General features: G+C 43.1%; 4 protein-coding genes across 6 annotated transcripts in view; 3 read left to right on the forward strand and 1 right to left on the reverse strand.

Annotated features, from left to right (window-relative positions):
• LOC117711163 (olfactory receptor 1f45-like) overlaps positions 1-1,973 on the forward strand; it is a 3,368-nt gene extending 1,395 nt beyond the window's left edge. The window contains exon 2 of the mRNA XM_034506622.2: positions 1-1,973. This exon is cut by the window's left edge and continues 86 nt beyond it. Coding sequence (XP_034362513.1) covers positions 1-891 — 891 coding nt within the window. The 3' untranslated portion in view covers positions 892-1,973.
• A 9,490-nt stretch (positions 1,974-11,463) lies between these two features.
• LOC117711200 (olfactory receptor 1f45) lies at positions 11,464-13,564 on the forward strand. Its single transcript, XM_034506693.2, has 2 exons — positions 11,464-11,773; positions 11,997-13,564. Exons 1-2 carry the CDS (start codon positions 11,764-11,766, stop codon positions 12,950-12,952), a joined length of 966 nt encoding a protein of 321 aa, XP_034362584.2. The 5' UTR covers positions 11,464-11,763; the 3' UTR covers positions 12,953-13,564.
• A 21,104-nt stretch (positions 13,565-34,668) lies between these two features.
• Positions 34,669-37,083, forward strand: LOC117711119 (olfactory receptor 1f45-like). The gene is made up of 2 exons (XM_034506559.2): positions 34,669-34,804; positions 35,970-37,083. The coding sequence occupies exon 2, from the start codon at positions 36,005-36,007 to the stop codon at positions 36,944-36,946; it is 942 nt and encodes a 313-aa protein (XP_034362450.1). The 5' UTR covers positions 34,669-34,804; positions 35,970-36,004; the 3' UTR covers positions 36,947-37,083.
• Positions 37,084-48,293: 11,210 nt separating this feature from the next.
• Mefv (MEFV innate immunity regulator, pyrin) lies at positions 48,294-60,306 on the reverse strand. 3 transcript variants are annotated; one of them, XM_076937272.1, is made up of 9 exons: positions 59,221-60,304; positions 56,710-57,546; positions 54,883-55,226; positions 54,343-54,438; positions 52,155-52,373; positions 51,703-51,725; positions 50,095-50,210; positions 49,623-49,915; positions 48,294-49,082 (listed from the first exon to the last, which is right to left on the reverse strand). In XM_076937272.1, the coding sequence occupies exons 1-9, from the start codon at positions 59,495-59,497 to the stop codon at positions 49,074-49,076; spliced, it is 2,214 nt and encodes a 737-aa protein (XP_076793387.1). In that variant the 5' UTR covers positions 59,498-60,304; the 3' UTR covers positions 48,294-49,073. The 3 variants fall into 3 exon arrangements, with proteins under 3 accessions (XP_076793387.1, XP_034363406.2, XP_076793388.1); XM_034507515.2 differs by having other exon boundaries at positions 48,999-49,276; positions 59,221-60,305; XM_076937273.1 differs by lacking the exon at positions 52,155-52,373 and having other exon boundaries at positions 48,999-49,276; positions 59,221-60,306.
• Between the last annotated feature and the right edge of the window lie 642 nt (positions 60,307-60,948).

Below are 60,948 nucleotides of genomic sequence, written 5' to 3' on the forward strand. Positions count from 1 at the left end.
TCCAGGCAGCCCCAGCAGCAGCAGCTCCTCTTCCTGCTCTTCCTCATCATGTACCTGGCCACTGTCCTGGGAAACCTGCTCATCATCCTGGCCATCAGCACAGACTCCCGCCTGCACACCCCCATGTACTTCTTCCTCAGCAACCTGTCCTTTGTGGATGTCTGCTTCTCCTCCACCACTGTCCCCAAGGTACTGGCCATTCACATCCTCAGAAATCAAGCCATTTCCTTCTCTGGGTGTCTCACACAGCTGTATTTTATCATTGTGTTTGTGGACATGGACAATTTCCTGCTGGCTGTGATGGCCTATGACCGCTTTGTGGCCATATGCCACCCTCTACACTACACAACAAACATGACCTATAAACTCTGTGTTCTGATGGTGGCTGCATCCTGGATCACTGCCAGCCTGAATTCTCTGTTGCACACACTGCTCATGGCTGGACTCTCCTTCTGTGGGGATAATGTCATCCCCCAGTTCTTCTGTGAAGCGACTCCCCTCCTGAAACTCTCCTGCTCAGACACACATCTCAATGACCTGATGATTCTTACTGTGGCAGGGCTGATAATGTTAGCCCCATTTGTTTGCATCCTTGTGTCCTATATCCTTATTGCTTGTGCTGTCCTGAGAGTTTCATCCACAGGAGGAAGGTGGAAAACCTTCTCCACCTGTGGCTCACACCTGGCTGTGGTCTGCCTCTTCTATGGCACCATCATATCCCTGTATTTCAACCCCTCATCTTCTCACTCAGCTGGAAGTGACATGGCAGCTGCCATGATGTACACAGTGGTGACCCCCATGCTGAACCCTTTCATCTACAGCCTGAGGAACAGGGACATGAAAGGGGCTTTAAGGAAAGTGCTTACCATGAAGTTTCTATCTAAGCAGTAATGTTGAAAGTTTTGAGTATCACAGAGGAAACAAATGTCTAAGAATCCTTCATGTTTTGTACATTAGCTGTAATGTCGCAGTTGTCTTTTGTAAGACAAGCATCTACTTTCTCTACCACATACAGAGTCCAGGATACGAATCTTTTAGGTAGAAGAATGAAAAAAACTCTTTAACAAATGTTATTTGGATTGTCATGTCAATTCCTTGACAGAAAGCACCATGAGAACCACTGAACAGTTTTGTAGACGAGCAGGAAGTCTCAATGGGACAGCACTGGAAAGTGACTATTGGTAAGCTCAAAACTGTTGTTGTATGGGTGTTGTCAGTATGGGGAATTGGTTCCTGCTCCAGATGGGATGTGGTTTCCAAGTTGGGATGATTCTGAATGGCTGTCTTCACGCGGTTCACTACAAGACTGAGCTCTGATTGGCCAAGCAGCAGGAGCTACATGTCTGCCATTTTATGGGCAATAGATGTGTTGCTATTTTGTTGGCACAGGCAGATCCTCTGCTCATGTGTTCATCTGTGCTAACAACATCTTGTGCTGTCACTGTATCAGAGAGCTGTCTGCTACTGACATTCTTTGTCATGCTCCACATCCCTTAGCAGATGCCAGCGCCCAGCTTGGAGTGTTCTAGCCTCCTCTGGGAAAACACAGCTCTTCATTCTTTCTCACCACAGAGACCTCAGCCTCAGCCCCTCTCACAGGAAGATTAGACTTGGTGGGTTGAGAAGAGACAGCGTTTGGAGCTCCAGGAAACCCTACTTCTGCAGCTCATTTGGACTTACTATGTTACTCTTATTATCTGGGCATTATATAGTATATAACATTAAAGCAGGAAATATGTCAATTTAATAAAAATGTACTGTGCCTTCTACAATTCTAGTGTGCAGACATGTCAGGCCCTCTGCCCTCTTTTCCTGACTCTGTCAGTGTTTGCTGGTGTTCTCATGTAGCTACTAGTTGTTGTTGTTGTTGTTGTTGTTGTTGTTGTTGTTGTTGTTGTTGTTGTTTGGTTTGAGTCAAAGTCTTTTTATGGAGGCCTGGATTTCCTGGAACTTTTATTTAGTAAAAAAAAAAAAAAAAAAACAATGTATATATTGGGTTTTAATTTTCATTTCATAATAAAATTTTTAAAGTTAGTGCCCATAACTTGGTTTTGCTGATGTTGTGTATTTTTGTTTCTAAGACTTTTATTTTTATTTTCTAAGATTTTATTGTAATGAAAATTTTCATTCCTTTCATTTTTATCTTATTACTTCATTTTTTCTTTGCTTCATTTGTTTCTTTATTTCTCTCCCCCTCCCTCCTACCTTCTCCTCCCTCTTTCTCTCTCTTTCTTCCTTTCTTTCCCACCAACCAAGTTTAACTTGTGTTCCCATATTCTCGATGCGTGGCCTTCACTGGACTGTGGTCGAGTGAAAGAGGCTACACACGTGAAGAAACCAGACTCTTCCTTTCCTGGTGGCTAACACTTGCCAACAGCTCTCCAGCTAGGGGCTAGCAGTGAGACTCCATACCTGCTTCCTCGGCTGCTTGTGTCTGGCTTCGGCTTACACACGCCTCCTATATGTTGTCGATCCACTGTGGGCCCGTGTGTGCAGCTGTTCCCGGAAGACATCTACTCATTACAATCTTAATGGTTAAAGTTGCTAGGACTTCTGAGATGTATCAATTATTGTTTTCAAAGACATTTTGGACATCTTCAGTCATTTCTAAAAGCAATCCCCACCCCTTCCTGTCCCTTCCCTGTAGAGTCCTGCATGTGTCTGGCAGCACCTCCTGCCTTCAACCTTCATTCATTTTCCTTGGCTCTTCTTTCCTCTCCAGTCCTGAGCTTGCACTATCCCTCCCTCTGTCTTCTGGTTTGCTCACTCTTCTTCCAGTTCAAGCCTGCTGAGGGCCTCTGGTGAGCTGTTCATTTTATCAGGATTTTCCTGATTCTCAAATCTCCACTTGACCCTCCTTTTTTCACTTTTCCTGTTGTCTGACTCCCTGTTCAATGTGGCATTTTTGTCAAACCATCCTTTAGTTCCAGTTCACACTTGCTTGCTTGTTGTTTGTTTACTGTGCATGTTTTCTAGTCAGGGAGCGTGTCTGCCAGCTTGGGCTACATAGTGAGTTCCAGGACAGTGGGACTATGTGGAGACCCTGTCTCAGAAAGAGAGAGACAGAGACAGAGAGACCTTTATATCAATATATCAATATCAACACACACACACACACACACACACACACACACACACACATCACAATACTGACCGTGCAATTAGGGAAAACTTATTTGAAGCATCAGGAAAACAATTCTGCTACTCATTTGATCTTTTTTTATCTTCTCATGAACGTGAGTGGCATGCATTAAAGCAGGAAAATGGATAATTAAAAGGGAAATGCCTTCTGCAATCCCAGTATCCAGCTTGTCAGTTGGTTACACTCTTTATCCCTCTCTGGCATGTTAATGTGAATGGGCTCAGATAATTTTACACATATAGTAGTCTGCATCTAAGCTCTCAACAGTAATTTATAAAAGAGATTTTTAAATTACTGCAAGTCCTCATACTTTTATTTTTATTGATTTTTCTGTATGTCCACTCCTTAGTAAATCTATATCTCTTTTAAAATATAGAAAAGTACAGTATGTTTTGGATTTATTTTTAAAATGACTAATAAAGTTGACCTGGTTTCACAGGCCTACAGTACCAGCACCAGGGAGCTGAGGGAAGAGGGTCACAAGTGTGTGGCCAGCCTAGGATGGGTTCCAGGTCATGGGCTACACTGTGAAATTCTGTTTTGATAAACAAAAGAAAACTAATTTGAAACATGAAATATTTTCTCCTCATCTTTTACTTTCAGCACATTTAGTATGACTCCTGACTCTGTGACATAATTGTAACTCTAGTTGTAATCAATTGGGCTTCCTGTCTTTACAGGTCATTTTTTATTTTTTTTTTATTTTTTATTTTTTACTTTTATTAATCATTCCATTTGTTTACATCTCAAACAGTGGGATAGCCCACTTCCTGATTATCCCACCACAAACACAACATCCCACATCTGCCCTCTCTCCCTCCCCATTGCCTCTATGAGGGTGCTCCACCCACCCACTCACGCACCGTCACCCACCCCACTGCTCCAACATCTCCCTATGCTCGGGCATCAAACATCCACAAGGCCTCCCCTCCCAGAGCTATCAGGCAAGGCCATCCTCTGCTACATATGTATCTGGAGCCATAGATCCCTCCCTGTGCGCTCCTTGATTGGTGGTCTAGTCTCTGGGAGCACTGGGTGGTCCAGCCAGCTGATGTTATTCTTCCTATGGGGTTGCAATCCCCCTCAGCTCCTCCAGTCCTTCTGCCAGCTTCCTCACCAGGGTCCCAGAGCTCAGTCTGATGGTTGGCTCCAAGCATCCACATCTGCATTGGTCAGCTGCTGGTCAGACCTCCCAAGGAACAGCGAGACCAGGTTCCTGACAACAAGCAGCTTTGGCCACAGGAACAGTGTAGGGTTTGTTGTCTGCAGACAGAATGGATCCCCAGTTCAGGCAGTCTCCAAATGGCCCTTCCTTCAGGCTCTGATCCATTTTTTGTCCCTGTTCGTTTTTGGGCAGAAACATTTCTGGGTTAAAAACTTTGAGATGGGTAGGTATCCCAATCCCTCGACAAGGGGAAGTGCCTATCTGCTGGAGATGGTGTCTACAGGTTCTATCTCCCCCTTCTCTGCAGATTTCGGCTGAAGTCATCCCCATTGGGTCCTGGGAGCCTCTTGTTTCCCTGGTGTCTGGAACTCTCCACTGGCTATCCCCAGATCCTCATATCCGCAGGCTATATATTTTTCTTCGATTACCTGACCCTCTGTACCTCTCCCCCATCCCCTCCAGCACCTGATACTGCCCCTTTTATTTCCTCCTCCTCCTCTCTTCCTCCCAGGTCCCCTTCTCCCTCCACCTCCTGCAATGACCGTGTTCTGTCAACGTGGGAATGAAGATTCTACACCCTGGTCTTCTTTCCTCCTAGGCTCCATATGGTCTGTGGGTTGAATCATGGGAATTGTGAGTTCCTGGCTAATATCCACTTATCAGTGAGTACATATCAGTGAGTGTTCTTTTGTGTCTGGGTTACCTCACTCAGGATGATATTTTCTAGTTCCATTCATTTGCCTGAGAATTTCATGAAGCCATTGTTTTTAATTTCGGAGTAATACTCCATTGTGTAAATGTACCACATTTTTTGTATCCATTCCTCTGTTAAAGGACATCTGGGTTCTTCCCAGCTTCTGGCTATTATAAGTAAGGCTGCTATGAACATAGTTGAGCATGTGTCCTTGCTATATGTTGGAGCATCTTTGGGGTATATGCCCAGTAGTGGTATAGCTGGATCTTGAGATAGAATTGTTTCCAATTTTCTCAGGAACCGCCAGACTGATTCATGGAAAGATATTGTTTATGTTTGCTTTGTCTTGGAATACCTTGGATTCTCCTCCTGTGGTAATTGAGAGTTTTGCTGAGTGTAGTAGCCTGGGCTGGCTGCAGTTCTATCCTCTCAGTGTCTGTTTAACATCTGCCCAGATCTTCTGGCTTTTAGAGTATCTATTGAGAAGTCTGATATAATTCTGATAGATCTGCCTTTATATGTTACTTGACCTTTTTCCCCAACTGCTTTCAATATTCTTTCTTTGCTCTGTGCACTTAGGGTTTTAATCATTTTGTGATGGGAGAAATTTCTTTTCTGGTCCAATCTATTTGGGGTTCTGTAGGTTTCTTGTATGTTTATGGGCATTTCATTCTTTGGGTTAAGGAAGTTTTCTTCTATAATTTTGTTGAAGATTTTGCTGGACCTTTGAGTTGGAAATTTTTAATCTCTTCTATACCAATTATTCTTAGGTTTGGTCTTTTCATTTTGTCTTGGATTTCTTGAATGTTTTGAGCTAGGAACATTTGCCTTTTGTATTTTCCTTGACAGTTATGTCGATGTCTTCTATGGTATCTTCTACACCTGAGAATCTCTCTTCTATCTCTTTTTTATTCTGTTTTATTCTGTTTGTGATGCTTGATTATGTGACTCCTTCGTTCTTTCCTAGGTTTTCCATCTCCAGGGCTGTCTCCCTTTGTCTTTTTTTAATATTTATATTTCCATTTTTAGACCCTGTATGGTTTTGTTCAATTCCTTCACGTGTTTAATTGTGTTCTCCTGTATTTTTTTTTTTTTTTACTTTTTTTTGGATATTTTCTTTTTACATTTGAAATGTTTTCCCCTTTCCAGTTCTCCCCTTTGGAAACACCCTATCCTCTCCTCCCTCCCCCTTCCACATGTCTCTATGAGGGTGCTCCCCCACTCAAACACTCCCGTTTTCCCACCCTGGCATTCCCCTCCATTGGGGTATCAAACACCCTCAAGCCCAAGGACTGCTCCTCCCATTAATGACCAACAAGGTCATCCTCTGCCACATATGTAGCTGGAGCCATGGGACCCTCCATGTGTACCCATGTATTCCACAATAAAAGACAAAGGGATCTCCTGTATTTCTTTAACTGATTTGTGTGTTTCCTCTTAAAAGCTTCTAATTGTTTATTTGTGTTCTCCTGTATTTCTTTAAGGTAGTTATTTATGTCCTTCTTAAAACCCTTTATTATCTTCATGAAATAATAACTTAGATCTGAATCTTGCTTTGTAGGTGTGTTGGGGTATCCAGGGCTTGCTGTAGTGGGTCAGCTGAGTTCTGATGTTGCCAAGTTGCATTGGTTTCTGATGCTTATGTTCTTGCACTTGCCTATCGCCTTCTGAATATCTCTGATGTTAATTGGCCTTCCTGTAGCTGACTGAAGCCTCTCCTTCCTGTAAGCCTGTGGTCCTGGATGTGTCAGAGCCCCTGGGAGTTTGAGCTGAAACTGAGGTGTAGGCTGAGTGAGTGGGGATCCAGAGCAGAGGCTCTGCTCCAGGCCAGGTGCAAACTGGAAGGCACAAGGGTCTCTGGTTGGTCTGGTTATCTGCATCCCAGGGTCCCATGGGTCCAGGTTATGCCAGGTATTTGGGCGGGGTTTGAGGTCTCACCTGTGATCCTGGATGTGTCAGAATACCTGGGGAGTCGAGCTACAACTGGGGTGTGGGATCTGTATGTTTGGATCCAGAGCATAGGGCTCTGCTCCAGGCTCAAGTGCAAATTGGAAAGCACGTAGGTCTCTAGCTGGGACGGGTCATTTTTAAATTTGAGTTTTCAGCCATTATTTCTTCAAATCTTACCTTTCCCTTTCTCTCCCCTAGGAGTCCTTACTGTATGTATTTGCTGTAAGAGCATTGTCTACACTTGACTCTGTATTCATTTTTTCCTCATCCTTTTACCTTTTCTTCAACTTTCACAGTCTCTATATAACTATTTACTAATTTGCCAATTATTAATTTATTCTGGTCCAATTCAGTAGAGCCCATTTAGTGAACAGTTTATATCCATTGTTTACTTTCCAACTCAGAATTTCCATTTAACATTTTCCCACAATTTTTGGGTCTTCATTTGCTATATGATTTGACATTGTCTTCATACTTTTGTTTACTTCTTCACTCTTGCCCTCTGTTCCATTTTGTTAAAAATGGCTCCTGCTCTTTCCAGAGACCATATCTGTTGCCTGTTTTTCTTCTGTAAAGGTCATACTTTCCTGTTTCCTTGCAGTCTTTATTTTGTTATTGAAAACTGGGTATTTTAGAAACATATCGCTACATACTGTGGTTCTGGTTCCCCCTGCTCTGTGTGTTCTTACTATTGCTTGTTTGTTTATTGTTGGTTCAGTTACTTTATGCAGTCTACCCCTCTTACATTATGAATCCTCTGATGAGGTACCTCATGAAAAACAGCTTTCAGTCAATCGTCAACCTGGTTTGGCTCTGAAGTGAGTAAAACTCTCTTCCACTTTGTTGATCATATAAGCTGATGAACTCTACTAATTTACACCACACTGTCTTACTGTATTGGTATAAATAAAATTCACTAAAGCATCTGATCTAGAGGGGTGGCTCAGAGGTAAAAGCAAGGATTGCTTTTCAGAGGACCAGGGTTTGATTCCCAGCTCCTACATTGCAACTCACAACTATCAGTAACACCAATTCCAGGAGATCTGACTTCCTCTTCTGGTCTCCCTGGGCACCAGGCATGCATATGATGCATAGGTATACATGCAAGTCAAACACTCACAAAGGGTCTCTGTGACTTGTTTATGAGCCCAACGCCAACAAAGCAACAATCCAAAGAAAGATTAAGAAAAAGGCAATTCAGTACTCTTCAGCACAACTGAGTAGCAGGTGTGGGTTCAGCCACAAAGTTTATTTTAGTCATATTTAAGAAAGGAAATTTGAAAAAAAAAAAAAAAAGAAGAAGAAGACTTTCAGGGTATAACTAGCTCAATGCCATGTGCACAACAAAGCTTAAAACATGACTTCATGGGATGGAGAGATGGCTCAGAGGTTAAGAGCACTGACTGTACTTCCAGAGGTCCTGAGTTCAATTCCCAGCAACCACATGGTGGCTTACAACTATCTATATTGAGATCTGATGCCCTCTTCTGGTGTGTCTGAAAACAGTGACAGTGTATTCAAAACGTATAAACATAAATAAATCTTTTAAAAAAATACATGACTGCATGTAAACTCATAAAGTACAAGTGACATCTTCCATAGAGATAGGATTCATAGATTAACAGAGGAATGAGACTTGAGATAAAGAAGTTCCTGATGAGGGCCTGGGGGGAAGCCAGTGCTGTAGATGCAGACAAGTTCAAGATAAGAGTCTGAGTGACAAATGGGGCCTGGCCACACAGGGAGCCAAAGGCTATTAACACGTCCTCTCCCAGTTCTCCTGGAGGAAAACAGCTTATCCATCTCTCCTACTGCAGTGACAAGCCTGTGTGTTTAACATTTTGGCTCCTTAAGGCTTAAGTGTGAGAAAAAGGACCTCCTACACACTTATATAGATAAAATTTTATTAAAAAAAAATATAAGTCCAATAAGATTGTATATAGCATCTTTACAAAGAATACTTTCTGAGGTCATTGTTGGTGTGTGTTCTGACCCTGTGGAAATCTCTCCCAGGAAGTCTGTGTGTGCGTGTGTGTGTGTGTGTGTGTGTGTGTGTGTGTGTGTGTGGCCCAGGCTGACCTTGTCCCCTGGATCATTCTTCCTCAGTCTCCCTGACGAGACTTAAACATGTACAAACAGGCATTGGACCACTTCATTTAACCCCTTAAAATTATTCTCAAGCAGGTCATGAGGCTATCTTTTGTTTCTATCCTCAGAAGTTCTGATATTCTTCTTTAAATTTTTTTAATCAACAAAAAAACTGTAAACATGTTTGTGTGTTGTGTGAGCACATATGTGTGATTGTAATGTGCATGCACTTATGCATGTGTACTCCTGTGTGTGTACACAGGTAGGGGTCCATGTGTGTGCACATGGAGACGTCAGAGACTGGTGCCAGGTATCCTCTTTGATCTCTTTCCACATTCTCTTCAAGGCAGACTCTCTCACCGAACACTTGCTGACTCGGCTAGTTTACCTAACCACTTTCCATCTAGATATCTTCCCTGCCTCCTGAACTAAGATTACAGGCTGGCTGATACACTTGTTTGGCATATATATAGGTGTTGGAATTTGAACTGTGGTCTTTAACCTTATACAGGAAACACTTTACCTACTGAACCAACTTCCAAGTTTGCTAAAGTGATGATTTTTTTCCTTTGTTTCTCAACACATGTCTTTGAATTTACAGGGACCCACTTACTTCTATTTTCCAAGTGCTGAGATTAAAGGCATGCACCATCATGGCCAGCAAAAGTTCAGATTTTAAACTAAGAAAATTATTGTAGAAAATTTCAAACATACATTAAGAGCAGACATCACAGATGTTTAAGCACATAGATACAAGAATTAACTAACAGCTAATAGCATTTCATCGATACCCTTAAACTTTGTTTTTCTATTTTATTTTGTTTGTTTGTTTGTTTGTTTGTGGGTGTGGTGTTTGAGAAAGGGTTTAACAATAACAACCCTAGATTTTCTTATACTTGCTCTGTAGACCAGGCTGGCAGAGGACTCAGAAATCCACGTGGCTCTGTCTGCACAGTGCTGGAATTAGAGTCACCACTGATGACCGGATATCTTTTCTATTTTATGAGGATGATGATGTTTATTGTTTCTTTTCATTTTTTGTTTTGTTTTATGCTTAGACATGCCTATGTAGACCAGACTACATAGCTGTTATCATTTTTCTTTCCTTTTAAAAAGAAAAATTTGCATGTGATTTGCCTGCATGTACATGCAGGTATACCATGTACACGTCCAAGGAGACTAGTAGATGGTGTCAGATCTCAGAGAACCTGAAACTGGTGGATGATTGAGAAATACCACATGGGTACTGGGAGTGAAACCTAGTACCTCTATGGAAGCAACAAGTGCTCTAAAACACTGAGCCATCTCCCCAGCTTCTAATGTCTCTTTTCCTTTGTGCTGTTTTTGTTTTCATGAGACAGGGTCGGGTATGGCAGACATGGCTATCTTGAACATGACAGCAATCTCCTTGCCTTAGACTTCAGTGTGTCTGGGTGAGAGGTGTGCCAGCACAAGCTATCATTTTTATCAACTCTTTCCCAGGCTGAGCTGAGAAAGACTTGGCTTTTACTGTTAGACACTGACTGGGAATGAAGGCCTCATCTATCTGGTCATTAGAAGTGCCCTGAATCCTGAACTCAACAGCTAATAGGACTTCCCCAGATTCCTTCCATGCCTGTCTGTGTGTTTTCAGGTTTTGTTGTCATCTTCTTAGAATTTTGCTTGTTCATCTGTCAATCAAGCAGAAAAAGGTGATAAGCTTCTTGATGTACATGGATGGGACAAGTCATACTGAGGATGTCCCATGCTAGGTTTCTAAGTCCTCTCCTGAATCCTCTCTGGGGAATGGATAGGGAGAGTAAAGGAAGCTGTTGGAGCCACACTCAAGACTCTATATGCTTTCAGAAGTGCACACATCACTGTGGGCTGGGAAGAAAACATCCCCAAGGGTGTGTGTTCTCTGAGCATGGGTTGCCTACAGACATGGAGGACTACGCACTTCTTCATCTAGTTTTTCTCTCCTTGAACTTTACACTGGATGTTTTATGGGATTGAACCTGACCCTGTAATGGCAGTTACTCCCAGAGCTGCTTATAAGCAAATGTGCCATAAGCCCTATGTGGTAAGTGGTCAAATGTGAGGAAGAGAGGACTTTCCCTAGGATAGAGCCATAACATCACTTTCTATGCTGAGAGGAAGAAGAATGGGGAATAATTCCCCAACCCTACAGGCTTAGATCAGTCTCAGGAAATTCTCTCTGGGACTTGTCTCCACACAGATTGCTTCATCTCCAAGTTCTGACTGTGAGCTTAGATGATGTGTTCCATCACTGTTGGTCAAGAGGGACCAAGAGCTGGCTTACCCAACGACTTTCTGCTGGTCTTTAATGAGATACTCAGGGAGTCTATCCCAGTGGGACTTCATGCTGCAGTAAATACCTGTCTAATTCTCCCAGACCTCCTTCTGATACAGAGGGCCGGGACAGTGATCATCCACTCTTTACCTTCGCAGAACCTTCCTATATTCCCAAGACTTTCTGATCCTTAAAATAAAGAAAGCTACTGCCCAATAACTCCAAGGTATAATAATAGAACTGGCCTGTCCAGGTATTTTCAGGGTAGTAGAGTTGCCAATGTTTCTTCTGCAACATCTGTTGCTCACTCTCTTCTACAGAGAGGTCAGCAGGAGGAGTCACAGGTCCACCAGTTGGAGCTTGAGATCAATACAATAACTGGCTGCTTCTCTTTTCCTTTGAGCTTCTAAGGATTGGGAGGAAGACTGGAAATGCTACCAGGTAAGATCACTGTATGTGCAAGAATGCCTTTATGTTACATCCAAAAAACTAAGTGGGTGGCTCTGGGGAACCAACAAGACCTAAAACTGGGATTTGTAAATGGAGTATGTGGAAAATAGGAGTGGATCTCAATTCAGAATCTCTAGCACAGGATTAATGTGAACCTTGTTGTAGCAACCAAACCTGAAGACGGCCTTCTGCCCTCTGCTTCTCCTTTCTGTAGCTGGCCTCAGACTCATGAGCAGCACCAACCAGTCGAGCGTCTCCGAGTTCCTGCTCCTGGGACTCTCCAGGCAGCCCCAGCAGCAGCAGCTCCTCTTCCTGCTCTTCCTCATCATGTACCTGGCCACTGTCCTGGGAAACCTGCTCATCATCCTGGCCATCAGCACAGACTCCCGCCTGCACACCCCCATGTACTTCTTCCTCAGCAACCTGTCCTTTGTGGATGTCTGCTTCTCCTCTACCACTGTCCCCAAGGTGCTGGCCAACCACATACTCAGGAGTCAGGCCATTTCCTTCTCTGGGTGTGTCACACAGCTGTATTTTCTCTGTGTGTTTGCTGACATGGACAATTTCTTGCTGGCTGTGATGGCCTATGACCGATTTGTGGCCATATGCCACCCTCTACACTACAGAACAAAGATGACCCATCAGCTTTGTTTCCTTCTTGTTATTAAGTCATGGGTTGTAGCTAACCTGAATTGTCTGTTGCACACATTGCTTATGGCTCAACTCTCCTTCTGTGGGAACAACATTATCCCCCACTTCTTCTGTGATGCGACTCTTCTCCTGAAACTCTCCTGCTCAGACACACATCTCAATGAGCTGATGATTCATACAGAGGGAGCAGTGATCATGGTTGCCCCGTTTGTCTGCATCCTGATCTCCTACTTCTACATCACCTGTGCTGTCCTGAGAGTCTCATCCCCAAGGGGAGGATGGAAAGCCTTCTCCACCTGTGGCTCACACCTGGCTGTGGTCTGTCTCTTCTATGGCACCATCATCGAGGAGTATTTTAACCTTTCATCCTCTCATTTAGTTGAGAGAGACATGGCAGGTGCTGTGATGTACACAGTGGTGACCCCCATGCTGAACCCTTTCATCTACAGCCTGAAGAACAAGGACATGAAAAAGGCTTTAAGGAAAGTGCTTACCATGAGATTTTCATCTAAGCAGTAACGTTGAAAGTTTTGAACATCACAGAGGACACAAATGTCTAAGAATCCTTCATGTTTTTTCAATCAACTGAAACTTAGCACTTGTCTTTTGTAAGAAAAGCATCTACTATCTCTACCAGATACAGAGGCCAGCATACAAATCATTTAGGTAAAAGAATAAAGAAACCTGTTTACCAATTGTTGTTATTTGGATTGTCATGTCAGTGTCTTATCAAAATGCATCCTGAGCACCCCTGCACAGTGTTGGAGAGGAGCAAGAAGTCTTGATGGGACAACACTGGAAAGTGACTAATGGTAAGCTCAAAGCTGGGTCAGGTGTTGTCAGAATTGGGAATAGATTCCTGCTCCAGATGGGATGTGGTTTCCAAATTGGGATGATTCTGAATGGCTGTCTCCATGCAGTTCACTACAAGACTAAGCTCTGATTGGCCAAGCAGAAGCAGCTATATATGTCCACCACTTTCAGGACAATGGGTGTGCTTCTATTTTGTTAGCATCAACAGATCTTCTGCTCATGTGTTCAGTTGTGCTTAAAATATCTTGTACTGTCACTGTATCAGAGAGCTGTCTGCTACTGACATTTTTTGTAATGCTCCATGTTCCTGGCAGAGTGGCAGCGCCCAGCTTGGAGTGTTCTAGCCTCCTCTGGGAAACCACAGCTCTTCATTCTTTCTCACCGCAGAGACCTCAGCCTCAGCCCCTCTCACAGGAAAATCACAGGTTGAGAAGAGACAGCGTTTGGAGCTCCAGGAAACCCTACTTCTGCAGCTCATTTGGACTTACTATGTTACTCTTATTATCTGGGCATTATATAGTATATAACATTAAGCAGGAAATATGTCAATTTAATAAAAATGTTCTGTGTCTTCTACAATTCTAGTGTGCAGACATGTCAGGCCCTCTGCCCTCTTTTCCTGACTCTGTCAGTGTTTGCTGGTGTTCTCATCTAGCTACTAGTTGTTGTTGTTGTTGTTGTTGTTGTTGTTGTTGTTGTTGTTGGTTGTTGTTGTTGTTGTTGTTTCCTTTGAGTCAGAGTCTCTCTATGCAGGCCTGGCTCTCTGGAACTTTTATTTAGTAGAAATGTACATATTGCCTTTTAACTTTCATTACAGAGTAAAACTTTTAAAGTTAGTGCCTGTAACTTGGTTTTGCTCATTTTATGTATTTTTATTTCTAAGATTTTTTACTTTTCAATTGTAATGAAAATTTTCATTCTTTTTGTTTTTATCTTTTCATTATTTATTTGCTTCTTTCTGTTTTTCTCTTTCTCCCTTCTTCCCTCCCTCCCCCTCACCATCGTCCTCCCTCTCTTTCTTCCTTTCTTTCAACTCCAACAAATTTACCTTATGCTTCCATACACTCCAATGTATGGCCTTCTCTGTGGTCGAGTGAAAGAGGCTACACACGTGAAGAAAACCGACTCTTCATTTCCTGGTGGCTAACACTTGCCAAAAGCTGTCCAGCTAGGGGCTAGCAGTGAGACTCCATACCCGCTTCCTTGGCTGCTTGTGTCTGGCTTCTGCTCACACATGTTTCATATATGTTATTGCTCCGCTGTGAGCCTGTGTGTGTAGCTGGGCCCGGAAAACATCTACTGCCTCTGGTCCTTACAATCTTTATGCTTAAAGTTGGTAGGACTTCTGGAATGTATTGATTGTTGCTTTTAAAGAAATTCGAAACATCTTCAGACATTATTTCTAAAAGCAGTTCCCTCACTCGTTCCTGTCACTTCCCTTAGAGGCCTGTTCTGCATGTGTCTGGCAGCACTGCCTGCCTTCACCCTCCCGCCACTGATCCTTGGCTCTTCCTTCCTCTGCATGCTTCAGCTTATACTATCCCTCCCTCTGTCTTCTGGTTTGCTCACTCTTTCTCCTTCAGTTCAAGTCTGCTGAGGGCCTCTGATGAGATGTTTATTTTGATCAGTATGTTCCTGATTTCCTAATCTCCACCTGATCCCTCCCTTCTCACATTTCCTCTTTCCTGAGTCTCTCTTTGATGTGGCATTTCTGTCAAATTTACATTTAGTTCCGTTTTACACTTGCTTGCTTGTTGTTTGTTTACTGTGCATGTTTTCTGGTCAGGGAGCATGTCTGCCAGCTTGGGCTACATAGTGAGTTCCAGGACAGTGGGACTATGTGGAGACCCTGTCTCAGGGAGAGAGAGACAGATAGATAGAGACAGAGAGACCATTACATGTATACATCACAATATTGATGGTGCAAATAGGGAAAAATTTATTTGGAGCTACAGAAAAACAATTCTGCTACTCATTTGATCTCATGTTTTATGTTCTCATGAACTTGTATGGCATACAATATTAAAGCCGGTAAATGGTTAATTACAAGGGAAATGCCTTCTGCAATCTCAGTATCCAGCATGTCAGTCAATTATACTCTTTATCTTTTTCTATCATGTTTATGTAAATGGGCTCAACTAATTTTACTCAAATAGTAGTTTTCATTTAAGCTCTCAACAGTTATTTTATAAAAGAGGTTTTCAAAACTACTGCAAGTCTTTATACTTTTATTTTGATTGATTTTATGTATGTCTACTCTTTTGTAATTCTGTATCTCCTTTAAAACATAGAAAAGCAGAGTATGTTTTGAATTTATTTTGAATATAACTAATAAAGCTGCTGTGGTAACATAGGCCTACAGTAGCTGCACCAGGGTGTAGGAGGAGCTAAGGTGGGAGGAATAAAGAGAGGAAGAGGAGGAGGAAGGAGAGGAGGACGGAAGAAAGAGGAGGAGCTAGGAGAGAGACGAGACAAGAGAGAGGGGAACATAGAGGCTATGTTTACTTGCCAGTAGCAGTCAAAGGTAGTTGGTATATCTAGGTTGGGTATTGGGTCACACTTCTGATTGTATGGGCATCTTGTTATTGATCATTAGTAAATATATAAGCCTTTGGATAATCTAAGCATTAGAGTCTCATCTGTACTGAGGCCGTGTGGTTAACGGCATGGTCCAGGCACTGTCCAGCCTTGCAGAGACAGCGTGGAAGATTGGCAGAGCCATCTCCCACTCTGGCACCTCATGGATGGCAGGGCTGGTGTCTCTGGCTGGCTGTTTGTAGCGGCATCGCGCACATGGCCTCATGGCCTTGGAACGTGGCGTCTGATCTAGGCAGAGACAGCTGCAGCCTAGACAGTCGACTTGACCAGTGGCTGTTTTTAAATAATTACTTCAACACCAGGGAGCTTAGAAAGGAGGATCACAAGTGTGTGGCCAGCATAGGATATATTATGCATTCTGGGTTATGGGCTATAGTGTGAAGTTCTGTCTCAATAAACAAAACAAAACAAAAGAAAATTAGTTTGAAACATGAAATATTTCCTTCTCATTTTTTACTTTCAGTACATTTAATATGACTCCTGACTCTATTTGTGATGGAAATGTAAATCTGATTGTAATCATTTGAGCTTCCTGTATTCATAGTTCATTATTTAAAATGAGTTTTCAGCCATTATTTCTTCATAACTTGCCTTTTCCTTTTTCTCCCCTAAGAGTGCTTACTGTATGTATTTGCTGTAAGAACATTGTCTGCATTTGACCCTGTATTCATTACTTTCCTCGTTATTTTCCTTTTCTTCAATGTCCACAATCTGTATATGACAATTTACAAATTTGCCAATTATATATATATATATATATATATATATATATATATATATATATGTAGATATATATAAATGGTTTAAATTAGTAGAACCCATTTAGTGAACAGTGTATACCAATTTTTACTTTCCTACTCCAAATTTCTAGTTAACATTCCCCTATAATCTTTGTCTCTTCATTCACTATTTGATTGACATTGTCTTCATACTTTTGTTTACTTCTTCAATCATGCCCTCCTTTCCATCTGCCAATATTTTTACAATGGCTACTTTGAGATATTTTTGTTAAAGATGGCTTCTGCTCTTTTCAGAGGCCTTATCTGTTGCTTCTTATTCTCCTGTAAAGGTCATGTAAAGGCCTATTTCTTTGCAATATTTCATTTTGTTGTCATTGGAAATATACTATTGCATATACAGGTTCTGGTTCCCCCTGCTGTGTTTGTTCTTGCTATTGTTTGTTTGATTATTGTTGGTTGGGTTATTTTATGCAGTCTATCCCTCTAACAGTGAATCCTCTGATGAGGTACCTCATGAAAAACTTTCAGTCAGCCTGTCATCACCCTGGCACAGCTCCAAAGTTAGTAAAAACTCTCTTCCACTTTCTTGACCACATGAGCTGATAAACTCTAGTATTTACAGCAGATTTACTTACTATATTGGTAGAAATAAAGTCCACTAAAGCATCTGATCAGGGGTAAAAGCAGGAAGTGTTTTTTCAAAGGACCAGAATTTGAATCCCAGCTCCTACATTGCAATGGACAACCATCAGTAATACCTTTTCCAGGAGATATGACTTCCGCTTCTGGTCTCCATGGTCACCAGGCATGCATGTGTTGTAAGCCAAACACTCACAAAGGGGTCTCTGTGACTTGTTCATGAGCCCAAGGCCAGCAAAGTAACAAGCCAAGGGAGATTTTTTAAAGGCAGTTCAATAGAGTTCAACAATACACAGTAGTAGATGTTGGTACAACCTTTGAGAGTCTGATAACAAGTAGTTTATTTTAAGCATATTTAAGAAAGGAAATTTGGGGGAAAAATGGGTTTTCTGTGTATAACTAACTCAATCCCATGTGTGCTCCAAGTACAAGTGACATCTTCCATAAAGATAGGATCAGTAGATTAACTGAGGAAGCAGGCTCAAGATAAACGAGTTTCTGATGAGGGCCTGGGGGGAGCCAGTGCTGTAGATACAGACAAGTTCAAGATAAGAGTCTGGGTGACAAATGGGGCCTGACCACACAGGGAGCCAAAGGCTATTAACGCGTCCTCTATCTGCTTTCTGGAAGGAAAACAGCTTATATATCTCTCCTTTTTCAGAGACAACCCTGTGTGTTTAACATTTCTCGTTCCTTAAGGCTTATGTGTTAGCACAAGGGCCTCCTACACACTCATACTGATAAAAAAAATTTTTAAATATCCAATAAAATTATATAACATCTTTACAAATAATAGTTTCAGAGGTCATATTTGGTATGTGTTCTGACCCTGTGGAAACCTCTCCCAGGTAGCATGTGTGTAACAGGAGGTAAGGGAAAAGGCAGCAGGAGGTCCAGCTAGCTTCTTGCGGCTGCCATGTTCCCACTCTGTTTTCGCACTAGTGGCACCGGCTGGCCAGAGCACTGGCCCAGGACCCACAAGACGTCAGTATGGCTGTTGCCTCTACTGGTCAGCTCCGTGGAGTCCATGACTCTAAGCATGGTTCAAGGGCCAACTCTGCCGCAACCCCCTCTCATGTGGTACGTATAACAATTCCCAGTACCCGGTAGAAATAAGACTCTTGATGTTTAAGATTAACCAAATAGATTTATATATCAGCAAATACTCAATACGCATGATGCCCACACAATTAGAATTGTTAACCCAATTACCTAACCTTGATATTTATAACTACCTTAGACTGCTAGAGACACACAGACATCTGCAGACATCTTCTTTCCTCTCTCCTCTTCTCTTCCTCTGTTCCTTCCTCCTCCCAACTCATAGCTCTGCCTATCTCTTCTACCGCCCAATCACAGAGCTCCTGCCTCCTGCCGTGCGTGTATGTGTGTGTGTGTGTGTGTGTGTGTGTGTCTTTGTGTATGTAGCCCAGGCTGACCTTGACCCCTGAATCATCCCTCCTCAGTCTCCCTGAGGAGACTTAGACATGTACAAACAGGCATCGGACCACTTCAGTCGGCCCCTTAAAATTATTCTCAAGCAGGTCATAAGGCTATCTTTTGTCTCATCCTCAGAAGTTTTGATATTCCTCTTCTTTAAATTTTAGTAATCAATGAATAAAACTATAGGAATATGTGTGTGAGCATGCATATGTGCCTGCAATGTCCATGCATTTATGCCTGTGTGCTTTTGTGTATGTACACAGGTGGCATCCATGTGTGTGCACACACATGTAGAAATCAGAGATTGGTGGCAGGTATCCTCTTTGATCTCTTTCTGACTGCTTCTTGCCAGCATGTCTGGGCTATCGGACAGAGGTCCCAGTCCCACCGGGTCTACTCCAGGGCTGAGCGGGATGGTGAGTGTTGACGGCCCAAAAGAAACACACTGGGCCAGGAGTCTTGTCAAAACAAGAACTCAACTTTAATGTATCAGCCTCTTGCTTATATAAACTCAGAACATAGGGAGGAGGATTTTTGGTGGGGTGAGATGATGGAGAAAATGGGGAAGGGTGACAGAGGGTATGGGGTGACTGACAGGGCCAATGGCAAAGCTCTACATGAGCAACAGTGGCGGGGCAGAGGCAGGGCCAAACAGGTCTTGCTGAGTCACCCTGATACAGAAGTGATTGAGGTAGTGTAGAGTGAAAAATTATAAAGGCCATTTTATGAAATATGTGTAGATTTTTTGCCTTAGACCTGAGCAGGAAAAGTGCAGATTCCAGAACGCGGAACTGAAAATACGATTTCAGGCCTTCACTTCCCCGGGGCACATTCCGGGTAAAGGACATTGCCCCTGAATCAGAGGACACTTGCTGGATTGCACTCCTCAAGCCTCAGGCAGTAGGCCCACCTGTAGGGGGGGGGTGGGGACCGAAGCAGGAAGACACATTCCTAACCATAAAAAAATACAAGCCATCTAGGTGGGGCTGTGACCAGAGGAATTGAGAAATATTTTGTAATGACGGTATAAGGGACAGTGACATGGTAAGACTACATTTTTGAGAAGAATAAGTGTGTAGACTGATTTTCACATGACTCTAATCATTTAGGGTGAGTACCTCTGAAATGTACCACTATTTTTATGTTTTGTATCCTTGACAATCCCTCACCCCCTCCCCACTACCCTGGTTTGTGGTTTTTCCCTTTAAAACCCTCCTCGGACTGGCTGTAGTCGTCAAACTCTACTCCTGCGTGAGTGGTAGTGAGATCAATGGCTGCCAGGTTACTTCCCTAATAAAGCCTCTGCTGATAGCATCCAGGTATGGTTTCTTGTGGTCATGATTTCCTGAGACTTGAGGAAGGGTCTCCCGAGTTTGGGACTCTTCAGTAGGTCTCAAGACTTGAGCCAGGCTTAGGTTCTCCCACAAGGCCACAGAAACTCTAGCCAGGCTCAGGTTTGTCCTCAAGGCCCAAACCAGGGCCAAAAAGGGGCCCAACATCTTTCCACATTCTGTATGAAGGCAGGCCCTCTCACTGAACCCAGAGCTTGCCGACTCAGCCAATTTACCTAAGCACTTTCTTCCAGAATCTCTTCTCTGCCTCTTGCACTAAGATTACAGGCTGGCTGCTGCACTTGTTTGGTATATATGTGGGTGCTGGAATCTGAACTGTGGTCTTTAAGTCTATTTCTACAACAAGAAATTTCCCTACTGAGCCACCTTCCAAGTTTGCAAAAGTAGTGATTTTTTTGTTTGTTTCTTAAGACAGGTCTCATTGTGTACTCCAGACTGGCTTCGATTTCACAGGGACCACTTGCTTCTGTTGATCAATGGCTGGGATTAAAGGCTTACACCACCATGTCCAGCAAAAATTCTGAATTTAAACTAAGAACTTTATTATAGATAATCTCAACATATGCTAAGAGCAGACAACACAGATATTTAAGCACATAGATGCAAGAATTAACTAACAACTAATATTTCATCTATACCATTAAACTTTGCTATTTTATTTTATTTTATTTTATTTTATTTATTTGTTTGTTTGTTTGTGGGAGTGTTTTTTGAGACAGAGTTTCACTGTAACTCCCCTGGATATCCTGATACTCAATCTTTAGATTGGGCTTACATAGAATTCACAGAGATCCACCTGTCTCTGTCTCCCTAGTGCTGAAATTGAAAATATGCAGACCGCTGTCCAGCTAGCTTTTCTATTTTTTATTATTATTATTATTATTATTATTATTATTATTATTATTATTATTATTATTGACTTTTTCTTTTGTTTGTTTTCTTTTAAGGTGGCACTAGCCTATGTACATGGGTGTTGGGAGTGGAACATTGTCCCTCTGCAGAAGCAACAACTGCTCTAAAACACTGAGCCATCTCCCCAGCTTCTAATGTCTCTTTTCCTTTGTGCTGTTTTTGTTTTCATGAGACAGGGTCGGGTATGGCAGACATGGCTATCTTGAACATGACAGCAATCTCCTTGCCTTAGACTTCAGTGTGTCTGGGTGAGAGGTGTGAGCCAGCACAAGCTATCATTTTTATCAACTCTTTCCCAGGCTGAGCTGAGAAAGACTTGGCTTTTACTATTAGACACTGACTGGGAATGAAGGCCTCATCTATCTGGTCATTAGAAGTGCCCTGAATCCTGAACTCAACAGGCAGTAGGACTTCCCCAGATTCCTTCCATGCCTGTCTGTGTGTTTTCAGGTTTTGTTGTCATCTTCTTAGAATTTTGCTTGTTCATCTGTCAATCAAGCAGAAAAAGGTGATAAGCTTCTTGATGTACATGGATGGGACAAGTCATACTGAGGATGTCCCATGCTAGGCTTCTAAGTCCTCTCCTGAATCCTCTCTGGGGAATGGATGGGGAGAGTAAAGGAAGCTGTTGGAGCCACACTCAAGACTCTATATGCTTTCAGAAGTGCACACATCACTGTGGGCTGGGAAGAAAACATCCCCAAGGGTGTGTGTTCTCTGAGCATGGGTGGCCTTCAGACATGGAGGACTACGCACTTCTTCATCTAGTTTTTCTCTCCTTGAACTTTACACTGGATGTTTTATGGGATTGAACCTGACCCTGTAATGGCAGTTACTCCCAGAGCTGCTTATAAGCAAATGTGCCATAAGCCCTATGTGGTAAGTGGTCAAATGTGAGGAAGAGAGGACTTTCCCTAGGATAGAGCCATAACATCACTTTCTATGCTGAGAGGAAGAAGAATGGGGAATAATTCCCCAACCCTACAGGCTTAGATCAGTCTCAGGAAATTCTCTCTGGGACCTGTCTCCACACAGATTGCTTCATCCCCAAGTTCTGACTGTGAGCTTAGATGATGTGTTCCATCACTGTTGGTCAAGAGGGACCAAGAGCTGGCTTACCCAACGACTTTCTGCTGGTCTTTAATGAGATACTCGGGGACTCTATCCCAGTGGGACTTCATGCTGCAGTAAATACCTGTCTAATTCTCCCAGACCTCCTTCTGATACAGAGGGCCGGGACAGTGATCATCCACTCTTTACCTTCGCAGAACCTTCCTATATTCCCAAGACTTTCTGGTCCTTAAAATAAAGAAAGCTACTGCCCAATAACTCCAAGGTATAATAATAGAACTGGCCTGTCCAGGTATTTTCAGAGTAGTAGAGTTGCCAATGTATCTTCTGCAACATGTGTTGCTCACTCTCTCCCATGGAGGAAGCAGCAGGAATCACAGGTCCACCAGTTGGAGCTTGAGACCAATACAATAACTGGCTGCTTCTCTTTTCCTTTGAGCTTCTAAGGATTGGGAGGAAGACTGGAAATGCTACCAGATACAGGTAAGAGCGGTGCAAGAATGTCTATAGCAAGAAGCTGTCGCAACTCCACCAGAAGTACTGTGGTGTACTTTCTATCTATGAAGTCATGTGACCAGCAAACAATGACAAAGTGAACCAGTACCATACAGTGTGGTCAGTGAATACCAGTATCAGCAAAGCCCAACAATGACCAGACATAAGGCCTACTTCGTGAGACAGAACCCATATCCAACACTGCTTGGGTGACCAAGAGTCAAACACTAGATAGCTCTGAGACGCAGGGTAAAACCAAACACTACTGATCTTTAAAAAGTAGTGATGGAGATGGAAAGAAATGGCTCAGTGGTTAAGAACACTGACTGCTCTTTCAAAGATCCTGAGTTCAATCCCCAGCAACCACATGGTAGCTCACAACCATCTGTAATGGGATCTGATGCCTTTTTCTGGTGTGTCTGAAGACAGCAACAGTGTACTCACATAAATAAAAAATAAATCTTAAAAAAAGAAAAGAAACTTTAAAAGTAGTGATATACACACCCTTTCAAATTTCTGACCCTCTGTACTTCTCCTTCATCTCCTCCCATATCTGAACTGGCCCCCATCTCTCCCTCTCTCTTCTCTTCCTCCCAGATCCCTCTCTCCCTATCTCTCCTGAGATTATTTTCTTCCCACTTCTGAGTAGGACTGAGGATGAGTGTTACAGTGGCATAGGGGGAACTAGGGGTAGTCACTAGAAAATGCCAGATGCCAGGGATCCAAGAGGTTCCCAGGATCCAATAGAGAGAATATTAGCAGAAATATGGGGGGAGGCGGGATAGAACCTGTAGAGACTATATCCAGTGGATAAGAACAGCCCCCAATTGAGGGATGGAGCCATCCACCCACCTCAACAATAATAATACAGAATTCCTCCTGTCAAAAGAAAATGCAGAGACAAAGAGTGGAGCAGAGTCTCAAGGAAAGGCCATCCAGAGACTGCTCCACCTGGGGATTCATCCCATATACAGACACCAAACACAGACACTATTGCAGATGCCAAAACGTACTTGCTGACAGAAGCCTGTTATAGCTGTCTTCGGAAAGGCTCTGCCACAGCCTGACAAATATAGAGGCAGATGCTTGCAGCCAAGCATTAAACTTAGCATGGTGTCCCCAGTGGAGGAGTGAGAGAAAGCACTGAAGGAGCTGAAGGAGTTTGCAACCCCATAAGAAGAACAATATCAACCAACAAAGACCTCTCAGAGTGCCCAGGGACTAAAGCATCAACCACAGACAGATGGTTTAGACCCATGGCTCCAGCTGAATATGTAAGAGAAGATGGCCTTATCAATGGGAGGGGAGTCCCTTGGTGCTGTGGAGGCTCAATGGCCCAGTATAGGGAAAAGTTAATGCAGTGAGGTGGGAGTGGGTGGGTGATGGGGGAGCACCCTCATAGAGGCAAGGGGTGGGTGAAGTGGATGGGGGTTTTGGAGGGGAAACTAGAAAATGGGATAACATTTGAAATGTAAATAAATAAAATAACCAATAAAATACAAAAAAGTAGTGATAAATGCTTCCTAATGATACTCTGATATAGTCATAGATCAGTGTCTTATTCAGCCATCATCAGAGAAGCTTCCTCCTGCAGCACTTGGGAATAGATGCAGAGACCCAGCATCAGACATTAAACAAGGAGGGAGACCTTGGAACACGCAGCTGTAAGTGGGTTGTCTCCATCAAATCCCTCCCCTCAGAGCACAGGGAACTTAGAGGAAAAGGAGACCTAAAGAATGAGAGAGCCAGAGGAGATGGAGGACACTGGGGAAAAGGCCCTCAAAACCAACTGGTCAAAGTTCATATGAACTCACAGAGACTGAACCAGCATGCGCAGGGCCTACGTGTATCTGCGTCTTTATCTATTGTAGCTTACAGTCTAGTATTTTATGGGAATTCTGAGTGTGTGAATGAGTGTGTCTCTGATTCTTGCAATGTCTCCTGGGGCTCTTTACCTTCAGTTGGGTTTTTTCCAACTTGAATGTGATGGGTTTTGTTTTTGTTTTTTTAAATCATCTTTAATCTTTCTTTACATTCCAGTAGTTATACCCCTTCTGGTCTAGCCTCCAACATTTCCCCATACCATTCCTCCTCTCCCCCTTGCCCCCCATCTCCAAGAGGATTTTCCCACTCCCCACAGCCCCATATCACCCTGCCAGGCCTCCCTACTCCCTAGGGCCTCAAGTCTCTTGAGGGTCAGGTGTGTCTTCTCTCACTGAAGCCAGACTAGGCAGCCTTCTGCTGTGTATGTGTCAGAGGCCTCAGACCAACTAGTGTTTACTGCCTGGTTGGTGGCTCAGTGTCTGAGAGATCTCAGGTACCCAGGTTAGTTGACACTGCTGGTCTTCCTATGGGGTCATCCTTCACCTCAACTTCTTCCAGCCTTTCTCTCATTCAACCACAGGGATCCCTGACTTCAGTCCATTGGTTGGGTGTAAGTATCTGTGTCTGTCTTGGTCTGCTGCTTGTTAGGCCTCTTTGAGGACAGCCATGCTAGGCTCCTGTCTGTAAACACACCATAGCATCAGTAATAGTGTCAGGCCTTGGAGCCTCCCCTTGAGATGGATCCTAAGTTGGCTACTTACTTGACCTCCTTTCCCTCGGTCTCATCTCCATTTTTGTCCCTATAGTTCTTTTACATAGGAACAATTCTGGGTCAGAGTTTTTGACTGTGGGATGGCAACCCATCCCTCCACTCAATGCCCTGTCTTTCTACTGGAGGTGGACTCTACAAGTTCCCTCTCCTCACTGTTGGGCATTTCATCTAAGGTCCCTCCCTTTGAGTCCTTAGAGTCTCTCACCTCTCAGTCTCTGGTACATTCTAGAAGGTCCCCTACCTCCTACCTCCTGAGGTTGCATATTTCCATTCAGTCTGCTGGCCCTCAGGGCTTCGCTCCTATTCCCCCCCATACCTGATTGTGTTCCCTTCTCTTCCCTATCCTCTCTCCTACCCATTTCCCTCCCTCCCTCTGCCCCCTTTCCTCTCCCTCACAAGTGGGATTGAAGCACCCTCACTTGGGTCCTTCGGCTTGTTGACATTCCATAGTTTTGTGGATTGCATCCTGGGTATTCTGTATTTTTTTAGCCAAATCCACTTATTAGTGAGTACATACCATTCATGATGCCCTTTGGATCTGAGTTACCTCACTCAGGATGATATTTCCTAGTTCCATCCATTTACCTGTAAAATGTATGACATCTTTGTTCCTAGTAGCTGAATTTCATTGTGTAAATGAAGCACATTTTCCCTATCCATTCTTCCATTCTGGGGCATCTGGGTTGTTTCCAGTTTGTGGCTATCACAAACAAGGCCACTATGAACACGGTGGAACACATGCTCCTGTGGCATGGTGGGGCATCATTTGGGTATATGCACAAGAGTGGTATAGCTGTGTCTTCAGGTAGATCTATTTCCAATTTCCTGAACAACCTCCAGATTGATTTCCAGAGTGGTTGTACCAGTTTGCAATCCCACCAGCAATGGAGGAGTATTTCTCTTTCTTCACATTCTCATCAACATGTGCTGTCACCTGAGTTTTTGATCTTAGCCATTCTGATTTGATTTAGGTGGAATCTCATGGTTGTTTTGATTTGCATGTTTCTGATCACTAAGGATTGAAAACTTCTTTAACTGCTTCTTGGCCATTTGAGACTCCTGTGTTGTAAATTCTCTGTTTGGTTCTATACCCCATTTATTAATTGGGTTGTTTGGTTTTTTGGAAGTTAGCTTCTTGAGTTCTTTATATATATTAGATATTAGCTCTCTATTGGGTGTAGGGTTAGTGAAGTTTTTTTCTCAGTCTGTAGGGTGTCGATTTGTCCTATTGACAAATGTCCTTTACCTTACAGAAGCTTTTCAATTTCATGACATTCTATTTATCAATTCTTGATCTTAGAGCCTGTGCCATTGGAGTTCTGTTTAAAAAATTTCCCCCCATCCCAATGAATTTGAGGCTTGTTTTTAGAAGCCTGTTCTTTTTTACTTTGTCTAATGAGAGACAGAAAGGGGATGGATCAGTGTCCTTATGATTGCAAAAACCTACTACAAACACCTGCAACTTATTTTGTATTGAAAGAGGGAAGAACATGCACATTTGGGAACCAATGAGACATCTCAATAGGACAGGGGTGAAAAGGGTGTGCTTGGATCAACAAAGGTGTTTCAACATAATTCTGCCACCAAGCCTGATGGCTTGTGTTCCATCTGCAGGTCCCACAGAATTGAAAGACAAAACTAAATCCCACAATTTATCTTTGTACCAATACCATGCAGTTTTTTATTACTACTGCTCTGTAATAGAGCTTGAGGTCATGGATAGTGATTCATCCAGTTCTCTTACTGTTGAGAATAGTTTTTGCTATCCTGGGTTTTCTGTTATTCCAAATTAATTTGAGAATACCTCTTTGTTTCTCTGTGAAGAGCTGAGTTGGAATTTTGATGGGGATTGTAATGAAACAGTAGATTGCTTTTGGTAAGATGTTCGTTTTAGTATGTTAATCCGGCCAAACCAGGAGCAATGGAGATCTTTCCATCTTCCGAGGTCTTCTTCAATTTATTCCTTCAGAGACTTGAAGTTGTTATACAAAACTTTCTTTTGCTTGGTTAGAGTCACACCAAGATATTTCAGATTATTTGTGACTATTGTGAAGGATGTCATTTCCCTGATTTCTTTCTCAGCCTGTTTATCCTTTGAGTAAGGCTACTGATTTATATCCAGCCACTGTGCTGAAGTTGATTATCTCTGGTGGAATTTTGGGGGTTACTTAAGTATACCATCATATCATCTTCAAATAGTGGTATTTTTACTTCTTCCTTTCCAATTTGTATCCTTTTGATCTCCCCTTCTTGTCTAATTGCTCTGACTAGAACATCAAGTATTATTGAATAGATAGGGAGACAGAGGGCAGTTTTGTCTAGTCCCTGATTTTAGTGGGATTGCTTCAATTTTCTCTCCATTTAGTTTGATGTTGGCTACTGGTTTGCTATATATTGATTTTATTATGTTTACACGTGGCCTTGAATTTCTGTTCTTTCTAATACTTTTGAAAAGAAAGGGTGTTAAATTTTGTTAAAGGATTTTTGAGCATCTAATGAGATGATCATGTGGGAGTTTTTTTAGTTTGATTATATAGTGGATTACTTTGGTGGATTTTCATAATTTGAACCATTCCTCCAGGCATCCCTGGGATGAAGCCTATTTGACCATGGTGAATGATCATTTTGATGTGTTCTCACATTTGGTTTGTGAGAATTTTATTGAGTATTTTTGCATCAATATTCATAAGAGAAATTGGTATGAAGTTCTTTTTCTTTGTTGGGTCTTTGTGAGGTTTTGGTATCAACATAACTGTGGCTTCATAGAACGAATTAGGCAGTGTTCCTTCTGTTTCTATTTTGTGGAATAATTTAAAGAGTATTGGTATTAGGTCTTCTTTGAAGGTCTGATGGAATTTTGCAGTAAAACCATCTATCTGGTCCTGGGCTTTTTTGATTGGGAAACTTTGAATGATTGCTTCTATTTCTTTAGGGGCTGTGGGACTGTTTAGATGCTTTATCTGATCTTAATTTAACTTTGGTTCTGGTTATCTGTCTAGAAAATTTTCTATTTCATCCAAATTTTACAGTTTGGTTGAATATAGGCTTTTGTAGTAGAATCTGATAATTTTTTTAATTTCTTCAGTTTCCGTTGTTATATCTCCTTTTTCATTTCTGATTTTGTTAATGTGAATAATGTCTCTGTGCCCTCTGGTTAGTCTGGTTAAGGGTTTATCTATCTTGTTGATTTTCTCAAAGAACCAGCTCCTAGTTTTGTTGATTCTTTGTGTAGTTTTGCTTCTACTTTGTTTCTACTTGGTTGGTTTCAGTCCTGTGTTTGATTATTTCCTGCTGTCTACTCCTCTGTGGTATATTTGCTTCCTTTTGTTCTAGAGCTTTCAGATGTGCTGTCAAACTGTTGGTGTATGCTCTCTCCAGTTTCTGTTTGGAGGCACTCAGAGCTATAAATTTTCCTCTTAGCACCATTTTCATTATGTCTTATTGTGTTGTATTGTGGCTTCATTTTCATTAAATTCTAAAAAGTCCTTAATTTCTTTCTTTATTTCTTCCCTGACCAAATTATCATTGATTAGAGAGTTGTTCAGCTTCCATGTGTATGTGGGCTTTTTTTTGTTTTTGTTATTGAAGACCAGCCATACTCTGTAATGATCTGCAAGTATACATGGGATTATCTCAATTTTCATGTATTGGTGGAGGCTTGTTTTGTGTCTGATTATATGGTCAGTTTTGGAGAAGGTACCATGAGGTGCTGAGAAGAAGGTATATTCTTTTGTTTTAGGATCAATTGTTTTATGGATATTTGTTAAATACATATAACTTCTGTTAGTTTCACTGTGTCTCTGTTTAGTTTCTGTTTCTATGATCTGTCCTTGTTGAGAGTGAGGTTTTGAAGTCTCCCAGTATTGCTGTATGAGGTTCAATGTGTGCTTTGAGCTTAACAAAGTTTTTTTTTTTTTTTTTTTTTTATAAATGTGAGTGCCCTAGCATTGGGGAAATAGATGCTTAGAATTGAGAGTTCATCTTGGTAGATTTTTCTCTTGATGGGTATGAAGTGTCCTTTCTTACCTTTTTTGATAACTTTTGGTTGAAAGTCAACTTTATTCAATGTTAGAATGGCTACTCCAGCTTGTTTCTTGAGACCATTTGCTTAGAAAATCAATTTCCAGCCTTTTACTCTGTGGTAGTGTCTGTCTTTGTCACTGAGGTGTATTTCCTATATGCAGAAAAATGCTGGGTCCTGTTTAGGTATCCAGTCTGTTAGATTATGCCTTTTTATTAAAAAATTGAGTCCATTGATGTTGAGAGATAATAAGGACCAGTGATTGTTGCTTCTTGATATTTTTGTTGTTAGAAGTGGAATTAAGTTTGTGTGGCTATCTTTTTTTGAATTTGTTGAAAGAAGATTAATTTCTTGCTTTTTCTTGGGAGTAGTTTTCCTCCTTATGTTGAAGTTTTCCATCTATTATCTTTTGTAGGGCTGGATTTGTTGAAAGATACTGTTTAAATTTGGTTTTGTCGTGGAATATTTTGGTTTTACTATCTATGGTAATTGAGGGTTTTCTTGGTTATGGTAGCCTTGGGTGGCATTTTTGTTCTCTTGGGGTCTGTATGACATCTGCCCAGAATCTTCTAGCTTTCATAGTCTCTGTTGAGAAGTCTGGTGTAATTCTGATAGGTCTGTCTTTATATGTTACCTGACCTTTTTCCTTTACTGCTTTTACTATTCTTTCTTTGTTTTGTGCATTTGGTGTTTTGATTATTATGTGATAGGAGGATTTTCTTTTCAGATCCAATCTATGTGGGGTTCTGTAGGCTTTTTGTATGTTTATAATTATCTCTTTCTTTAGGTTAGGGAAGTTTTCTTCTATAATTTTTTTGAGGATGTTTGTAGGCACTTTGAGTTAAGAATATTCACTGTCTTCTAAGCTTATGCTTAGGTTTTGACTTTTCATTGTGTCCTGGATATCCTGGATGTTTTGAGTTAGGAGTGTTTTGCATTTTTCACTTTCTTTGACTTTTGTGTCAATATTTTCTATGGTATCCTCTATGCATGAGATTCTCTCTTCTATCTCTTGTATTCTGTTGGTGATGCTTGCATCTATGACTCCTGGTCTATTTTCTAGGTTTTCTATCTATAAGGTTGTCTCCCCTTGAGATTTCTTCATTGTTTCTATCTCCATTTTTTATGTCCTGGATGGTTTTGTTCAATTTCTTCACCTCTCTGGTTGTGTTTGCCTGTATTTCTTTAAGAGACTTATGTTTCCTCTTTAAGACCTTCAACCTGTTTACTTGTGTTCTGTATTTCTTTAAGGGAGTTATTTATCTGTTCTTAAAGTTCTCTATCATCATTATGAAATGTGACTGTAAACCAGAATCTTGCTTTTCCAGTGTGTTGGGGTATTGTTCCAGGGCTTGCTGTGGTGGGAGAACTGGGTTCTGATGATGCCAAGCAGCCTTGGTTTCTGTTGCTTTTGTTCTTGTGCTTGCCTCTTACCATCTGGTTGTCTCTGGTGTTAGCTGGTTTTGCTATCTCTGACTGGAGGTTGTCCCTCCTATAAGCCTGTGAGCCTATGTTCTTAGGTGTGTCATTACTCCTGGGAGTCATGCTTTCTCCAGGCAGGACTGTGTACTGTTAGCTGTAATCTTAATTGTGTCAGCACTTCTGGGAGACCAGCTCTCTCCCTCTCTCTCTATCTCTCTCTCTCTGATCTTAGGTGTGTCAACACTCCTGGGAAACCTGTGATTTTAGGTATGTCAGTACTCCTTGGAGACCTGGTCTCTCTGGGGAATGGGGGGAATTGGGGTATAGATAGTTGTGCAAAGGGTCAGCTCCAGGATGCAGATGCTGGATATTCTTTTTGACTTTTAGTTAGTTTGGATAAAGGCTTGCCTATCTTGTTGATTTCCTCAAAGAAACAACTCATTGATTCTTTGTATTGTTCTTTGGTTCTAATTTATTGATTTCAGTCCAAAGTTTGATTATTTCTTGCTGTCTGCTTATGTTATGTGTGATTACTTCTTTTTCTTCTAGAACTTTAAGGTGTGCTGTTAAGTTGCCAACATGAAATCTCTCCAGATATTTTTTATGTAGACTCTACTGCTAAAAATTTTCCTCTTAGCACTGCTTTCACTGTGTCACATAAGTTTGGGTATGTTGGGCATTCATTTTCATTGAATTCCAAGAAATCATTAATTTCTTTATTTCTGCCTTGACCCACTGGTCCTTCAGAAGAGAATATTTCAGTTTCCATGAGTTTGTATGTTTTCTGTTGTTTCTGTTGTTGAAACCCAGTTTTAGTCTGTGGTGGTCTGAGGTGTGTCAGAGGGTTATTTCAATTAACACAATTCTTGTGTCTGTTGAGACTTCATTTGTGATCAACTATGTCATCAATTTTGGAGAAGGTTCCATGAGGTCCTGGGAAGAAGGTCTGTTCTTTTGTGTTTGGGTGAAGTGTTCTGTAGATATCTGTTAGGTCCATTTGTGTCTTTATGTCTGTTAGTTTCATTACATCTCTGCTTAGTTTCTGTCTGGAAGACCTGTCCATTGGCAAGAGTGGGGTGTTGAAGTCTCCCACTATTAATGTGTGGTGTTCAACATGTGATTTGAGCTTTAGTAATGTTTCTTTGACAAATGTTGGTGTCCTTGAGTTTGGGTCATAGATGTTTAGAATTAGCATGCCATCTGGTGGATGTTCCCTTTGTTGATTATGAAGTATCTTTTCTCCTCTTTTCTTATTATTTTCTGTTGGAAGTAGACTTTGTTATATATTGGAATTGTTATATATTGGAATTCTACTTTGTTTCATGTAAGATTTAATACACCAACTTGCTTCTTGAGTTCATTTGCTTCAAAAATATTGTCCCAACCATTAATTTGTGGTAATGTGTATATTTGATGCTGAGGTGTGTTTCTTTTATGCAGCAGAAGGATGGATCCTGTTTTCACATCCATTGTGTTAGTCTGTGTCTCTTTATTGGGAGAATTTAGACCATTGATATTGAGAAAAACTATGTGTGTAAAGACAAATGATTGTTAATTTCTGTTATTTGGTGGTGGTGGTGGTAATGTCTATGTGTGTGTGTCACATCTTTTGATTTTCCTGATCTTATATAACTGATTTCCTGTGTTTTCTTGGATGTAGTTAACCTCCTTGGGCTAGAGTTTTTCTTTTAGTACCTTATGTTGGGATGGATTTATGGATAGACACGGCTTAAATTTGACTTTGTCATGAAATAACTTGTTTTCTCCGTCTATGGTAATTGAAAATTTGCTGGGTATATTAGTCTGGGATGGCATTGGTCTTTTAGAATCTTCAAAGAATATGTCCAGGCCCTTCTGACTATTAGAATCTTTGTTGACATGGCAAATATAATTCTGATAGGGCTGCCTTTGTCTGTTAATTTGGCTTTTTTCCTTGCAGCTTTTAATATTTTTTCTTTGTTCTATGTGTTTAGTGTTTTTATTATTATGTGGTGGTGCAGGGAAATTTCATTCTTTTATTCCTATTATTCTTAGGTTTAGTAATTTCACTGTGTCCCAGATTTACGGGATGATTTGTGTCAAGAACTTTTTGGTTTAACAGTTTCTGTAACTGATATATCAATTTTTTTCCATTGCATCTTCTAAGCCTGAAATTCTCTCTTCCATCTCTGATATTCTGTTGGTGATGCTTGTGTCTGTAGTTCCTGTTCTCTTTCCTAAGTTTCCCATCTCCAGGATTCCCTCAGATTGTGTTTTCTTTGTTGCTTCTATTTTTTTATTCAACTCTTGAACAGTTTTATTAATTTCCTTCAACTGTTTGCTTATATTTTCTTGGATTTCTTTAAGGGATTTGTTTATTTCCTCTTTAAGGGCCTCTATCATCTTCATAAGATTAAACCTGAGGTCATTTTATTGTGCTTCAGCTTTGTTGGAATATCCAGGACATGCTGCAGTAGGATGGGTGGGGTCTTGTGGTGCCATATTGCCCTGGCTGGTATTGACTGTGTTCTTACACTGGCCTCTAGTTTTCAGGTTTGGAATTATAGCTTTAGGTGCCAATTTCAGAGTTTATATTTGTAGAATGGATTATTTTGCTTTGGATGTTTTTCCCTGACTTTGTTTTCTCACCTGAATGACCCACTGTTCTAGTCACCAGTCGGTCTTCAGGTCCAGTAGTTTGTCTCCACTGCAGTTTTGGCAGCCTGTGTGACCTCTGGAATTTTGAATGCTTACACTGCCTCTGGAATTCTTGGATTCTGGTATGGCCACTTGTGTTCTGGATACCAGTGTGGCCTCCAGAGTTTCAGGTACATGGGATTCCTAGTACCAGCATGGCTTCCAGTAAGGCAGGAATCTTTTGCTAGAGCTGTGAGCCAGGATATGGAAAATAGATATCTTAAAACATGCAAAAATAACAACAAAAATTATAAAGTAACAAAAAGTACATGCAATGTAACTTCACCATCATTTGAGTAAGATGAACACATGGCATAAACCGACAAAGGCAAAAACCATAAAATTTCTTAGTTCTATGGAGCCCTCAGTTTATCATTGTACGTCCTGTTCAGACAAGAGCAGGTCTCAAAAATATTTTAGAATAGTATAAAATTTTGTATGATACATTCCTAAGTTTATAGTTAGAATATCCAAAGCTGACAGAGATTTATATCCAACCACTTACATCTTTGCTGTGTTCAACACCAGGCTTCTGGAACATAAGGTAACAAAAGCTGGCACATAATTGACTGTGCCTGATCACATCTGCAATCACAGCATTCAGGACACTGCAGCAGACAATCAGAAGTCTGGGTTCATCCTGAGCTATAGGTGAGTTTCCCAGCCAGCCTTGGCTAAGTGTGATGTCTCAAAACAAAAAAAAAAAAAACAAAAACAAAGACCAGGCTCTGTGTAGTGGCTCATGCCTTTAAACCCAGCACTCAGGAGGTTTCCAAGTCCAATCATGAATCTTTCTCTGGTAGGAATGGTAGAACATAGGTGGGGCTGATGGAGCCATACTCTTAAGAGCATATAAATGTGCAGACATGGGTGATCCATTGTGAGCTGGGATGACAGCCCAAAGGAAGACCGCTCTTGGTAAATGAATTTTTTAAGTCAAGTCTGGCCAGATATTCTTTCATCTTCCCTCCCCTTCAATGCATTTATACCAAATTCTTTAGGGATCAGCTTCAATTCTAATCCCATCTATACCAGTCTTGCCTCTTATCTTTCCATTTGGAAATACAGCATACATTCTGTACAGAAAACAATGAGACACGAGACAAAAGTGTGCCATCATCAAACAGAACCATAATACCTCCACTTTCTGTACTGTAAGAAAAAGCTCTGGGCTAATGCAAACCTACAGGCTTCCATCACCGAGAAGATGACACTCACAGGGAGTTTCCTCTGGGACTTGTCTCCACCCTGATTGCTTACACCCATGTTCTGACCCAGGAGTAAGATGTGTTACATTTTCCTCATTGTTGGTCCACAGAGACCAGGAGCTAGGCAGGACAATTACTGTCTGCCTTTCTTTAATGAGATGCTCAGGGAGTCTGGCCCAGTGGGAGGGAAGGATGCTGAAGTAAATATTCGTCCGAGTCCCCAAACCTCCTTGCTGCACAGAGGCCCAGGATAAAGATCACCCACTCTTCACTTGCTCAGAACATGCCTAGGATTCTGACCTTTTCTGATCCTTAGAGTAAAGACACAATTGCCCAGCAGCTCCAAGCTAGTGGACATGGGGCAGTTGCAGCACTGAGCTGTCAGGTACTGTAGTAGCAGCACAGATGCCAATTTCTTTACTAAAAGATTATGCTCACTTGTCCGTGTTGAAGGACCAGTAGCAGCGATTGTGAGTCCATGAGGCTCAGTTATAGTTAAGCTATAACAGTAACTAGCTATTTCTCATTAAAATATTTAAAGATCATTTGACTTTGTGTGTGTGTCTGTGTGTGTGTGTGTCTGTGTGTGTGTGTAATATGTGGAGGCCAGAGGAAAACTTTTAGGGTAATTCTTTTTCTCTTTCTACCATGTAGATCCCAGGGACTTAGACTCAGCTCCTCAGGGTTGGATTAAGATTCTTTACATATTGAGCCATCTCTGTGGCTCTTGCTATTTTTCTTTTTTTTTTTTTTCTATGAGCTTCTAAGGACAAGAGGAAAAACAGCGACAGTTACACAGAGATGTACATGGTTTCTGGGAATGTCCATTTGTCCATACATTTAGACAATGTGTGTATTACTGAATTTGTGGAGCACAAATGCCTCAGTGTACATGTGGAGGACAAGGGATAGCTGGAGTGTCTTCTCTACACACACAGAGAGAGAGAGAGAGAGAGAGAGAGAGAGAGAGAGAGAGAGAGAGAGAGAGAGAGAAAGAGAGAGAGAGAAAGACCAAAACACCTTTACAAGTGTTTTGGTGTCAAACTCAGGTTGTCAGGTTCAGTTCAGTAAACACCTTTACCCACTGAAATATCCTGCAGCCCTTGCCCATATATTTTAATGTTGCATTCAATAAAGTACAAGGGCGAATATGGTGTGTCCAGAACCATGTTGGACTGAGCACTGGACACTGAGCTTATGAATACTATGAGTAGATCCTGACTCACAAAATCTAATGCAGGCTTTCTCTTTTAAAGCATATTTTTTTCCAAATTTATTTTCATTTTATGTCTTCTGGTGTTTTACCTGAATGTATGTGTGCCTAATGACTCAATGCCTGCTGAGTCCAGAAGAGGGAAATAGAGCGCCTGCAAAAAGGTTATACACTATTTCTGGCCACCCTGTGGTGGCTGGCAATTGAACTTGGGTCCTCTGGTAGATGAGTCAGGCTTTTGATGGGAAGATGATAGAAACATCTTCCCAGCCTTGTTGCAGTTTATGTTTTAAACATGACAATGTCTATAGTGTGATTTGTTGTATTCAAACCTTAGGTTCCTACATTTCCACTTTCTCTTTTTTAAAATCTATGGGAAGCACCAACCAGTCGAGCGTCTCCGAGTTCCTGCTCCTGGGACTCTCCAGGCAGCCCCAGCAGCAGCAGCTCCTCTTCCTGCTCTTCCTCATCATGTACCTGGCCACTGTCCTGGGAAACCTGCTCATCATCCTGGCCATCAGCACAGACTCCCGCCTGCACACCCCCATGTACTTCTTCCTCAGCAACCTGTCATTCTCAGATGTCTGCTTCTCCTCCACCACTGTCCCCAAGGTGCTGGCCAGTCACATACTCAGGAGTCAAGCCATTTCCTTCTCTGGGTGTCTCACACAGCTGTATTTTCTCTGTGTGTTTGCTGATATGGACAATTTCCTGCTTGCTGTGATGGCCTATGACCGGTATGTGGCCATATGCCACCCTTTACACTACACATCAAAAATGACCCATCAGCTCTGTGCCCTTCTAGTTGTTGGGTCATGGGTGGTAACCATCCTGAATGCTCTGCTGTACACCCTTCTCATGGCTGGACTCTCATTTTGTGGGGACAACATCATCCCCCACTTCTTCTGTGATGTGATTCCCCTCCTGAAACTCTCCTGCTCAGACACACATCTCAATGACCTGATGATTCTTACAGAGGGAACTATGATCATTGTCACCCCATTTGTCTGCATCCTGATCTCCTACATCCACATCACCTGTGCTGTCCTGAGAGTTTCATCCACAGGAGGAAGGTGGAAAGCCTTCTCCACCTGTGGCTCGCACCTGGCTGTGGTCTGCCTCTTCTATGGCACTATCATATCCCTGTATTTCAACCCCTCATCCTCTCATTCAACTGGAAGTGACATGGCAGCAGCCATGATGTACACAGTGGTGACCCCCATGCTGAACCCTTTCATCTACAGCCTGAGGAACAGGGACATGAAAGGGGCTTTAAGGAAAGTGCTTACCATGAAGTTTCTATCTAAGCAGTAATGCTGAAAGTGGCAAACATCACAGAGGGAACTAATGTCTTAGAATCCTTCATGTTTTGTCAATAATCTGAAACTTAGCACTTACCTTTGTAAGACAAGCATCTACATTTTCTACCAGATACAGAGCCCACGATACAAATCCTTTAGGTAAAAGCATAAAAAAAAAAAAAAAAACACTCTTTAACAAAGATTGATATTTAGATTGTCGTGTCAATGCCTTGGCAGAAGGCAGCCCTGCACACTGTTGGAGAAGAGCAAGGAGTTTCAATGAGACAACACTGGGAAATGACTAATGGTAAGCTCAAAACTGTTGTTGTATGGGTGTTGTCAGTATGGGGAATTGGTTCCTGCTCCAGATGGGATGTGGTTTCCAAGTTGGGATGGTTCTGAATGGCTGTCTTCATGCAGTTCACCACAAGATGGGGCTCTGATTGGCCAAGCAGCAGCAGCTACACACACTCACCATTTTGAGGGCAATAGGTGTGTTGCTATTTTGTTGGCACAGGCAGATCCTCTGCTCATGTGTTCAGCTGTGCTAACAACATCTTGTGCTGTCACTGTATCAGAGAGCTGTCTGCTACTGACATTCTTTGTCATGCTCCACATCCCTTAGCAGATGCCAGCACCCAGCTTGGAGTGTTCTAGCCTCCTCTGGGAAAACACAGCTCTTCATTCTTTCTCACCACAGAGAGCCTCAGCCCCTCTCACAGGAAGATTAGACTTGGTGGGTTGAGAAGAGACAGCGTTTGGAGCTCCAGGAAACCCTACTTCTGCAGCTCATTTGGACTTACTATGTTACTTTTGTTATCTGGGCATTATATAGTATATAACATTAAAGCAGGAAATATGTCAATTTAATAAAAATGTACTGTGCCTTCTACAATTCTGGTGTGCAGACATGTCAGGCCCTCTGCCCTCTTTTCCTGACTCTGTCAGTGTTTGCTGGTGTTCTCATGTAGCTACTATTTTGGTGGTGGTGGTGGTGGTGGTGGTGGTGGTGGTGGTGGTGGTGGTGGTGGTGGTGGTGGTGGGTCAGTCGGTTAGTTTGAGACAGAGTCTATGCAGACCTGGCTGTCCTGGAAAACTTTCACTTAGTAAAAAATTTATTAGCCAGTCATTGAAAGTTGGAACCAAGACTGGAAGAATGAGAATGATTATAGGAAAGGCAGAAAGGAAATGTATGACACAGATATGGGAGGCCTGCAGGTCAATACCATAAATACCATGCCAACAGCAAGTGTATTTTCTTCTGCTCCATTTTTTGTCCCTGTCCCCCCCCCCTTTTTTTGACAGTAACATTTCTGGCTTAAAATTTTTGAAATGGGTAAGTGGCCACATCCCTCGACTGGGGGCCATGCCAATCTAGTGAAGGGGGTCTCTACAGGTTCTGTCTCCCTTTCCTGCACACATTTCTGCTAAAGTCATCCTCATTGGGTTCTGGGAGCCTCACATTTCCCTGGTGTCTGGGACCCTTCAGTGGATATCTCCAGTTCCTCATCTCCACTGCTACATATTTTCATTCGATTTCCAGACTCTCTGTACCAGTCTCCTGGCCCTGCAGACCTGACACTGTCCCCTTTATTTCCTCCTCTTTCTCTCTCTCTCTCTCCAAGGCCCCACCTTCCTCCACCTCCCTCGATCATCCTGTTTCTTCTTCAATGCAGGAGTGAAGCATCCACACCCGGGTCTTCCTTCCTCATAAACTCCATATGGTCTGTGGGTTAAATCATGGGCACTGTGAGCTTTTGAGCTAATTTCCAGTTATCAGTGAGTATATACCATGTGTGTTCTTTTGCGTCTGGGTTATCTTATTCAGGATGATATTTCCTAGTTCTGTCCATTTGCCTACAAATTTCATGACGTCGCTGTTTTTAATTGCAGAGTAGTACTCCACTATGTAAACGTACCACATTTTCTGCATCCATTCTTCTGTTGAGGGACATCTGAGTTATTTCCAGCTTCTGTCTATTATAAATAAGGCTGCTATGAACATAGTGGAGCATGTGTCCTTGTTATATGTTGGAGCATCTTTTGGGTATATACCTAAGAGTGGTATAGCTGGGGTTTTTTATTGGATATTTTATTTACATTTCAGATATTATCCCCTTACCCCATTTCCCTCCAGCCCAGGAACCCCCTATCCCATCTCCCCTCCTCCTGCTTCTATGAGGATGTGCCCCCAACCCCCTGACTCCAACCTTCCCACCCTTGAATTTCTCCACACTCAGCATCCAGCTTTCATGAAACCAAGGATCTCCTCTTCCACCTATGCCAGCCAAGGCCATCCTTTCCTACATATACAGCTGGAGCCATGGGTCCCTCCCTATGTGCTCCTAGGCTGGTGGCTTAGACTCTGGGAGCTCTGGTTGGTTGGTATTGTTGCTCTCCTCATGGGGCCACCAATCCTTTCAGCTCCTTCAGCTCCTTCTCTCTAACTCCTCCATTGGGAACCCCTTGATCAGTTCAATGGTTAGCTGTGAGCATCTGCCTCTGAACATGTCAGAATCGGGCAGACCTCTAAGGAGACAGCTATATCAGGCTCCTGTCACCATGCACTTCCTGACATCCACATCAGCGTCTACCTTTGATGACTGCACATGGGATGGATACCCAGGTGGAGCAGTCTCCAGATGACCCTTCCTTCAGTTTCTGTCCCACACTTTGTCTCTCTAATTGCTCCCTTGAGTATTTTGTTATTACTTCTAAGAAGAACCAAAGCACCCACACTTGGTCTTCCTTCTTCATGAGCTTCATGTGGTCTGTGAGTTGAATCTCGGGTATTGCGAGCTTCTGGGCTAATATCCAATTATCAGTGAGTAAATACCATATGTGCTCTTTTATGATTGAGTTACCTCACTCAGGATATTTTGTAGCTCCATCCATTTACCTAAGAATTTCTCGAATTCATTGGTTTTTAATACCTGAGTAATATTCCATTGTGTAAATATACCACATTTTTTGTATCCATTCCTCTGTTAAAGGACATCTGGGATCTTTTCAGCTTCTGGCTATTATAAATAAGGCTGTTATGAACATAGTGGAGCATATGTCCTTGTTATATGGTGGAGCATCTTCTGGGTATATGCCCAGGAGGGGTAGAGCTGGATCCTCAGGTACTACTATGTCCAATTTTCTGAGGAACTGCCAGACTGACTTCCAGAGTGGTTGTACCAGCTTGCAATCCCACCAAAAATGGAGGAGTGTTCCTCTTTCTCCAAATCCTCACCAGCATCTGCTGTCACCTGAGTTTTTGACCTTAGCCATTCTGACTGGTGTGAGGTGGAATCTCAGGGTTGTTTTGATTTGCATTTCCCTGGTGACTAAGGATGTTGAGCATTTCTTTAGGTGTTTCTCATCCATTCAAATTTCCTCAGTTGAGAATTCTTTGTTTAGCTCTGTACCCTATTTTTTAATAGGGTTATTTGGTTGTCTAGAGTCTAATTCCTTGAGTTCTTTTTATATATTGGATATTAGCCCTTTATCAGATATAGGATTGGTAAAGATCTTTTCCCATTATGTTGGTTGCCATTTTGTCCTATTGACAGTGTCATTTGCCTTACAGAAAATTTGCAATTTTATGAGGTCCCATTTGTCAATTCTTGATGTTAGAGCATAAGCCATTGGTGTTCTGTTCAGGAACTTGTCCCCTGTGCCCAAGTATTCGAGGTTCTTCTCTACCTTCTCTTCTATTAGTTTCAGTGTATCTGGTTTTATGTGAAGGTCCTTTATCCACTTGGACTTGAGCTTTGTACAAGGGGATAAAAATGGATTGAGTTGCATTCTTCTACATGTTGACCAACAATCAAACCAGCACCATTTTTTGAAAATACTGTCCTTTTTCCACTAGACAGTTTTAGCTTCTTTGTCAAAGATCAAGTGACCATAGGTGTGCGGGTTCATTTCTGGGTCTTCAATTCCATTCCGTTGATCTTCCTGCCTGTCTCTGTATCAATACCATGCAGTTTTTATCTCTATTGCTCTGTGGTACAGCTTGAGGTCAGGGATGGTGATTCCTTCAAAAGTTCTTTTATTGTTGAGAATAGTTTTTGTTATCCTGGGTTTTTTGTTATTCCAAATGAATTTGAGAGTTTCTCTTTCTAACTCTGTGAAGAATTGAGTTGGGATTTTAATGGGGATTGCATTGAATCTGTAAATTGCTTTTGGCAAGATGGCCATTTTTACTAAGTTAATCCTGCCAATACAGAAACATGGGAAATCTTTCCATCTTCTGAGATCTTCTTCGATTTCTTTCTTCAGAGATTTGAAGTTCTTGTCATACAGATTTTCACTTGCTTGGTTAGATTCACACCAAGGTATTTTATATTATTTGTGACTATTGTGAAGGGTGTCATATCCCTAATTTCTTTCTCAGCCTGCTTATCCTTCTAGTAGAGGAAGGCTACTGATTTGTTTGAGTTGATTTTATATCCAGCCACTTTACTGAAGTTGTTTATCAGATTTAGGAGTTCTCTGATGGAAGTTTTAGGGTCACTTAATTATACTATCATATCATCTGCAAATAGTGAAATTTTTTCTTCTTCCTTTCCTATTTGTATCCCTTTGACTTCCTTTTGTTGTCTAATTGTTCTGGCTAGGACTTCCAGTACTATACTGAATAGGTAGGGAGAGAGTGGGTAGCCTTGTCTAGTCCCTGATTTTAGTGAGATTGCTTCAAGTTTCTCTCCATTTAGTTTGATGTTGGCTACTGGCTTGCTGTATATTGCTTTTACTATGTTTAGGTTATGGGCCTTAGATTCCTGATGTTTCCAAGACTTGGTTAAACTTCTAAAGTTAGTACCTATAACTTGGTCTTGCTGATCTTGTGTATTTTTATTTCTAAGATTTTTATTTTTCAATTATAATGAAAATTTTCATTCTTTTTTTTTTTTGGGGGGGGGGGTGGTTCGGAACAGGGTTTCTCTGTGTAGCCCTGGCTGTCCTGGAACTCACTCTGTAGACCAGGCTGGCCTTGAACTCAGAAATCCTCCTGCCTCTGCCTCCCAAGTGCTGGGATTAAAGGCGTGCGCCACCACCGCCCAGCCATTCATTTTATTTTTATCTTTTCTTTCATTTTTTTCTTTGTCTCCTCTCCTTCCCTCCCTCCCTCCCTCTCTTTTTCTCTCTCCCTCTGTTTTTCTGTCTCTCTGTCTCTCCCTGTCTCTCTCTGTCTCTTTGTCTCTCTGTCTCTGTTTCTCTGTCTCTCTCTCTCTCTCCCTTCCTTCCTTTCTTTCTTTCACACCCACCAGGCTTAACTATTGCTACTATATACTCTAATGTATGGGCTTCCATTGGACTGTGGTTGAGTTAAAGAGACTACACTCTTAAGGAAACTGACTCTTCCTTCCCTAGTGGCTAACACTTGCCAACAGCTCTCTAGTTAGGGGCGAGCAGTGAGACTCCATACCCCGCTTCCTCTGCTGCTGGTGTCTAGGTAGGTCCTTACACACGTCTCATTTGTGTTGTCACTCCACTGTGAGCCCGTGTGTGCAGCTGTGTCTGGAAGACATCTACTGCCTCTCGTTCTTACACTCATTATGGCTAATGTTGGTAGGACTTCTGAGATGTATCGATTATTGTTTTCAAAGACATTTTGGACATCTTCAGTCATTTCTAAAAGCAATCCCCACCCCTTCCTGTCCCTTCCCTGTAGAGTCCTGCACGTGTCTGGCAGCACCTCCTGCCTTCACCCTTCATTCATTTTCCTTGGCTCTTCTTTCCTCTCCAGTCCTGAGTTTGCACTAGCCCTCCCTCTGTCTTCTGGTTTGCTCACTCTTCTTCCAGTTTAAGCCTGCTGAGGGCCTCTGGTGAGCTGTGTATTTTGATCAGGATCATTCTGATTTCCCAGTCTCTACCTGACCCTCCTTTTCTCACTTTTCCTGTTTCCTGAGTCTCTGTTCAATGTGGCATTTTTGACAATCCATCCTTTAGTTCTGTCTTACACTTGGTTGCTTCTTGTTTGTTTACTGTGCATGTTTTCAGGTCAGGGAGCATGTCTGCCAGGACAGTGGGACTATGTGGAGACCCTGTCTCAGAAAGAGAGAGACAGAGACAGAAAGACCATTATATAGATACAGATATAAATTAGATATAGAGATAGATAGATACATATACAATATTGATTATGTAAATGGGGAAATTTTATTTAGAGCTGCAGAAAAACAATCTACTACTCATGGGAAATTGTGTTTTATCGTCTCATGAACACAGGTGGCATATAATATTAAAGCAGGAAAATGGATAATTAAAAAGAAAATGCCTTCTACAATCCCAGTATCAGCTTGTCAGTCAATTACACTCTTTATACGTTCTGTCATGTTTATGTGAATGGGCTCAGATAATTTTGCTCAAATAGTAGTCTACACCTAAGCCTTCAACAGTTATTTATAAACCAGGTTTTCAAAATTACTGCAAGTCTTTATACTTTTATTTTTATTGATTTTATGTATGTCCACTCCTGTGTAATTCTATTTCTCATTAAAACATAAAATGTACAGTATATTTTGAAATTTATTTTGAAAATAACTAATAAAGCTGCAGTGGTATCACAGGCCTATGATGCCAGCACCAGGGGGCTGAGGGAGGAGGATGACAAGCTTGTGGCCAGCCTACGATGTATTATGGGTTCCTGGTCATAAGCTACACTGTGAAATTCTGTCTCAATAAACAACCTAAAACAAAGAAAGTTAATTGAAACATATGAAACATTTTCTCATCTTTTACTTTCAGTGCATTTGATATAACTACTGACTCTGTTTGTAATGGAATTGTAACTGTATCTGTAATCAGTTGAGCTTCCTGTATTCATAGGTCATTTTTTAATGAGTTTTCAGCCATTATTCTTCATAGCTTGCCTTTCCCTTACTCTCCCCTAAGAGTGCTTACTGTACATATTTGCTGTAAGAACATTGTCTACACTCGACACTGTATTCATTTTTTCTAATTCTTTTTCTTCAACATCAACAATCTGTATATGACAATTTATTAATTAGCCAATTATTTAATTATCTGGTTCTAATTTGTAGATCCCATTTATTGGACAGTTTATATCCATTGTTTACTTTCTTACTCAGAATTTTCATTTAACGCTTACCTATAATTTTTGACTCTTCATTCCCTGTATGATTTGACATGACAGGTTTGTATTACTTAGGAGAGGGGATGTCAAAGAGTCAAAGACCTTAGAGGGGTGTTTAGTTACCCCTTGTACTTCCCCGTCTCTAAGGGTTGGGTTCCCAGGACATATTTTCTCTGGATATTCATTGTGCTTACCAGAAGTCTGGGGTTGGAATGACCATAGAGTTTACCAATGGTACCCATTTCTCACCTGCAGTTCCTTGAGTCAGATAGAGAGGTAGAGGCTTTTATCTCATAGAGAAAAGAGAGAATCAGGATGAGGTTTTAAGTATGGCAAATGGTACTGGCAAAACCAGTAGGGGCAGTTTCCATATATGTCTGGCCACTCCTTACAATAACTTCTGTCTGGCCAAAGAGGAAGCTGGCAAAAATTATTAAATGAAGGAAGAGGGATGGATATGGGCATAATGGGAAAACTATTTAGCTCCTGACAACCTGCTATGAAACAATTTCCTGGTCCTATTTGAAGGGACTGTTTATTATAAGCGAGGGTTTCTTGAACCTCAAATCTCCATATCCCTGGACAAACAGGAGGGAAAGGAGAAAACATCTATGTCTAATCCAGTAGTGTCCAGCACGGCTGAGGAAGTGCAGCCTCTTTCTTCTGGAACCGGGGACAAGTTGGTTGATGTCAGTGTCCTTGAGGTCCGGGACTGAGAAATGGGGGGTCTCTGAGGGGGTAAGGGGAAGGAGTGTGTAAGGGTTAGCTATGACAGGGTAGAGGGGACCCTACAGAACTAACGAGGTGAAGATCTTCAACCAGGCAGAGGTTTTACTGAGCTTCTTAACTGCAAGAATAGGGGTGTTAAAGAGGGAAGATGTGGTTGAAGAGACTTTTTTCTTAGGAGGTCAGAGATAATAGGCTTGAGTCCCCTGGACTCTAGAGAGAGAGGGACTGACTTTTGGTAATAACCAGGTAGGGTCTTGTAACTGGATGACAACAGGGAAATACTGTTTGCAACAGACTTGGAAGTCCACCTGGAAGGCTGGTGAAGGAAATGACATGTTGGAACCAGTAGGTTGTGTGGCTAGGAGGAGGAGGAGATGGGCTGCTGGTGAGCTTGGGGTCAGGTGAATGGGGGAGAAGCAAAGGAAATAGAGGCTCCCACTTTGGCTAGAAGATCACATCTCAATAAAGGGACAGGACAGGTTGGCACCACCAGAAAAGAAGGGATGACAGGAACACCCCTGAAGATGCATCGAGTGCTGGGGTCTGGTGAGGTTGGTCCCCCTACCCTGACAATAGAGAAATGAGGAAAGGTAGGTCCCCAAAACTCCATCAGGACCAAGTAGGTGGCCCCAGTGTCCAGAAGGAAAGATATGGGTCATTCTGATACTGTGATGAAGCTCCCTGTTAGAGATGACAGTGGTCAGGCCAAGGAAGTCAGCAGAAGGGCAATCAAGGAGTGATGTCCCTGCACCAAGAGGGACACAAGGGCAATCAACAGCCCAATGTCTCTCTTGATGGCATTTTGGACATGGCCAGGGTGGTTTGCAAGGGATTAGTCAGGCCCAGACCCAATGACCCTCCCAACCACATTTGACTCAGGGACCAGGTCCTCAAGCCTTAGGGAGCAAGGAAGACCTAATGTTGGGGAAACTCTAGAAAAGAAATAGACCATGAGGAGTTGTTTAGCCTCTGGATTTTCAAGGTCTAGATTGGTATACTGTAAGAGGACCCTTGTGAGACAGTCTAAGAATGAGACAGGTTTTCATGTTTGTCCTGGATGACCTCTTAGATTTTCTCATAGGTTACTGGTTTAAGGGCAGCCTTATGGAGAGGCCAGCTAGGTCTATTGCTGGAGAGGAAAAAGAGGAGGCCAGAAGAGGAGAGGGAGCTCTGGGTTGGGTCCAGTAAGGAGAATGGCCTCATTAGCAGGGTCAAGAGTTGTGGAGGTTTCTTCTGGTTGAGATTTCATAGCTAGAAGGAGCTGAGTCAGGGAACAGGAAGAACAGAGGAAAGGCTTGGATCAAAGATAAGAGAAAGCTTGGCCATATGGGACCTCTTTCCATTTACCCAATTGCTGGCAGTAGTTATAAAGATGTCATATAACTTAGGGATCTAAGGTACCATTCAGATTGGTTATCTAAGGACCAAGTATGGCTGCAAAGTTTAGAAAGCTTTAAGGTGTAGAGGTCTGAGGTTCTCCAAAAGTTATCCCAGTGGGGAGATTGGATGTATGGTAGAAGACACAATACCCATGAGTGAGTGGAGGAGTCACAGGCCTGAGCTCAAAGGCATCCCAAGGAGATAGGAAGGACAGAAATGAGAAGGCAAAAATCATCCATCATGTTGTCACAATGCTGAACAGGGGCCAGGGCTAAAAGACCAGACACAGTCCACCTAGTGCTAGTATATACATATACATATACATATACATATACATATACATATACATATACATATACATATACATATACATATACGAGAGAGAGAGAGAGAGAGAGAGAGAGAGAGAGAGAGAGAGAGAGAGAGAGACTGTGGTGGAGAAATGAAGCCTTGCCCAAGGGAAAAGGTCAGCGATGGCTGTCAGCAAAGATGGTGAACCATAGCCTTAAAGATCATGGCTGGTGTTACTTCTGTTTCCAAGAATACCAGAGGAACGCTGGACACTCAACAGTCACTCCTTCGAAGCCAGGGAAGTGTTTATGCCAACCAGGGGCAGAGGTGGGGAGGACTTCACAACTGTGTTGTGTGGAGTGTCTAATCAGTTAGCCAGGAAGTGAGCCTGTTGCAGGTGAACTGGAAATAGGGTCCTGGTGTGGCTTTGACCCACAAAGGGGAGCACAAGTACCAGGAGAGCCTACTGAGTCCCTCAGCACCAGTGTTATCATCTAAGCAAGCGATGGATGCCATAAAGTCACAGCATGTGACAGATCTCACATGGTAGGTTTATTGGGCAGGGAGTACACAGAGGCTTCCTCTGGACAAGGGTGGAGGGAAAGAGAGCAGGGAGAGGAGGAACTGGCCTTTTATAAGGGGATATGGTGCGTGCACAGGGGAGGATATGGGACTGGTAGTGACAGTGGGAATGTGTCTCAGCTTGTCATCCAGTAATGACATATCCTGCTGTTGCTGGGTCCTTGGGGACTGGTGGTGGTGATGCCTGGTTGCTAACAGATGGCATCTGAGAAACGGCCTGAGGCTGATCTTTACTCTGCATGTGCCATACACACCCTCATTCACACATGTGAACAACCATGCATGCAGACAGGCACACGCACAGAAGTAATATTGTTATCCAGTGAAATATGTATAGCCTGCCTTCATAGCTATGTTTAACTCGATATATGTCAATGTAGTACAATACAATACAACAAATAAATAGAAGAAACTAAAAAAAAAAAAAAACAAGTTGCAAAACAGTATTTTATAATAATAAGAATAGCAGCAGACTGCCTGAAGGAAGCTGATACTTAATTCCCTACAGGTATGAGATTTATTAGAATGTAATGGTCTCTAGGCCATGTCTGGGCCTAGAGATGGGAGGAAGAGCATTGGGCACACAGTACATGATGTGGAGAGCTAAATGTAGTGGTTCCTTTAAAGGCATCGCCTTTAAAACCAGAAAGGTGCTTCATTAAGAGTGAGAACAAAAGAGGCAGGGAGAGCGTGTTCCTCTTGGAGTCTGCTTATACTTCTTTTCTGTAGGTTTTATGTGTCCTCAAGACCAGGGCAGGCAGAATGATGGACATATTCTTCCCTGGGAAGGGAACATGAAATGGTATCCTGTCTCAAGAACATCTCAAGAACCAATTCTTGCTGTACTTTGCAGTAACTACGGACTTCCTCTTCTTCCACCACTGTGTGTCATTGTTGTGGACGGCCCCTTCACCTTCCACTGACAGTATTCAAGTGCCTCTGCTAGGGTTTGGTGTGCTTCTTACATACTATATTGGCTAATATTGCCAACTCATCAGGATTTGAAATTACGCATGGGACAAGCCTCTGGGCATGTGTGTGAGAGTGTATCTTGAGTAGGTTAATTGAGGTGGGAAAATCCACCCCATAACTGTGGGCGGCAACATCCCCTAGATTCAAGTTCTGGACAGCATAACGAAGGAAGAAGAGGGACTTTTGAAGGTCCTCACTCTCTGCCTCTTGATGACAGATGCAATGTGGCCATCTGCCTCAAGTGCCTGCCATGAGGCTGCTCTGCCAGGACGCTCTAAACCCTTGAACTATGAATCAGAATAAATGCTTCCTCCCCCAGTTGCTTTTATTTTATTACAGGGTATTTTATTACAGCAATAATAGTACTAAATAATACAGGTACCAGTATTATTTGCTTTCTTTTTGTATGGAGGCTGGACCACAGTCAGAGTAACCAGAAATTCATCAGGCTAGACCCAAACTCATAGGTACCATCCTGCCTCAGCCTCCCAGGTTCTTAGGTATGCACCACCATGCCCAGACTAATATTATTTTCTTATTCGTTACATCCCTTTGCCAGCTGACACCTCGTCGATGACTTATGAGTTCATGAATGTGAAACATAAGACCAGGAGCCAGAATGTTGGCACAGTGTTGGGCACTCCGTGAAGTATCTGGTCACTGACGGAACTGATGGTCAGAAGAGCTATCTATGTTCTTCACCCCATGACCCAGGGTTAAAGGCAGGTTGACAGGAACTGGAGGGAAGAAGCCAGTGAACATGTATATGTCATGTTGCTCCTAGCTGTGTAGTCTAGGAAGCTGCCCGCCTGCTTGGGGGCATCCTCACTCACAGGCTGGAGAAAAGTGCTTTCCTGTTGTGTTGCTCTTGTTAACACCCAGGAGTCATTCTCCGCAGTTATCCTCTCCTTCCTGCTCGCCAGTGCTTTGCATGTTCCCAGGACCTGAACTGGAGTCAAAGCTAGGAGTCCCCAGGGTGGTGGTATCAGTTTAGAACCTCTGGAGACTGTCAGTCAGTGGGCATGCCTTGTTTCCAAATCTCACACTCTTCATAGCATCAGAGAAGATGAGGCTGGGGTGAGCAGCTGCTAGGTTCGAATCACAGTAACTGCAGGAAGAAGAAGACCTAGCTGGGAGTGGGCATCTGTGGGCTTCTCCCAAGGTGCTCCCAATCTAAGGAAGAGGGATTTATTGAGATTGTGGTGGGGGTTAGGAACAAACAGGGACCCGATATGCCAAGGCCACTACTTGCCTTGATTTAGGCATTTACCAGCATGTTCTTAAGCGCCAGTCAGTTCTGGACTACAGAGGGAGGAAAAGAAAGATGGAATAAAGTTTTAAGTACTCCCATTCAGGGGGTCTGAATTACACTCTCCCCGCAAGGAAGGATAAGAATTCTCCTGCTTAGGGCTCCGCATTCTATGTTGGTTATCATCCATGGCCTCCCAGGCACCCTAAACACTGAAGCTGTTAGTTCAATCAACAAGGCAGACACAGAGGGACCAAGCAGAGCTCTGGGGCCTTTTATGACCTGTTTTGTGCTTCCATTCTAGGTGTATTCCTCCCCATCTTCTGAATAGTTCGCCCAGAGCAACAGATAAAGGATAATTACAAAAACCCTTGGTTAGCTTGTTACCACCATACTTACGAATGAAGGTTTCCATTTCAGGAAAGATCTAAATTTTCTTTTGTTGTGCCGAGAATGGATCTCATGTAGTTCAGGTGTGTCTTGAGATGGCTGAGGATGAAGGTAATCTTGAGGTTCTGATCCTCCAGCTTCCAGTTCTGGGTAAAGTACTACATCGCAGTCCTGTGTGTGTGCACCATCACACTTTAGGTGAACGGTGGGGATCAAGCCCTGGGCCTGTGTTGTGCTAGGCTGGTGTCCTTCCCAGTTTGCTACATCTGAAGCACTGAATGCCATTTCGGAGTTCAGTGTTTCTAAAATGGAGGAAGGAGAAAAGAGACTGAGTTAGCTGAATGAGTTAGATCAGAGAGAAGCTGGAGGCAGTGTCATAAAGGCTTTTCTAGGTGGGGAAGGGAATGGACAGGCTCTGAGCTGCCTGCACCCCAGGGAGGAGATGAGCAAGTGCATTCGATCTCCGTCCAAGCTCACTGACCTGAGAAATGCTGCATGTTCTTCTCCACAGACTTTGACTTCTGGTAGAGCAGGTGGAGCTTCTCTTTAACCCCTGGAGGAGTGCCCAGCAGCTCAGAGGTGGTCATCATCTTAGCCCTAGGGACAAGAGATGGTCAGCCAGAGAAGACAAGAGCAAGATATCGCCTGAGGCCCCATGAGGTGACAGACCATCCCAGTTCGGGTGATGCTAAGAAGTCTTTTCTAGACTCAACGCTCTGACGCTGGTCCTCAACTTTGGCTGCACATCAGCATCTTTGAACTACTGCTATAAAATCACAATGCGTTTAAGTGGCAGCCTTAAAACGGACTTAGTCTTGCTATCAGAGACCTGTCAAACTAATTATACTATTTCTATTGAAAGAGAAAAAGAGCAACGAACTGCTACTTCACTCCTACTGGAATGGCCAGTCTAACAGCAATAAAAAAAAATGGTAAGAGGAAATTATAAGTTGATGACAAAGATGTAGAGAAATTATCACTGTGGGGGGTGTAAAATGGTGTGTATACCATAGGAAATGGTATGTAGGTTCCTCGAAATCTCTAAATAGAGTGGAAATACAGTAGGTATAAAATCTGAGAAATTGGAAGCAGAGTCTCAAGCAGCACTTGTACTGTGCTCAAAACAACACCATTCTCAATGGTCCAAAAGTAGAAACAGTCCAAATGTCCATTAGCAAACGAACAAATACTATGTGATGCTCGCATACAAACAGTGTCACTTGACAATGAAACAGAGCGGGGTTCAGATACAGCTACAGCATAAGGGAGCTGTGAAAATATGCGGAGAGAAAGTAAGGCGGAGGCTAGCGGACAAGCATTGTGTGATTCTGATAACATGGGGTATTTAGAACAGTCAAACTAATAAACAGGGAAAACAGACTGGTGATTGCCAGGCAACAGGAGAGAGAGGATGAGGAAGTAGTGTTTAATGTACAGAGTTCCTCTGTGGGAAGATAAAAAGGTTCTGGAGTTAGATTGTACAAACAGGTGCACACCAATGTAGATGTATTAACATCAGTGCCCTGCAGGCATGAAACAACTGAGATTTTATGCTATGCATATTTTAATGGAAAAATAACTACTAAAAACCCACTAACCCCCAACTCCCAACCTCAAGACTGAGATTTAGTTGGTGTGGCTGTGGCTTGGAAACCAGGATTTTGTAAAGTTCCTAAGCTCACCTTTCTCTCTTCCCCCTGCCTGCTGGGTTTAACCACCTTCAAACTGATCCCTCAGCACACCCACCTCCACACCTCCACCAACCCTGTCCCAAAATGCTTGAGATCAGAGGCAGTTCTGGGAACCCTGTCATAAAACAAATGACATCCATTCGAGAGGTTTCTTGGGAAAGTACCACTTGGATTTGGCAGGCCTGGGATATATTCCTTCTCAGTAGTCCATCCTGCCCTCCCCACCCCCACCTGATCACACTCCAATGTTATTCTTCCCACTCAAATCCAAAAATGATGGTCTCCAGAAGCTTCAGGAAACAGGAGTCCTGGGTTACAGGCCCAGCTCCTTCCTAGACTGCCTCATCCAAATGCTTTCTGCAAGGCACCCAAGGGAATAGCATGGGATCTCTCCATACCTGTGCAAGGTGACTCCAATGTCCTAAGAAAGAAAAGAGGGAAGTTCTCTATTAATATTAACAGTCTCCAAGACTTGTTAAGACCCACAACAAGCTGCTCTCTGACCCCCAGTCCTAGGGTGCAGGTAAGTAGGATCGTTTCTCCTTCATGGTAATTCTAGTCACAGGATGGAAGCCTTGTCTAAGCCCACAATGCAACCACCCTCAAGTTCTTCTGGTCTTTTCTTGGGTGATTCCAGGGGCATCTTACATGCTAAGATGTTCTGGGCTCCTGAGAGATATCAAAGAGGCATGAGCCCAAGAGACACTGTGGGTCATTGAGACCAAGTCTCAATTCCAGGCCTTAATGGACTTGCTTCCTGGCTTGGTGGTTAGGGGGTGGCAGTGACAAGAGCCCAAATCATGCCCTTGCTCACAGCAGGCAGGCAAAAGCCAGGCACACTCACACTGACCTGCATGAGCTCCCACTCTGGCTGGTCTTGCTTGGCCTCTAGTTCTCCAATCAGCTCATCCAGTAGGGAAACCTGAGTGTGGTATGTCTCTCTGACCTTGCTGATGGTCTGGCTTAGCTCCTGTAGCCAGGTCACAAAAAGTTGCTCTTGCTGCTCCAGGAACTGATATAGCTTCTCAAGCTGACATGAAACCCTCTGCTTCTGTGTTTCTGTTTGTTTCTGGGGAACATAGAATTGGGAGATGTATGGGTGTGTGCTATGGGCTGGAAGTGTATATCTCTAGGGATGCCCTCCAAGCTCAACTGATAGAGATGGAGGAGAGGCGAGCTTTCTCCGTGTGAAGTTTGAATGAGAATGGCTCCTATAAGGCTCATACATTTGAATATTTGGTCCACAGTTGGTGGAACTGTTTGGGAAGGATTAGGAGGTGTGGTCTTGGGAAGAGGTGTGCCACTGAGGTTGAACTTTAAGGTTTCAGAAGCCCATGCCATTTCCAGTTTTCTTTCTCTGTCTCTTCCCATCTCTGTCTTCTCTGTCTCTCCATCTGCCTCTGTCTCTGTCTCTGTCTGTTTCTGTCTCTGTCTCTTCTCTCCCTGACCCCATCTCTCTTGGCCTAATGCATATAGACTAGAGATGTAAGCTCTCAGCTACTGCCTCAGCACCAAACCTGCCTGCCTGATGCTATGCTTCCAGCCATGAAGCTCATGGACTCTAACCCTCTAGAACCATGAGCCCCCAGTTAAATTCTTTCTGTCATAAATTGCCTTGGTTGTGGTGTCTCTACACAGCAATTTAAAGTTTAGCTATTTTAAGATTTAACTATTTTTATGTGAATAATATTTTTCCCGAATGCATGAGTGTATTTACCTGGTGCCCTCAGAAGTCAGAAGAGGGCTTTAGGTCCCCTGGAACTGGAATATGGGTGGCTGTGAGACACCAAGTAAGTGCTGTGAATTGAACTCAGGTCCTCTGCAAGAGCAACAAGTGCTCTCAACTACTGAGCCATCTCTCTGGCCCCCATCTTCATAGCAACTTAACTGTAACTAAGACTCTTAGCCTCTTATAGCCATGGGCTCCAGAATGGGAAGAAATCTGTGGAACTTTCCAGAATAGGCAGCATAAGAGGAGCTAGCTCTTGGGAAAGCCTATTGAGTATGGTACTAGGTTCAACAGTTTTCCCTCCAAAATTTCCATGTTGAAGTTCCCAGTACCTCAGAGTATGATCCTATCTGGAGATAGGATATTTGCAGATGTATTTGGATAACATGAGGTCATTCTAGAGTCAGTTGACATCCAGGCCATCTAGGAGTATATAACAAGATCTAGTCTCAAAAAGCCAAAGAAGGGGGCTTGGGATTTAACTCAAGAATAAAACCCTTCTCTAACAAATACAAAGCCCTAGGTTCTGTCCCTAGAACTGAGGGAAAGGCCTCCAAGAGTCAGTATAGTTTTTATAAAATTTGTAAATAAATAAATAAATATTCAATAATTAATTAAATAATACATAATTTTTTAAAAATAAAAAGTATATTTTATTATTCTAAGACAGGATCTCACTATGCAGCCCTGGCTGGCATGGAACTTGTTATATAGAGCAGGTCCTCTCAAACTTGTGGCCTTCTTCCTGCCTCTGTCTCTTGAGTGCTAGGATTACGAGTGTATGCTAATATCCCCCAGATACTTTGGTGTGAGGGAAGTCTAATGTAGCCCAGACTGGTTTGGGACTTACTATGTAGCTAATAGTGAACTTGAATTTATCCTCCTGCCTCTGTCTTCCAAATGCCAAGCTGTGTGCCGCCATATCTAGTTTTTGCCGTACTGGGGTGGAACTCAGGGCCTGATTGAATCTAGGGAGCTACCCTACCAACCGAGCTACATCTCTGGCTCCAATTATAATTATAAAAACAATCCAGAGAATTTTTCAAGTGACAACTGCTATCTCTAGTGTCTCTAGCCTGTTTAGTTGTGAGAAGGAGAAAGTGAACAGGTCCTTAAAGATACCCCTCCTCCCTGACAGGGACTACAAGGATGAGCTCACCCTTGGCCTTCCTACCATCGCCACTGAGACTCAACAACAGGTGACCCTCCCTGCTGCCCTGTGAATGGGAACAGACCCTCAGGAACCTGGCTTCCCTCTCAGTCCCCTCCGGGCAGGCATAAACGGGCAAGGACTGGCCCAGGGCCTCACCAGGAAGTCATCTGGTTTCCTGTCTCCCTGTAGCCTGTGCTCCTCCACATATCCTCTCATCTCCCGCAGGCGCTCCAGCTGCTTCCGGATCTGCTCCTGGAGAAGAGTACTGGTTAAGGTGCTCCCACTTGACTCTTGCCATTTTTAGACTGTACCAACCCTAGAGGAAAGACTCAGCTACTGGGAGCAGAGCCGGCAGACGGGGCTGCAATTGAAAGCAAGAGAGATAGGGGGCGCGTTCTAGGATAGAAGCGGCGTGAATTCAACACCAAGGGAAGCAGAGCCATGCAGAGCACCAGTGATCCCTGAGGGAGAACCCAGACTTCATACTGACAACCAATGCCCTTGGACTGCTAAACAATATAAATTATCAGTTCCTTCTTTGCCATCCTCGTTTATCTCGTTTATCTCGTGTTTTTACCATTTAGGGCCCAGGAATCCTGACTAACACATCCCCATCCCAGAGGGGTTGGATAAAGAACACAAGGCCCAAGTGTCCAATTCCCAGGGAGAGATGGGGCCAGGCAGCGAACTCCTTACCTTGTACTCCAGTGCAGCCTCCTCTATGGGGCGCACTCGATGTCCTTGATGCTCCTGGCTCAGCCTGCAGATGAGGCAGATGAGCTCCCTGTGTTCTTCACAGAAAAGCAGCTGCACCTGCTTCATGTGACGAGGGCACTGTGGTAGGGACTGGGGGCTCTGGGCTTCACGGCTCTTTCTGGCAAGTAAACTTTGGCACTGGAAGCATATGGCGCATCTGCCTGGGGCCTTGGGATCCCCAGGAGCTATGGAGCAGCTACAGGAACTTTGCACACAGGTATCACCAAGCAGGTCTCCTTCCTGGGTGTGGCAAAGCGGGCATGCAGTCTTGTCCTGTGACCTTCCTGGGGACACAGCAGTGGAACAATCTCCTCAGTAGCAAACCCAAGATTTTTACAGGAGAGCAATCGTTCATAGGGTACACATATTCTCAGATCTGGCTACTTCCCAGCATGCTCTTCTCCTCTGACTTCCATACAAATGAGGTTGTCACCAGGTTGAGGGCAAAGCTTTCTGCTTTTCTGGGACAGGAATTCTTGGACATTTATTCTGTGAGATACCCGTGGCCCTTTGGCACAGACCCTGTTTACCCCTCGCACAGACACAAATCTAGTGGGCCATATGAAAGAAAACAAAACATGCTGACAGCATTTGCTTCCTTATATCAAACTAGCACAGAGTGCCCACAACTCCAGTCAGAGCTCCCGGGGCTGGTCACTGTGGGCCACATTTATTGACAAATCCTCACTCCTAGCAAAAAGAAAAGAAAAAAAAGAAAGAAAGAAAGAAAGAAAGAAAGAAAGAAAGAAAGAAAGAAAGAAGAAAAAACAGTCTGGCCAGAGACTGTGGCGAGCATTTGGAGCCTGTGTGCCGGGCGAATCCTCTGCTCCCATTCAAGAATCATAAATGAAAGCAAAGAAAGGACTTTATAAAGCTAATGAGTAAATCTCACACTGGGGACAGAACAGTTCTGCAGGCTCTGCTCCAAGGCTACGGGCAGTGTGTCTATACATCAGAAATGACAGGAGACGCAGAAGAAATAGAAACACACACTCCATTAGCTCTTCCCTCCTTCTCTCACCCTGCCCCAGGAATTTCCTCACAAGCAAAAGTCATGGTGTCCCATAAGGAACCATTCTTGTGACAGAACCGATAGTTTGCCTAGATGGCTGCTCCTTCCAGCTCACTCCAAACCGAAACTCTCAACCTCCTGTTCTGTTACCAGAAGCCATTTGATCAAATTTTAGTCAAAGGGAAGTGAGCGAGGACAGACAGCTTCTAGAAGCTTTTACAGCTTCTAGAGACTTTTTCAAGCCTTCTCTATGTCATGATGTCCCCTTTGGCCCTCCATACCCGTAAGTGGAACCAGGGGATGTTGAGAATTTAAGAAGAAAACAAAACCCGGAGCAGAAAACCAGCTCAGCATAAGTTTTAGTTGTGGTCACACAAATGTAAGTCATTTGTGTGAAAGAGGAACAAGTTTCTGTGTTCACCTAAGCTGGTGGTTTCTGACTGTCACAGACGAACATAATCCTGATGACTAATTTCCCAGTAAGAGAGCTTTGGTCAACATCTTTTCCCTGCCCGGAGGAAGGCGATTAGTGGAATCTCTAGCCCAAGACACACCCTGCGGGGTCACTGTGGGAAAGCAACATTGTAACCCACTCCTTTCTAGAATCGCAACCTAGTCTGTGCTTCTCTCTCTGTACAAGGACTTCTGAGGGCTCAAGCACTAACCGAACTTTGATGCAACCTGTTGTGCAAGATGTGTAAATGTGCATATTTCTGGGCCTGTATCACATTTTCTGGAGTGTTGGGGGAGGGTACCTTTACAAGCCGCCTGTCCTAAGGATGCTTGGTCTTCTGGAGTTTGGGCTGATTTTTCACATAGTGACAACGGCACATCTGGATCACAAGAGTCGCAGAGTATGCTGCCAGCCGTCTCTCTCGAGGACTCTGTGGTTTCTGGACTCCCATTTCCATTTTCCATCCATGATGTAGTGCACCTCTCCTCCCCAGTCAATGATGTTTTGGAAGACATGTTTCTGAATGTTTCTTCATCCAGCACCATGGAATGCTCTGGAATCCCTGTGCCCTTTTCTAGAGCCCCTGTAGTCCTTCCACTCAGGGTAGCTGCTCTCATGCGAATGAAACTCCCATTTCTTGTTTCCTCTTGAGTCGGAAAAGCTTCTGAATTTGGGGGTTCTCCTTCTCTTGAATAAGTGGTAATTTCAAGACTCCTGGGTCGCTTCTTTCCTGAAGGCAAATACACTTCAGCTTTCTTGATTTCTCTCCTCCCTGGGACATTGTTGTACAGTCCTTGCAGCCTCCCTGCAGAGCTGACATTTCTGCGAAGCCGGGCACTTGCCATGTTTTCCTTGTCCCCTGGAGACTGGGTAACCAAGGTTCTCCTATAGAGAGGTGCTGTGCTTCTGACCCTCTGTGAGTCCAGGACCTCAGGGCTCCTCTGATCCTTCCTTTTGGCCAGTGGTTTCTTCTGGGGTCCCTTCCCCACTTCAGCCTGGCTGAGTGACAGGGTGTCTGACTCATCATTCTGCTGTTTCCCATCACCTTCAGGGACATCTGGTACCTTCACACTTTTGGCCTTATTCTCTGCAGAAGACTGGACAGAACCACCAATTCTATTTTCTTCATCTAAGTGTTCTAGAAAGACAATCAAATACAGTCATGAAGCTGTGCTATATTCAAGACTGAAGGGGGAGGAAGAAGAGAAAAACTCCTTAGAAGTTACTAAAATTGAAGAACTGAGCATTCTCGAGAGCAGCAGTCCATTACACAGAACCAAAAAATACAATGTAAATAAAAGTTGGATTACTATTATGCATGACTATATCTGTGAAATTTGACTTATAAAACAATCAAAAAGGATGAAAGTAGACCAGCTCAGTAAGTAAAGGCACCTGCCAGCAAGCTTGACGAATTCTAGTTTGACCTCCAGAACCCACAAGGGAAAGAAAGAATCAATTCCTTCAAGTTGTCCTCTGACCTTTATGCCAGGGCACACTAACGCTCACTTACATATGCAGACAGACACAAATACATAAGCAAAATCAAATTAAAATGGGAGCCTGGAGAGACAGAGAGATGGCTTGGCAGTTCAGAGCATTGGAGGTGCTTCGAGAGCCCCCAGATTGCGTTCCCAGCATCCACCCAGTAGCTCACAGCCATCTATAACTCCAAATTCAGGGAATCTGATTCCCTCTTCTGGCTTTTGTGGCCATAAAGATTGCAGGTGGTGCACACACATACATGCAGAAGAAAAAACACCCACATGCATAAAATTAATTAATTTAAAAAGTGAACTTATATAAGTGAATCTTTTTTTAGTCATTGCACAAACTGAAGAAAATCTCAGGTCCCAAAGGTACTTGAAAACCAGTTAGAACAATGTGGTGGTGTACACTTTCTTTTTTTTTTTTTTTTTTTATGAGTACACTGCAGCTGTCTTCAGACACACCAGAAGAGTTGCATCAGATCCCATTACAGATGGTTGTGAGCCACCATGTGGTTGCTGGGAATTGAACTCAGGACCTCTGGAAGGGCAGTCAGTGCTCTTAACCACTGAGCCATCTCTCCAGCCCTGGTGTACACTTTCTAACCTCAGCACTCTGGACACAGAGGCAAGGGGATCTCTGAGTTTGAAGCTAGCCTAGTCTATATGTCTATATAGTGAGGCCCTGTCTAAAAATCAAAACATATATATATATATATATATATATATATATATATATATATATATCAGCAGGGAAACTTGCCTGCAATTTCAGGATATTGAAGCTTAAAATGAAGCTTAATTTCAAAGTCTACATAATGAAGATAACCTATGATTAACGACCTATGTTTTGATTTGAAGAAACCTTTCATTAAAAGTAAGGAATGTTTAAATATCCTTATAAAGTGTGCTAAAGAAGAACTCTAAACTGAAATTAGGTGGTTAATGGGATTTTCAGACATGTTACTATGGTTGAATTTCCAGCCCTTTCTGCTAACCTGATGTTAGTCTGGGCATGCATATTAGTTGAAAAGTAGAGTAAACAATTCCCTAGGTTTCCATCCATTCATGCTCCACCTGTCCCGATGCTCATCCACAGTTAGAATATCAGTTTTATTGTTAATGCCTTTGGGAGTCTGGGAGCCTCACTAAGCAGGCTACAAGGGCCAAAGAGAAGGACGAGGCATGCTGGATTCACACTGTTCAGGCTGCAGTGGATAGGGGCTTCCTAACCCTTAAGCTAGTGAGCTTGTGTCTGAGAATTCCTCCCCACCTCCACCAGTAGCCAGCATCCATCTCCACTGGGAAGAGGCTTGGCTACTTACCTGGGCCTGTGGCCTTTCGAAGCTCCTCTGCTAGTTGGCGCTGGTTGGTGGCCCGCAGGATCTGCAGGGTCAGCCTTACGGCATACTCCTCCCCATAGTGTTTCAGCAGGAGTTCGGCCAGCTTTACTGGCCTGGCCATCTGCATGTGGCCCCGGGGGATCCTAGAGTGGCCCTTCTCCAGGCTGGTGTTCTGCAGCTTGAACTTGAACTTCTCAAAGTCATAGGGCAGCAGCTCCTCCAGGGTGTTTAGTAGATGATCCCCAAGGGTCTTGGCCATAGTGCGTGCCAGGAGGGACTGCAGCCAGCTATGTGGCTTCTGGCAGATGATAAAGACCTCTCTCCTGCAACTTGAGAACCAGCAAGAAATAGCTTGTGAAATAACGGACAAGGCACAGGAAACACATAGGCTTTGGTGGGAACTGAGAGTGACGATGAGGGCGTGTCCAGGTTCTGGCCTGCTGCATTTGAGGATTCAGAGTCTTTTCCAATGAGGAGGCCTCCACCTTGCCAGCCTATGTCCTGGTTAAACAAAAGGCAGGCTAGACTCTAAGAGAGGTTCTGGGATTGCGAGCCAGATCTTCCAGCTGCTCTTGTGCTCTTGCTTGCTCTCAGGACCCTGGGCCATGGAAGAGAAGCAGAGAGACGATCTTGCGTGGAGTTGGCCCCCTCTGGCCAACTGCTCTCTTTGGACTCTTGGGGTTTATAGACCTACAGGGCCAATGACAAGTGAAAAAAACAGACAGCAAATAATCCCTATAGGCTTTGCCTGGGACTTTCTCAAGAAAGCAGAAGCCAGAAAGGCACTGCGGTGCATGTCCAGTCTGTCTGGTCCATGTCTAGTCTATCCAGCAGCATAAACTCTTCAAACGGAGATCTGAGGACCGCCATTGTCGCCAGCATTCTCATGCATCTGTTCTCACAGCCAACTTGGCCCTTGCTCCCTGGGCATCGGGATGCTCTTCCCTGTACCCTTTGACATATTCTCTAGGCACTTCCTAGGATGCTTGAGATACAAGGTTGTAGAGGTGCAAGCATCCTTTGGCACTCTCATGTGAGCCAGGGTAAGTTTCAGAGTGGCTCTAAACCAATGGAGGATCCGTGGGAGGAACTCGACTCACTTTCCTGTCTCTGCCTTTATGCGATTCCTGGTTTTTAGCCTCAATTTTTTATCTTGAAATTTTTCAACCTGGCCTTGAGGCCAGCCTGGTCCACGAAAATGAGTTCCAGAACAGCCAGGGCTGTTACATAGTAAAACCCTGTCTTGGGGGGGAAAAAAAAGAAAGGCAGGCAGAGAGAGAGAGAGAGAGAGAGAGAGACAGAGAGAGAGAGAGAGACAGAGAGAGAGACAGAGAGAGAGACAGAGAGAGAGACAGACACAGAGACACACAGACAGAAAGAGACAGAGAGAGGCACAGAGAGAGAAAAAGACAGAGAGGGGGTAGGCAAATGTGAGCCTCGGAGCAAGCCAACCAGTGTTTCTCCACCATTCCTACTTCAAACTCTTGCTCTATTTCCTGCCATGGCTTCCTTTGACCATGCATTGTAACCTGGAAGATGAAACGAACCCTTTCCTTCTCAAATTGCTTTTGGTATGTATCACAGCAACAGAAACCAAACTAGGACAATACCCCAAATCCTTATATTACTTTATCCTGTATGTGTTGGTGGTGTGTGTGTGCACACGTGTTCAGATGGATGGGTGTGAATGTGTGCTGTGTAGAGGACAAA

Source organism: Arvicanthis niloticus, chromosome 6 (assembly GCF_011762505.2).
Source record: "Arvicanthis niloticus isolate mArvNil1 chromosome 6, mArvNil1.pat.X, whole genome shotgun sequence".
Lineage (NCBI taxonomy): Eukaryota > Metazoa > Chordata > Mammalia > Rodentia > Muridae > Arvicanthis > Arvicanthis niloticus.

What these genes read in the sequence shown, in the direction of transcription:
- LOC117711119 (XM_034506559.2), top strand. Translation starts at nt 36,005, where the DNA reads ATGGGAAGCACCAACCAGTCGAGCGTCTCCGAGTTCCTGCTCCTGGGA.
- Mefv (XM_034507515.2), bottom strand. Translation starts at nt 59,497, where the DNA reads ATGGCCAAGACCCTTGGGGATCATCTACTAAACACCCTGGAGGAGCTG. An exon ending in AGGACAGGCGGCTTGTAAAG is followed by an intron (nt 55,227 to 56,709) that starts GTACCCTCCCCC and finishes CTGTGTCCCCAG; the next exon opens with GAAGGTCACAGGACAAGACT. An exon ending in GAACATGCAGCATTTCTCAG is followed by an intron (nt 49,916 to 50,094) that starts GTCAGTGAGCTT and finishes CCTCCATTTTAG; the next exon opens with AAACACTGAACTCCGAAATG.